We start from the raw sequence: 72089 nt of genomic DNA on the forward strand, positions 1-72089 counted from the left end.
GTTCGAGCCCCGCGTCGGGCTCTGTGCTGACAGCTCAGAGCCTGGAGCCTGTTTCAGATTCTGTGTCTCCCTCTCTCTCTGCCCCTCCCCTGTTCATGCTCTGTCTGTCTCTGTCTCAAAAATAAATAAACGTTAAAAAAAAAAATTAAAGAAAAAGAAAAAAAAAGAAAAGTACTGGCCTTCCCCAAGCAAGAAGTAATTCTACCAACAGACTGCCTTCAGACTCAACTGCAACTCTTCCCCGGGTTTCTAGTCAGTGGCCTACCCTGCAGACTTTGGACTTGTCAGCCTCTAAAATCCTATGAGCAATTCTTCAAAACCAATCAATGTCTCTCTGTCTCTGTGTCTCTCTCTGTTTTTCTCTCTGTATACATATACATATGCATATGTCTATAATATACATATACATATACATATACATATACATATACATACATATATACATAATCTCCTATTGGTTCTGTTTCTCTGGAAAACACTGACTAACACAGCCCTCAACCAAAGGTCCCCTCCCTGTCAAATGATGTCAGATGATAGGGTTTATTTCTCCTCCCCTTGAATCTGGGCTGGCCCTGTGATTTCCTTGACCAATGAAACGTGGCAGATGTAAAATTCTGAGATTTCTATGTCCAGGCAGTAAGAGCCTTGGAACTCTTCCTCTTAGAACATTTGCACTTGGAATGCTCCCACCTAAAACTTAGCTGCCATGCTTTGAAAGACCCTAATAACATAAAGAGACCTGGAGGAAAATCTAGGTGCTCTGGTCGACAGCTCCCATGGAGGATTCAGCACCATGTTGGATTTTCTAAAACCAGTTGAGCCCTCAGATGACCATGGCCTGAGCTCCTCTGGTCTCTATGACACATGGAGCAGAAGAATGACCCAACTGAGCTCAGTCAATCCATAGCATCATGAGAGATACAAAAATTGATGTTTTAAGTCACTACCTTTGGGCAGGTTTGTTACACAGCAATAAGTAGTCTATCTTAAAATTTGGCCTAAGGTAGACCTTTTGTATACTAACAGCTCAGTTTTGTTGCATGATTTTGTCTATGCTCTTTAAGAATCAATTAGCGGTCCCAGAAAAATGTTACCCTTATTTTCAAACCCCGGCTCTCCTTTTCCTAATCTTTAAGTAGTTTAAACCAACATGGCAGGGCTCCAGCTGGAGAAAAACCATGAACCTGAATCACACTTCTGCACTTGAACTTACCAGCTAAAAACTATTCCTTTCACTGTGTTTTCCAACAGCCAATAATTTGTTTATTAGCAAGCAAGAAAAGTGACCCCTGAACCGTTTTAACTTGTAGAACAGAGTGGTAGTGTTGTTGGGGCAGAGAAAGAAACTTTGCTAAGCAGTCATCTGAATTAACTTCACTGTTATTTTCTTTGTTTTCTTGGGAGAAACCTGGCCTTAATGGCTTCCTTTCAACATTGTACTACACTGTATTGCCCAAGGCCATTATCAATCCCAACCACAGTGGAACTAGGCCAAACTGCTCATAAACTTCACTTTATGACCTACCACAGGAATGCCCTCCGTCTCTGAAGAAGGAAGTTCATTCTAGTCATATTAGAAATTTGATGTTAAGACCTGGTAATGATGTTAAGACCTTTATAATACGATTTTAACCCAAAAAAATATAAGAAATTCATAAAATCTCACTGTAACAGGGTCTAAAATTTATGCTTTACACTCAGATATACAGAAAAGTGTAGTTTACCTATTTACTATAACTATACATTCCTCGTGGCTACATTAGTTTCAGGAAGTGGGGGTTCATACAAAGTCTGAATCTTCCACAAACGGTGGCATCAGTGTCTTGCAGTTCAAGCCATCTCTCTTACTCTCTCAGATGACTCAACTTTCCCTTCCTCCTCCTTTTCTTGGGGAGAGTAGAGAAATATACAGTTTTCATGGCCTGGGGGGGGGCCTGTACCCACATGGGGGGCTTCAGACTCTCGTTGTTCTGCTGGGGAATGATGCCTCTGGCCCAGTCTCTAGAATGGTGGCAACCAGGGTGTGTCTGGGTGTCAGACATCTGGGTGTCTCCAAGCTGCTCCCTGGGATATGCCCACCTCTGTGCTCCTGTTTACCAAAGTTTACAGGACCTTCTAACCCCCAACAGACCCCACTGAGGGAGCTGCCCAGCTCATCTGTATGGCAGCTTTGCTTGCATTGCTGTAACATTGTGTCATGTTGGCAGTGCCTGGGTACAATTCTTCTCCTTGAGGCTTGCCCCTCCTGCCCCACCCCACCCCCTAACCAGAGAAGCTGGCCACTAGCCCTTCACCTTTGGTGAACTTGGATTCCCTTACTCTGGATGTTTTTACTGTATACCTCCTGGAGGACCCTGTCCTGGGTGGGGGCACAATGAGACACATACAACTGAGCTCCTCCCCCCCACCCTTCTCTGCCTCACAATTGATCGAGGCTGGAAGGAGTGTGTTTTCTACTGTCTCCATCATAAGTGGGTTCTCTTTATGCTATAGAATAGGAGTTGGCAAACTTTTTCTGTAAAGGGCCAGATAGTAAATATTTTAGGCTTCATGGGCCATATGGTCTCTGTCGCAACTCCTAAACTCTGCTGTTATAGTGTGAAAACAGCCGTAGACAATATATGAATGAATTAGTGTGATTATATTCAAAAAAAGCTTTGTTTCTGAAAGCAAGAGGTGGGCCAGATTTGGTGGGTGGGCCATAGTTTGTCAACTCCTTCTGTGGAAGAAACCAGTTGAGCTGAGTCTTCCAGGTATACATCTTGATAAGGAAGTATGGTGGGTTAGAGATAGACACGGTATTCTTTTCTTTTCTTCTCTTTTTTCTTTTTCTTTTCTTTTCTGTTCTTTTCTTTTCTTCTTTTCTTTTCTTTCTTCTTTTCTCTTCCTTCTTTCCTTCCTTCCTTCCTTCCTTCCTTCCTTCCTTCCTTCCGACATTCTTGCCATCAAATAGTGGCACTTTGAATCTACATTTTAAAAGCTCATAACTGCTTTGACCAATTAACTATAGTGGAAGTGGCAATGCACCCATTGGCTCAGTTCTTAAGAGACTAGTAGATCTTTCTTTCGGTCTCGTGGAACACTCACTCTTGAAAGCCTGAACTGTCATGTAAACAGTCCAATTACCCTGTAAATACTATATGGAGAGTCTCTGAGATTACATGGAGATGAGAGGGGAGCATGAAATCCCAGCTTTCCAGCCATCACCTCCAAGGCATTAGGCATGTGAGTAAAACGGTCATGGATCATTTAGGGAAGTCCAGTGGCCAGCTGAATGCCACTGACTATCCCCAGCTCAAGCCATCAGAGGCAAGAGAATCATGCTGCGAAGTTCTGCCCATATTCATGACCCACAGGAATTCTCCGAAGTCACTTAATTTAGGTGGATTGCCTGAACAGATTATGGATGAAAAGTCAGTGAATTAATTCAAAACCATTATTCTTGTTCCACTTAGAATCTAACAGAGTTACTGAATCTCTTTGTTTCCTCCTCTTGGTAAATATAGGGTAAATCTTAAAGCACTCGATCTCTTGTCTTACATACCAGGGCATGAGAAGATCCATTTTTCCTAATACAAAATTCCAGCCAAAAAATCTTGAAAGAAACAGGAGGAAATCAAATAACATAATAAGTGGTGTGGGAAATGAGAGGACTTTGGCATGTGTTTGACAAGGTTTACATTTTTACTGCCATGTAGGGGCTTGTAACTTCCTTGGCATAGTTATACAACTCTGCAGGGCAGCACACAGGATAGGATATGTCTATTCAAGTGTCACAGGAATAAAAAAAATAATTAATATAAGGCCTTTCTCCTTTCTGTCTGCTGTTCAAGAGGGAAAGGTTTTTGCTTTGTAGATATGTCAGTACCTGGACTTTCCTTTTTGGTGCAGAATCTGGGTAATTGGCAGATTTTCCCAAGAAAAATAATTGGAGTAAGAGACTAGACTATACTTCCCAGAGTGTTTTTGTGGGGAGCATAAATGGAGGCCGTGGGGTGGGGGTGGGGTAGGGGTGAGGGGAGAATGGAGGAGTTATGTGGAAGTAAGGGCATAACGTGGATAGGAGAGGAAGAAACAGATTGTGAGCCACTGTGTCACCTCCGTGAGTGGGAGACACGGTGCCGGTTGTGTGTGGGGGAAGAATTTCATAGTAGAAAATTGGGATGGGGAGTGGATTTATGGAGTGGCAGCTGCTGCCTGTGTGGAAAACAGTGACAGAAAGCTGAAGAGAAGATCGTTAAGAGGTTGTGTTGGGCAGGGGCACCTGGGTGGCTCAGTCTGTTAAGCTGCCGACTTCGTCTCAGGTCATGATCTTACCGTTCCTGAGTTCAAGCCCCGTGTCAGCCTCTGTGCTGACACCTCAGAGCCTGGAGCCTGTTTCAGATTCTGTGTCTCCCTCTTGCTCTCTGCCCCTCCCCCCACTCATCCTCACGTGCGCTCTCTCTCTCTCAAAAATAATAAAAAGGAACATTAAAAAAATTTTAAAAGAGGTTTTGTTGGGCATTAAAAATGCCGTCTTCACCTCCATCTCTTTGATCTTTTCTAAAAGACTGAAGAGCATTGGAATAGTTTCATGGTCATACATGCCTATTGTAAACCAAGATGTTTGCTGTTTTTCAAAAGTGTCCCTTATTTTTTTTAAGGTTTATTTATTTTTGAGAGAGAGAGACAGAGTGTGAGTAGGGCAGGGGCAGAGAGAGAAGAGAAGGAGACACAGAATCTGAAGCAGGCTCCAGGCTCTGAGCTGTCAGCACAGAGCCTGATGAGGGGCTCAAACTCCCCAACCATGAGATCATGACCTGAGCTGAAGTAGGATGCTTAACCAATTGAGCCACCCAGGCACCCCTTCAAAAGCGTTCTTTAAAGGAGAGGAATCATAGCCAAGTTCCTACAAAGTTTCTCAACTTTAGGGCTCTCTTTCATTTACTTCATTTTGAACAGTTAAGAGCTGTTTGGGGAAAGGCACAATGACCCAAAAGATCTCCATCTATGCCAATTTTGGATTCTGGAAATCACTTGGTAGAGTCTAAGAAAAAAGCAAAAATATTTTATATACATTTAGTTGTTGATTTTTGGAGTATCATTTCATAATTGCAATTAGTAGTGTCTAAAGAACATATTTTATAGAGCTTTGTACATCTTTAAAGATCTTTATAGATCTTTACTGATGTTTAAAAAGCAAAACAGTACATGTTTATGTTATGGAGATCAAACATAAATACCAACAAGATGAATACAAATAAAAACAAGAGATCTAATACCACACAAATGGATACTTGCTCCTGGAGGTAACATTACCAGCGACAGCTTCGTACATGGAATCAAAAAGTACTGATTCCCCAGCAGCTTAGATGGAAATAAAGGTGCTGCCCCCTGGAATACTGTGGGGAATGATTCTAAAAGTGACTTTAGTTACATTTTTAGTGATTTTTCTTATAGGGGAAAATAGGGATTTTCTTTATAGCTGGGGTTGTTTTACTTGGGGGCATAGAGCCAAATGTTTATTTCTTTTGTGTCTTTCTGCTATCTTTCTATTGACAGTGAACACTCACTAAGCCACATTGTGTTCCAGTTATATTCAGATTTGATGACATATTCAATAAGTCCTACCTGAGTAATACAGATAAAAGTGACTCTTTTGTTTAAGCTTCATATATGTTTCCAGAAAAAATGGAATAGTGTAAACAACTTCAGAGAAAACTCAAGGTAAAATCTCAGAGTTGATAATCATGTATAAATGTGCTTCTTGAAACTGGTACCTAATTTTGTAATATGATTGTAACCTTCCAAGAAGAGAGTAGAAAAGGAGCTAGAACAAAAATTTCTTTAATCTTTGCATTGATTAGGTGTAAGAGAAGATATGATTCGAGCTCTTTATTGATGTAGCACTGATGTGGAGTCAAACTCATGAATTTGGCACAGTGCAAGTCAGGTCTGTCCCCAGACTTGCTTTGTTTGGCTTTTACAATGTTTTTTGTTTGTTTTGAGTTTTAATCAGTTCCTTTTAGATGGGGTTCACTGTAATTACCATTACTCCTTTTTACCCTGCTTGCTTTAGTCATTTCTATTATCTTACTTTTTCTTTCTTTCTTTTTTTTTTTTTTTTTTTTGCAATCCTGTGAGAGTGTAGAGTTTAGTTCCATAAGTTGACTGTAAAACCTACAAAGCAATTTGGTTATGCATCAGTTGCCTTATCATTTCTAGATTCACTACAAATTGGTTTTGGGTTGACTCTCCCTGTGACTTTCTTTCTTATTTATTTATTATTGCCTAATGTTTAGTTTTGAGAGAGAGAGAGACAAAGACAGAGAGACAGAGCATGAGCGGGGAAGGGGCAGAGAGAGAAGGAGACCCAGGATCCAAAGGAGGCTCCAGGCTCTGAGCTGTCAGCACAAAGTCCGATGTGGGGCTCGAACTCCCAAACCATGAGATCATGACCTGAGCCAAAGTTGGACGCTTAACTGACTGAGCCACCTAGGCACCCCTCCCTGTGGCTTTTTTAATGTTATGTGTTTAGCTTACTCATAATTCTGTACCTAAAAATAATATTGCAGCACCCTTATTATCACCGATGGTATTGAATATTCCCTCTGAACAAAGGCGTCTGGTGTTACTAGGAGTGTGAGATGCAGGTTCTCATGCTCGTGAACATCAAAACTGAATTCCCTGAAAGAAGAGTCTATTTAGAGTCTGATTCAGGCATTTCAAACATTTCTTGAGGACCTACTAAAAATCTATAGCATTTTTTACCTTTCAGTATCCATTGTGTATTTCTTTTTCCTATTCTGTAGACCAAACAAATAGATCACAAAGAGACTTTATTCTGAAAAGACCATCTCAATCACATTAGCATCTATTTGAAATGATATTCCTGTGTGTTAGAATCCCTTAGTAAGTCTCCTTCCATTTTTCTAAAAAAAATAAAATAAAAAAATAAAAAATAATCTGGGTAGCAATAATATGCATTTAAAAATAAAAGCCAGCTGTTCATCACACATTCACAGCTCCTCCTGCCCCTTTGCAGGGCATACAGGAAGTCAAATTTTCAGTTTCATTTTCCTCTTTTTTAATCTTCTACTGCAAAGCTATTTCCGTTTAGATGGATCTGATGCCTGGAAGTAGGCATTTTTGTGCCCTCCCTCCCTAAATAAAAAAAGGTATTTATCCATTTAGCACATTGTCTTTTTCGGCACTTTTTAGACTAGAGGGACTAGACAGCACACACATTTGGGAAGACCCTTGTGCTATTTCGTCAATTAATAAAACCACATTTTAAGCAAACATGCTTCTCTTACCTACTTTTGTTTTTAGGGGAAGAATACCTAAGATACTAGATGTGCCATGTTGATTGCAAAATGGGCCCCAGTTCTCTATCCCTCCTCATATCCAAGCCCTTTGCAAAGTGACTTTTCAGGTTCTCCCATCCAGAAGTAGATTCTGTTTCCTCACTCTTGAACCCAGACTGGTCTCATGACCTTCTCTGGCCAATATGGCAACCGTGGCAATGTGCCAGTTTCAAGCCTGCTCCTCAAGAGGCCTTGTGTTCCATTCTGTCTTAGAGCCTTGCTGTTGCCAGAAGAACGAGGCCAGGCTAGGCTGCTGGAGTGTGAGAGAGCACATGGAGCAGAACCAGGTCACAGCAGCCAAGGCCATTCCAGACCAGGCAGCCCCCCGCCAACCTGCCAGCTGGCCAGGGATGCCTGGGACACACCAGCCAAACCCAGCCCACACCAGCACAATGGCCTAGTCAACCCATATTCTTGTAAAAAAATAACGAGGAATTCTTGTTAAGCCACTGTATTTAGGGGTGACTTGTTACACAGCACTTGCTATTGGATACATTCCTCATAGTATGTTAGTATATATGTACATACATCAGAAAGGATCAATATAGATATAGGTGGTACTCCAATGTAGTTTGGAATTTAGTGTCAGATTCACATGTGCAGAATCCCAGCGTTATGACTCACAAAATGTGTGACAAGTTAGTCCCTCTAAATTTAGTTTCCTCATGGAAACTAGCGAAAATTTAGCATCTTGAAGGGCTATTGTAAAGATGAGAGATGATTACACATAAAGTGACTGGAAAATACATACTCAATAGATGAAAGTGACCAGTATGTTTATGTATATGTTTGATGTTATGTGACTTATAACTGATAAGTTGCATCTTTCTGTATCCCATTGACCTACAAGTAATAGATCGATAACTATGAGAGTGGTCTCAGTACCTGGCCTCAACGTAGGAGGCCCACCTAAACCCTGAGTAACTCTAAGTAAGTTATCTCTGTGTAACTTTCGTCTCCTAGCAAGATCTCAAGGTGGTTCTCCTTGGAGACCTGGAAGTTATCTGGCCCAGACTTTCACTCTGCAACCTATGGCATTGACTTCTGCTGGCCTTCTGCTGTAGTTCAGTGTGACAGTGCTTACCTGCCTCCCTGGTTTGTTGCTACTGTTTGATTGGTCCTCCTGCCATCTTTGTGACTGCTGACGTGTAGGCATGGTTACCGTGGCTTGGATTCTCCAGTTGTAGCTTGTTACTCTTTATGAGGACTTTTATCAGGTTCTTGTGGCCAAGACTGTCTGTATACTCACCCAACCCCTTTCTCTCTCTCTGGGTATATGGCTAATGTACATTTCCCAGTCCTTATAAGCTGATGAGGCTGATAAGCTGATGGGTTTACTAGTTTTCAACAACAGAAATTTGTTGCAGGCTTGACGTATAACTTCTGAGATGAAACATTCAAAAGTGGGTACACATTTCTGTACTCTCTTTTCACTCCATGGTTGGCTGGTTAGGAAAGATAGATCATAGGACAGTGGTAACGTAGAGGATGACAAAGTATGAGATGGATAGAACCTGGATCTCTGCATCATCACCTGGAAGAGAGCCACCTAAGGTGGTACCTGACCAAGATAATCTGCACTGGATTTTGCATGAGTTAGAAATCATTTTTTATTGTATTAAGTCCCTGAGATTTGAGAAGATGTTTGTTGACTAATGCATCTCCCAAATTTTATAGCCCCATTTTGCTTCTTAAAATGCTACCAGCATAACAGCTATAATTTGTATCAATGCTTCTCACAAATCTTTCACATCTTTAAACCTCAGCAGATTTCTTGGAATCTGGGTAGAAATAAAATATAAACTAACTCCACAAATATTTTGTGGATGCTTGCCATTTGCCAGGTATTGGGCTAAGCGCTGAGGTTGGACAGACAAAACACAAAAATGACATCATACGGCCTCACTCAATTCGACACCTCTCCAAGTCTGAGTTCTGATATCTTCACTCTGCTCCCAAGTACAAATTCCCTGCCCATACTGAACGTTGAAGAAGCGCAAGAGATAGACTTTCTTTCTTTGCTTCCCTTTACAAGTCTCCGTCCTTGAGGCTATAGGGCAGCTCCACCATATCATATTACTTTCCCTCCAGAAGATCCATTGGAGACTCCTGTACAGAAGACTCCTCACTGCCTCCCCTAACATTAGGTAAACCTCACAAACATCCTCAATACACATGTAAAATTTCAAAGTCACAGTATTTTGTTGTTGTTCATTCTCTTGTATGGATGCCAAGCAAGATGGATCACAAGACTGTGAATCTATGGGTTTCACCCTAACATTGTGTGCAAGGCAGAAGGACCTTTATTTATTTTCCACTAAAAAGACAAAACACTTGGATAAGGAGAGAGACTATTTGACAGAGGAAAGATGAGGTCGAGGTTGACTTAAAAGAGAAAAAAAGAAAAAGAAAAAAGTCATCCCAGCAGTGATACTTATTTCAGTCGTCACAAATTTGCGTTCCCAATTTAGCTTCAGAGCCCTGAAACATTTCTCCTTCCAATGCTTTTTGGGTTTTTCATCTGCTACTAAACAACATGTTGCTGGATAATTAGAGTCATATTTGGGGTGTTTTCAAGGATCTCTGTGCGTTGGTTTGGATGACGTTTGGAGACAGGCAGGAAGGTGGTTCAGCAGAACTTCAGATTATATTTGCCTGGTTCTAAACTGTTGAAAGGGGTGTTTTTTGTTTGTTTGTTTGTTTGTTTGCTTGTTTGTTTGTTTTTGTTTTTTTGAAATCAGAGGTGTCTACAGAGCCCATGAAGACTCAGAGGAGCCTCAACAGCTGGATGCTATAAATGCCTCAGTATTGGCACTCATCTTTCAATCATTTCACTAATCATACATAGAATATTCAGGCAAAGGATATTTGCCATGGATGCATCATCTGCTTCCCAGCTCTGCAGTATCTGACAGTGAGTGAGATGGGCTCACTTTAGTGTTAAATGTGTTGGATGGAGATAATTAATTCTCAATCTGTGTGAGTAAATCAGTTTCCCCTCTTTCCCCAGCTTTAATCAGGCTCCCACGCACAGGCAGGACCTCACACATGCTCCCTGCTCTCTGGTATGCTGTCAAATCCCGTAGGCCAAAAGAAATCTACTTTACAGATTTTAGATGGAATTTGAAAAACAAAAGTGTTCTTATTGAACAGTAATGAGATTCTACTAACCTCTTGATTTATAGACTAAATGTGACAGATGTGGCTAATTTGGCATGGATAATACTGAAAAATACAATAAAATTCTATTTTTAAAATACTGACAGTTGAGAACCTTTCTTCCATGTAAACAATCCAGAAGTCCCTCATTGAAAAAGAAACCCAGTTTCCTGATTATGCTGCAATTAGTACAAAATATTTCCATAATGAATTGGAAGCATTGCATTTTCTTTTCTCAGTGTTAAATTTAAGAAAGGCTTTAGAAGCCTTGTGAAGATAGCGAGACTAACTTTATTTTTGTAATTCTCTATTGAGTTCAAGAATCCAATAGTTAGCATAAAGCTGGCCACACAACAAAGATCTGTTGAACTAAAATCTTTAAAGGTTTGTTCAATTGAAACGTCTGTTTTATCTTTAGCCCGGTTTTTATCTGTTTGGAATGTTCCTCTGGCAATAGTATCATATTCTGACACATAGTTCTTTTTTTAAGTACTAAATTACATTGCCGTTGGAGTTTTAGACTTTGAATATGCCCCATGTGGGACATTTCAGTTGGTAGATGGAACTCCTATGCCACTGAAAATTTTAGACTATGTGAAAGGAAAATCTGTTTCTCTTACTAATTTCTGTCCAACCATAATATGTTTTATCAGTGCTGAGATGATAAATACAATTGAAGGAAATAAATTACTTGGTTGATTTGTGTGTGTATGTTACTGCCTTTATTTTTCTTATAATCACTCTGAAATTCTTCTGTTGGTAAAAGGAAAGAAAGCTCAGATATACCCTCTTGATTAAAATTTTGATACAGACATATGAAAAGGAAGGACAAAGAGAGAAAATAGGACATGAAGAGGAGAGGAAGTAAGAGATGCTTGTATGCAGACAAAGCAAAGATCTTGACTTGGAGCCTTCTATTTCTTATGGGGTCCAGACTTCTGGACACGTCTGTTAGGACAGGCAGACCTCACTGAGGCCTTTGACATGGTTGCTAAGCAGCTTCCTGGGAAACAATCCATTGGTAGGATTCCAAACCATTGGGCGCTTGTGAAGGCCAGGTGAGGGGGATAATGGGATTTGGGGGGAGGGAATCTTGAAGGGCTTGTTGAGAGAGATCCCATCCTGAAGAAAGATGAGTACTAAAGAGACCTTTAAGCAGCCTTTGGAGTGAGAAGTTGCCATGGTCTGAATGTTTGTGACTCCAGATTTCATATGTTGAGATCCTAACCCCAAGATGACGGTCTTACCAGGTGGAGCCTGTGGGAGGTGATTTGGCCCCTTATAAAAAAGACGCCGCTGCCCCAGCCCCACCCCCACCCCCATCACCCCACCCCCCAACCCCCCCTCCTCCAGAGCTCCCTAGTCTCTTCTCTACAAAAAGACGGCCATCCATGAACCAGAAAAAGAACCCTCTCCAGAACCCCAGAATCTCCAGAATTGTAAAAAAAAGTAAACTTCTGTTATTTACAAGCCACCCAGTTCATGGAAATTTGGTTATAGCAGTCTGACAGACTAAAACAGATGGGGACTTCTCATCCAAGATAATCCCTGTGGCTTGAATCTATACCAAGCCTCACCTTCAGATCTTTGTCTGAGTCTAGGAGAAAAAAATCTGGGCATGAAAACATGAGGATTTGCTTCTCCAAACTCTGACCAGTGGTTGTTCACAGGTGTGACTGCTTTAGGACACTCTAACGAGGAGGGTCCTGGTTTCCCCACATTCCTACAAATCATAGTGTGACCTTGGCACTGACCACGGAAATAATGGACACTGTGTCCAGCAAAGCAGTGGCACGTCAGCTGGTGGCACAGCGTGGAGTGACAAGCCAAGTACAGTGGCCACAGACAGAGAGAATGGACACTCCTGTGGGATGGAAGAAAGGGTGGTGAGGTCTAACAGAATCCCATGGGCACCAGGGACATAGAGTACATGACGCACATCTGCTGAGATACCCAGTTGTAGTGAGGAGTCGAAGGGTAGTTCCTCAAAGGACTAGAGGTTCCCCAAGAGAAGGTGGAGGCACTAGGTCAGTAAATGTAGGTATTGAAATAAACATGACCCCAGTGGTCCCCCAGAGGTGTCTGCTCCATTAATACATGGGATCGAGACAGAAAAAGGGATAGGAAGATGTCCTTATCAATTGAAGTAGGTCAAGGAAATTTTTCTTGAAAATGTTAGGAAAACCAGTGCAAAGAATTGAAAAACACACATGGATTAGTCACCCATGTGTGCCAGTCTCTCTGCTGGGCGCCTTCCAGGGCTGCCTTCTCCAGTCTCAACTCACTCTGAGAAAAGACACTGCAAAGTCCATTTTGCATGAGATTAAACAAAAGCTCAAGGTATTTGAAAATAATGTTTCTAAAATCACAGAGCAAGTATTGTGTGGTGAAAACCTTAATTTCAGTTCATGTCTTTCCCACTCAAAGCCTTTATATTCTCCATAATTTCTGACAGAAAACCCTGCCCAAAAATGAAAAGCAAAATAATAACATTTGATAAATCTAGGTGAAGGGTATATAAGAGTCCATTATACTATTCTTCTTAAAATTTTTTAATACATTTTTTTTCTTAAATATAAAGAAAAAAAGAAAAGTCATGCAAAACCAATCTTTGGAAAGCAGAGGGAATCGAATGTCTGACTGTAGTGCTTACGCAGAGATCCTCTGCCCCTGGCCTCCCTTTTCTAGGAATTGCTCCTCCCCTTGCCACAACTTCATCCTCGCAAGTACCTGCAATGGGCAGACTGCTAAGTGGTCCTGTATTACTTTCCTAGGGCGGCCATAACAAAGTATCACAAGTTTGGTGGCTTAAAGCAACAGAAACCCAAGGTGTCAGCAGGGTCATGCTCCCTCGTAAGGCTCTTTTTGGCTTCTACCTTCTGGTGGTTGCCAGCATTGCTGGTGTTCCTTGGCTTCTGGCAACATATCTCTATTCTCTGGCTCCCTCTTCATATCTTCTTCCCTGTGTCTCTTATGTCTCTGGGTCCAAATTTCCCCCTTCTTATAAAGATACCAGTCATTGGATTTAGGGCTCACTCATTTGACGTGAACTCATCTCAACTGGATGACATCTAGAAAGATCCTATTTCCAAGTAAGGCCATAATCACAGATTCTGGGTGGACATGAATTCAGGGTGATGTTATTCAACTCAATCTAGTCTATTCAGGATCTCCACCTCCTGGTGGACGCCCTGTGTAATTCCCTCTCCTTGAGTGTAGACAACACCTGCAAATATGATCGATAGTCATTCCTGTGATTACATTCCATTGTAATGACAAGAATTCAGACTGATTGACACCTTGATTTCAGTCTGGTAAGACTCTGAGAAGACCCAGTGAAACAATACCCAGAACTTTGACCCTGAGATAATCAATGAACCTTCTTTGTTTGTTTTTGTTTGTTTGTTTGTTTGTTTGTTTGTTTTGAGAGAGAGAGAGAGAGAGAGAGAGAATGAGCAAAAGCTGGGAAGGGGCAGAGAGAGAATCCCAAGCTTCCCAAGCAGGCTCCCACTGTCAGCACAGAGCTTGACACAGGGCTTGATCCCACAAACCGTGAGATCAGGACCCGAGCCAAAGTCAAGAGTTGGATGCTTAACCAGCTGAGCCACCTGGGAACCCCACAAAGAGTGTACTTTTAAGCTGCTATGTTTGTGTCAACTTTTTATGTGGCAATAGAAAACAGATGCATCACCTCAGCAACCTTGTTCCCTTAAATTGGTCTACAAATAAATCACAATCACATTACAGGGACCTCCCTCAGAGATGTGGAATATGGAAGAGAGACGCAAGTTCTGTTTGGACCTGCTTTGAATGATTCCAGGCTTTACTGTATGTAACTTGGTTGTTACTGTGTATCTGGTTTCGTCCCTAACAATTTGGGTTTTTTTTCCCCCTTAAGGAAGTCAGAGTTCCTTTCTGCTTTGCAAGGAAAGGTACCACAACTAATACAAAAGTATAGACTGTAACTATTGTTAAAAATATGTATTAAGTTGCCTAAATGTAGAGTGAGCTTAAAAAGCTGAAAGCTGCAATCTTTAAAGAAAGGTTTCAATTAAAAAAATTAGTACTAAGATGTGGAGGTGATAATGGAATATATTACTCTATGCTAATTACCAGGCTATGTACATATAGAAGCTCATTTAACTTTTACAAAGACCACATTAGATCAGTGTAACCTTTGTTTTTTTAATTTTTTTTAACGTTTGTTTCTTTCTGAGACAGAGAGAGAGAGAGAGAGAGAGAGAGAGCATGAGTGGGGGAGGGGCAGAGAGTGAGGGAGACACAGAATCTGAACCAGCTGCAGGCTCTGAACTGTCAGCACAGAGCCCGATGTGGGGCTCGAACTCACAAACTGTGAGATCATGACCTGAGCCGAAGTTGGTCACTCAACCGACTGAACCACCCAGGTTCCCCAGATCAGTGTTACTCTTAATCTTACCTCTCACTTGTGGATTTCAGAAGTGGTAAAGCTGGGATATTAACCTAGGTCTGTCTGATTCTAGAGACTGTTTTATTCATCCCTAAGCAATATTGCATCCAACAAAATAGTGTACCACACTGACCCTAAGCCACAACCCTGAGCTTAAGAGTCTATTTTTCTACCAAATGCAACAATGAGGAGTGAAAATTTATCTTGTAAATAATGAAATAAAATCTGGGTGAAATTTTAAAAATTATTTGCTAACAATGTCAAGGCACATGAAAACTATTTGTGCTGGAAATCGATAGGACCAAGCTGACTCTGCCTGGTTGCCGGGTGCCTCTCAGCCCCTGTCCCACTAGAACTGACACAATTGACCCTCCATCTGTGGTCAGTCAGCCACACAGCTGTGGCTGCACATTAGATCCACCTGGGAGCTTTGAAATACGGTAGAAGTTCTGCCTGTATCTCAGACCAATTACATCGGAGTCCCGGGGTGGGACTCGGGTTTTGGTGTTTTTTGCAGTCTTCCAGGCGATTCCATTCTGCAGTCACAGTTGAGAACGCTGCTCTAGGATCTATGTGGACCTTGGTAAGAAGGGTTGAAAGGAAGCCCTGCTCCTGCCCAGTATCATGCCCCGGGGTCAGCAATAGCCACAGGGAGGACCTTGTTTGGTCCCAGCCTGTCTGGAGACCCATCTCAGACTTCCCGACCACAGGCCATGCAGGGGTGCCTGGCCGGCTGCCCATGTTTGCGTGTGGATCCACAGGTGAATCATAGGAGCCACAGGAGAAATGATTTATTCCCCAATAGGATCTTTATATGTTGACATTGTGGGATGATTATACAGTCATATGTATCTAACGTGATATTCTCAGGTGCATTTAGTCCAGTGGCACTTCATGCAAAGCCTTCAGGAAGTGATTTTGCCTCCTCGTCCTTCAAGTGTAAACTTTACGGCAAAAGGGCCAGTTACATTTCTATTTCTCTTGACCACAGGCTTCTGCTGACTGATGACATGTTTTGTTCTATCAAATATTCTTGAATGTATTAAAATTACTGAAACACACACACACACATGCACATACACACAAAGTCACATGGCTGGCTGCCATCCAGTTCAGCAGGGGCCCTGGCAGAAAGCTGCCAGACTTCTGCTTTCCTCCCCAGACCCACACTCTGTCCTGTGCATCACTTCTAACTGCAGAGACCCTCCGGGTTCTTTGAGTCTGTTTTAATAACCTGCCTTGTTCTCTAATTCCTACTACTTTGGGGCTTCACCTGTCTTGACATTTCTCCCAGAACCAGAGTTCTACCTGCAACTTCTCAAATTGCCTTGAGCCTGTGATTCACAGACAGCTGTTACTGAAGCCAACACCTGTTCCTACAAGTCCCTCTGCTGTGCTTTGCACACTAACCACACGCTCATGTTGGTGGCCATTAGCTGCCAGGCTGGATTGCTTTTCTCCTTGGCTCAGCCACTGGGCTTGCGTCTGGTCCCAGCTCTGCCCCACGCTGTCAGTTCCTCTCTCTGTCTCCCCATTGCACTTAGTGGAATCCCCACGTGACCAAGCAGGAGCACTTACTAAACTGTCACGGGCTTTTAGATATTAATACAGTTCATCCCACAAAATAGTCTAGTGGTGTTTGAAATGCCTTTTAGAACGTATATGTAATTTACAGTGCTTACTCCCCAACAGATCGATAAGAGAATATCTATATTTTATATGATTAAATGTATGTTCAGTCATTCAGTAAATATTTTATCTGCCAGGCACAATACTAGGGGGTGTGGGATACAAGAAAGACCAGAGACAACAGGATCAAGCAAGGGACTTTAAATTGGAAAGTTGTGAAGGTAATTAATGAGGAGATGGCATTTGGACTAGGGGTGAACGATGGAGAGGTCTGGCAAAGTGTTCCAGACAGAAAGATGAGCCAGGGAAAAGGCCTGTGGTGGGAACAAGCTCCATATCATTGGGGACCCCGTAGGAAGACTGTGGAAGTGGGAGTGGTGGGGAGAGTGGTCTGTGGGGAAATCAGAGAGCACGGCAGGGTAAGATCAGGTGGAACCTAGATAACTATGGAAGGAGTGCAGGTGGGATTCTTTGAGTTGTGGAAAGCCACTGCTGGGCTTTAGGGCAAGGCTGGGAGTGATCTGATTTGCATTTGCAAAACATCACTTGGATTACCAGGAAGAGAACATAGTATAAAGGGCAGGAGTGCAAGCAGGGAGACCTTTTTGATACATTTGGCTTGGCTTGGACTAACAGGTTGCAATTCAGATAAAATTAAAAATATATTTTGAGACAGAGTTGATACCAGGAGGAATTAGAGGTGTAGGAAAGTGAAGACGCAAGAACAACCTGTAGAATGGAAATAAAATAAATGGTTAATGGTAGCATCTTTAATTGAGATGTTGAAAACTGGGAGAACAGACTTGGCAGAAAAAAAACCAAGTAGACAAGTGACATTTAAGATGCCTGTTAGGCACCAAGCACTAAGTCATCTCTTACACATTCAATGTACTGGGCAATTTACACAGTAAATAAATACATTAATACATAAATAAAAGCATAGCAGCCTCTTTATAAGATCTAAATAATATTCAGTATGGTAAACAGTGGGCTCTGACCTATTAAGGTTCTCATATTTTTGCTCATATAAATAATGTGAAAGACATCTGTGAACATAAATCTTTATGTTGTCAATACTATTATTACTACTTGCAACAAATTGTAAAAAAAGACAAACAAACACGACTTTTGACAGACAGTTGGCATTCACTGCGCACATCTAACCTGGTGCCCGTGTAATTGTAGAGTCTGTGAGCGGTAAAGGGAACAGAAGGAGCTGGGGAGGCACACGTGGGGGGAGCCAAATGCCAGTCCGCTCACATTTCCTCCTGGCTGCTGAGGACCAGCCGGGCCTGGGAGGGAATTTCTGCTGATGTCCTGCTTTCTGTCTCCACCCCTCACCTCCAGCATGACCCTGGGAACACAGCGCCCTGACACAGGAGTACTTCCGGCTCGGCTTCAGAATAGTCCAGGCTCCATCTGTAAGGTATTGATTAAACCACAAGCTTGATAGTGTTCACATCAAAGATGTTTTGAATGTAAACAATGGTGAGAAGTGAATTATTGCTATTTTTTTCTGAATTATAGAATTTTTGGAAGTTATAGGAAAGAAAATAATTATCGCTTAGGATATCCTTAGGCTCAAAGAGAAACACCCTTGAACTTTTGATTTGTTTTCTTCAAATACATCTATGTGAGTGTGTGTGTATACCTTTATTTTTTTCTTTTATAAAATTGGAGGTTTCTACTTTTTTCACTTAAAATATATGAATTTTTCCATATCATTACTTTTCTAAGCATGATTGTTAATGACTGCAATCATGAATTTTATAATTTTTAAGCATCCCCTATTGACAGATATTAAGATTCTTCTCACATTTTTGCTTATATAAGTAAAGCTGTGGTAAACATCTTTAAACACAAATCTTTGTTTACGTGTCCGACTTATTTAAAAATTTTTAGTTTTAGTGATTCCGAAAAAAATAACTAGGTCAAAAGGTAAGAATTTTAAGGCAAATTTCCTGTCACCCAAGTTATACTAGTAATGATGACAAAAGCTCTTTGAAAATGGCTGTGTCGCACAGCCATTATTTGAGTGGATATAAGATTTTCTCAATTTGGGAAAAAATTTTTAAAAATGACATTTAATTTAAAGTTTTTGTGGTTCTGTTCTTTCCTAATTCTTTCTGTAGTGGGTCTGCAGGTCTGCAACTGATGTTGGTTTTGGAATTATTTTTTGTTGAAGGATAGTTGACATACAATATTGTATTAGTTTTAGGTGCACAACATAGTAATCCAGTGTTTATGCACATTACAAAATGGTCACCACGATAAGCCTAGTTACCATCTGTTACCATCCAAAGTTGTTACAGTATTATTGGTGATATTCCCTGTGCTGTGCTTTACATCCGTGTCTTATTTATTTTCTTACTGGATGATTACACCTCTTAATCCCTTTAGCTCTTTCTTCCATCCACGACCCCTCCCCTCTGGCAACCACCAGAATGTTCTCTGTAGCCTTGAGTCCGTTTAAAGTTGTATGTGGGTTTGTTTGTTTTTTTTAATTACTGTCCAAATAGCAAATCCATAGAGTCTGAACACTTTTAGATGTCCTTTGGCCACTATCACGAATTTATGTGTTGATAATTTGCCCATTATTATATTGGGAAAGTTTATTATTGATTTGTGAAGGCCCTTTATTTAGTAATAAATGAGAACCTTTGAAAATGATGTGATTGTAAATATTTCCCTAGTTTGTCCCTTACCTTTTAATTTTTCCTGTTTTTAAAATGTTTATTTTTTTATGTTTATTTATTTTGAGAGAGAGAGAACACAAATGAGGGAGGAACAGAAAGAGAGAGAGAGACACAGAATCTGAAGCAAGCTCCAGGCTCTGAGCTGTCAGCACAGAGCCCAACGCAGGGCTCAAATCCACAAACCGTGAGATTATGACCTGAGCTGAAGTCAGACGCTCAACCGACTGAGCCATGAGCTGAAGTCAGAGGCTCAACCGACTGAGCCACCCAGGTGCCCCTAAATGTTTATGCATTTATTTTTGAGAGAGAGAGAAAGCACGAGCAGGGAGGGGCAGAGAGAAAGTACAAGCAGGAAGGGGCAGAGAGAGAGAGAGAGACAATCCCAAGCAGACTCCTCACTGTCACTGCAGAGCCTGATACAGAGCTCAAACTCACCAACCATGAGATCATGACCTAAGCCGAAATAAAGAGTTGGATGCTTCACTGACTGAGCCACCCAGGTGCCCCTCACTTTTCTTTTTTAAATCGTGCTTTATGAGAGAATATTGCATTGAAGTCAATAGATATTTGGGCTTCGGATCTGAGATCAAATCCTGGCTCTGCCTCTTTATTAGCTGTGTCCTTTCAAATTATTTAACTTATCTAAGGCTCAGTATCCCTACCTTTTAAGTTATTGTAATAATACTAATGTGATAACTTTAAGATACAGAGTGAATACAATAATAACAATGATACTCAACATTTGTGTCAGATATTATGTACCCTTTTACATGGATCATCTGGCTTAATCCCCACAACAGCCGTATTAGGAAGTCTTCTGATATTAGGGCTTATTACTTACGATAGGAAATGCAAAAGCAGCCTCTGAGGAGTCCTGTAGTAAAGAAACCTGGTACACATTATTTATCCAACCATCTGCTTACTTAATCACAGAAACTCTTTTCCAGGTAGTACTGCTAGCATTACATAGTCCTGGCATCTCAAGGATAAACTTCTAAGTTATATCTTATTTTGAAACCATTGCAGATTCCCATGCAGTTGTAAGAAATAATACAGAAAGATCTCATGTGCGCTTTACCCAGTTTCCCCCAATGACAACACCCTGCCAAACTGCAGGGCAAGGTCACAACCAGAACAAGGACACTGATGCAGCCAAGGCATAGAACATCTCCCTTACAAAAAGGATCCATCCTTGACCTTCCACAGCTAGACCTCTTCTCTTCACCCAACCCCTTGTTAAGCCAAACTTTTTTTTCCAGAGTGGCTGTACCATTTTCATTCCCACTAGCAATTATGAGTGATCAAGTCTCTCCATGGTGTCACCAACATTTGGTGCCATTACTCTTTTTTTCTCTTAGACATCCTTTTAGGTGAGCACGGGCATTTCATCGTGGTTTTAATTAACATGTCCTAATGGCTAATGACGTCAAATGTCTTTTCATATGCTTTTTTGACATCTGAATATCTTCTTCAGTGAAGTGTCTCCCTGTCTTTTGACCACATCCTGATTGGATTTTTTTCAACACAAACCTCGGGTTCTTTGTATTCAATAGTAGTTTTTTGTTGGATATGTGGCTTACAAATATGTTCTCCCCCTCTGCCGCTTGTCTTTTCATACTCTCAAGGGCCATTCATAGAAAAGAAGTTTTTAATTTTGACAAAGTCTAACTTAAGCAACAATACTTTTTCTAGATTCGGGATTCCAGATGATCTTTTCTTTTAGCATTTAAGAGACAGATTGCTACTTTCTTCTGGCCTCTATTATTTCTGATAAGAAATCTATGGTTATTTTAACTGCTTTTTCCCTATAGCTAAGGTGTCATTTTTCTCTGATTTCAAGAATTTTTCCTTTGTCTGTAGTTGGCAGTGGTGTAATTAGGGTGTGTCTTTGTGTGGATTTCCTTTCTGAGGCTTGTTCATCTTTTTGAATCTATAGGTTTGTGTCCTTTTGCCAAATTTGGAAGTTTTAAGCCATAATTTCTTGAGTACTATTTCAGCCCCACTGTGATATTGTGATTTATAAGAAATATATATTTGTTTTTCCTTCCCTTTTCCTGGCACTGAGCTGCTAAAACTCTTGGAATTTCCTAAATGATGATAGCAATAAATGTGTCTTTGTTATGTGAACAAAGTGAATTTTGGAAAGTTCCCAGGTCACCTAAGGATGGGGGCTAGTTGCCAGTGGAGCCCACCATGTAATTAGGGGGCTGGAACTTTCATGTCTCCCAACCTCCCACCTCCCTAGGAGGGGAGAGAGGCTGGAGACTAAGTTCAACAGCCAATGATTTTATCAATCTTGTCTATGTAATGAAACCTCTGTAAAAACACAAAAAGACACTGGGTTCACAGAGCTTCCTGATTGAACACGTGAAGATTGGGGAGAGTCGCCATTCCGGAAGCATGGAAGCTTTGTGCTTCCCACATACCTTGCCCGATGCATCTCTCCCATCTGGCAGTTCCTGGGTTATAGCCTATTATAATAAGCTGGTGATCCCCTAAGTAAAATGCTTCTCTGAGTTCTGTGAGCTGTTCTGGCAAGTTAATCCAACCCAAGGAGGAGGTCATGAGAATCTACAATCTCTAGCCATAGGTCCAGCAGAAGCACAGTGACAAGCTGGACTCCTAACTGGCATCAGAAGTGGAGTTGGGAGACAGTCTTGTGAGACTGAGCCCTCAACCTGACGTATCTGATGCCATCCCCCCTGGAGATGGTTGAGTTGTTGGACACCTAGCTGGTGCAGGAGAGTTTCTTGGTGGTGTGGAGAAAAAGCCGGTATTTTGGAATTGGTGTCAGAATTGTATCGCCCTCTTCCTTTTCTCCTTCAGAGACTCTGATGATACAAATGTCTTATCTTTTGTTAGAGTCTTCCAGGTCCCAGAGATTCTGTTCATTGTTTTTCAGTTTGTTTTCTCTTCACTGTTGAGGTTGAATAATTTCTACTGTTCTGTTTTTCAGTTCACTGATTCTTTGCTTTGTCCCCTGCAGTCTGCTGTTGAGCCCTTCCACTGAGCTTTCTATCTTAGTTATTGTTCAATAAAATTTCCATTTGGTTCTTCTTTAGATCTTCTTTTTTGGTTTTTGGGGGGAGTGGTTTGCAGGGGCTTGCATGCTTTCTTCTTTTTGTTTGTTTCAACCATGGTTGCAGTTGCTGTTTAATGCATTTTTATTGTGGCGGATTTGAAATCTTTGTCAGATATGGGGCACCTAGGTGGCTCAGTCAGTTAAGCGTCCGACTTCGGCTCAGGTCATGATCTCATGGTTTGTGAGTTTGAGCCCTGCATCGGGCTCTGTGCTGACAGCTTGGAGCCTGGAGCCTGCTTCAGATTCTGTGTCTCCCCCTCTCTCTGCCCCTCCCATGCTCATGCTCTGTCTCTCTCTGTCTCTCAATAATAAATAAAATGTTAAGAAAAAACTTTTAATCTTTGTCAGATAATTCTTCCACTTCTGTCATCCTGACGTTGTCTTTTTCATTCCACTGTGATCTTCCTAATTATTGGTAGGATGAGTGACTTTCTATCAAAACCTGGATATTTTCATGTTATGTTATAAGAATCTGGATCTTAATTAACCTTGTGTTTTCTGGACCTGCTCCAGTATGGAAATTCGGGGATGATGCCTCATTTGCCGGATGAAGGTAGCAGTCCATGTTTCCCACTCAGCTTCCATTGACACCCAGGAAGGGAGCTCCTCATTACTGCGGAGCAGAGATGGCAACTCCAGCCCTCCGTATGGTTCCATTGACAACTCTAATGGGGGTGGCCTCACTACTGCTGACAATAGTGAGGTCTTGGCTCTCCACTGGGATTCCTCTGGCACCATCCCCTGCAGGGGGAAGAGGGTGCCTCTGTACTGCCAGTTGAAGTGCTAGTCCAAACTCTCTTGCTTGGTCTCCACTGACAAGGAGTGTGTGTGTGTGTGTGTGTGTGTGTGTGTGTGTGCAGGGCAACTCGGGGCTTGACCTTCTCTGATACCACCCAGAAGGGCATGAAGATGCCTCATCACAGCCTCTCAAAAGTGAAAGTCCAGGCTTCCCACACAGTCTTTACTGGTGGGAGTGTGGCCACTGTTTTTCCTGTGCTATTGGCTGGAGGAGAGTGGTGACTGTCCAGCAGTTTTGTCCTACTGGGTTTCCTCGTTTCCTCTCTCCTGGCAGTGCTTTGACTAGAGAAAGCAAGTTTTTGTGGGGATGTTTTTGGTACGTGTCTGTTGACATTTCCAGATTGCTGACATCATCAGCTCCAAATCTGGTATATACACAAAGCAAGAAGAAACCCCAGGACACTTACCATTGAGTCCTTCCTCAGGCCCATAGCTCCCTATCTGGCATGACTTTTTGTTCCACTTTTCAGAGTTTTATTTGTTTTATAAGTAATGTCTAGCATTTTTAGTTGTACTTGTCAGAGGAGTAAAAAAAGCCTATCTGCTTCATCTTTCCCAAAGCAGAAGACTTTCAAAAAGGCACACTTTGAGAAATGCTCTTTATCACACTTCGTCATTGTGTTGTGACATGCCAGCCTGTTTGAAGTACTTTGTTACTTACAACTGATAAGGTGTCAATGCTTGCAAATGATTTACCCATTGATAGATTAGAGCAGATACTGGGTTATCCAACCTTCCAGTTAGTTTTTGCAGGATAACCAACCACCTCAAAACTTAGCAGCTTAAAACAACTGTTTATTTAAAAACAACAACAACAACAAAACAAACCAACCATTTATTTCGTTCATGGAAGGTCAGAAATTTGGGCTGGGTTCCACTAGGTGCTTTTGTTCTCGACTGGTTCTTTCATGTGTCTGTGATCTGCTCTGAGTCAGCTGAAGCCCACCCTTTACCTAGGCCCTCCCATATCTGGACGATAGGGCCAACTCAGGGCTGGTATGCATGGTCTTTCACCCTGCAGCAAGCCAGTGAGGTTTGTTCATATAGAAAAGTCAAGGGGCAGGGAAGGAGAAAACAAAATTACATGGCCTCTCGAGGTCCAGGCATGGCTCTGGCACACAGTTACTTTCAACTCACTCTAATGACCAAAGCAAGGCACAGAACCAGTTGAGATTCAAAGTGTAGAGGAAATAGATTCCAGGTGTGAATGGGAGAAACAGAAAAGTCGCTTTACAAAGAATGTGGATAACAGGGAGAGGTAGAGAACTGTGGCCAGTTTTTCAGTTGACCATATCCCTATAATAATGTCTTCTCACTTGCATTTTTTAACATGCTTTCTGGAGTAGGGGAAAAAAACCTGGACAGCGATTTCTCATAACCACTGGACAAATTCATGGGAACATGTCACACATAGGAGAGTCACTGGTGCTAGCAGGAAATGGATGATAGCCAGTCAAGGTGATTGACCTAAAATGCAAATCTGATCATGTCTCTCATGAACTTAAGACTCTTCAGTGACTTTCCAATGTCTACAAAGAATTCCAAACTCAGCATAATACTAAGGCCACCTGTGAGCTCACCAACGTACCTCCCACCTCACTCTCTACAGGTTAATATATGGATCTGAACAAGGTTCCTTTGCACCTCATGTGTTATCCCAGACTTTGTCCTTTATGCTATTCCTTCTGCCTGTAATACCTTTCCTCATCTGCTCTTCAATCATCTCTGTCTGGCTAGCTCCCCCTCCTCCTGCAGGCTTAGCATATGGGTCATTCCCTTGAGGTAGGTTGGTCTGGCCATCCCTTCCTCATAGGCTAGACTCATTAACTCATCTCTGCTCAAAAGGTGCCTTGTGAATCATGCTAACTGACTATTGATTATATTGAAATTATCCATTTATAAGCCTGGCTTCCCCACTAGACTATGAGTTCCTCAAAGAAAGAAAATCCATTCTATTTAACTTTGTAACTGCAGTTTTTAGCACAGTGCATATAATATTGAATAAATAATATAGCAGATGCTGATGGCACTCCCATCCATATCTCTGGGTCCTTACCACTTTACCATGCTCTAGCAGTGACTTCCATCTGTTATTGGCTCATGGCAATTCTAGCTGTTCTTGAAATAATTCACCGTACTTGTTTCTTCAGATAAATACAAGGTGGGGCAAAATGCCTTCTGTTTGAAGATGACCTAAAAAAATATATAGTGATTTTTATATGCCTCACCCAAATAAAAATGAATTTATAATAATTGTTTGTGGAATGAGGCATGCTATGGTCCTAGTGGTTAGCGATTCAGCTTTGGAATCAGAGAGACCTGGGTTCCAATCTCCTTCTCATTAGACGTTCAACCTAGACAAAGAACCCAGCCTGTCAGTTACTTCATCTGAGAAATGGAGCTTACATAACTAGGTTGTTGTGAGAACTACATGATGTAATCCTGGCAGACTACATAAGCACACAGAAAACTGCTATGATTGCTTTTGTTCCAGAAAGGTTATGGCTAGAAATAGGCATATCTATACATAATCTGAAAAGAGAATTTTGCAGAGGTCACATAGTGAAAAATCAAGGGTGTTTGTGGCAAACCTAGAAAAGTACCCTTATACAGAGGCATAAAAAGGTTAACTTCTTACATTTCAGAGTGTCCAAGATCCAATGATCTTTGGCCCTTCTGCAGGTTAAAAAGATTGAGTCAAAGGGACGAATTGATTTCTAGAGGTAGGGTTTGATGGAGTGTCTAAAGGAGTGAGTGTGTGTTGAGGGGAGGGAGGTTCTGGTTTAAAGGACTGGAAACCTGTCTGCTAAATGCTTTGTAAACAAGCTCTGTTGGATTAGTAGAATTTGCAAAAACTGTAGTGACTGAAACCAGAACCACCAGTACACTCTAGTATGTCATGGTTTTCAGCCCTTTCTAAAAGTTTTTCATGTGACACCTCTCCATGTAGGTAAGAGGAACCTGTAGACCTGAATTCGAGACCCAACTATCCCTGTCCCTGGCAATATGTGATCCTGAGCAAGTTCCAAACTCTCTGTTCTCAATTCCCTCACTCATAAGATGAAGAGGCAATGTGGTCCCTTGCATTCTAATAGCCATGATTTTTGAAATCTTCCTCTCTGCTTTTTTCGGAGTCCCCTCCAGCCTTTCTGAGAAATGGGAGCTCCACATTTGGCCCCCACCTTTGGCAAAGATTGTGCTTTCCCTTATCCAAGGAGGAGTCAGTATTTTCAAAATAGCTAAATGACTAGTATTGTAGATGAGATTATAGGCTGTGCCTATCCAAATTTACATTGTGGTTTGGGAGAAACTCTCGGGGAAATAAACATTGGGAGCTGCAGATAAGAGACGAGTGCTAAGAATGCAAGGAGCAGGATTTCCATGAATAATATTAATGTTGGTATATAGGTAGCAATAAGGATTAATTATAGTTAAATCCACTTCTCAGACACTTTTTGCTATAGTGTGAGAATAGTGATCCTTGATTCTGATTCGGGATTCAAAATTCCAGAAGATCCCCCTCCCCACGTACACACAAAAATTTCAAATTCAGTTGATGTAAGGCCTAGATTTTTGTATTTGGTGAATTCTGAAGTCAGCCAAGGTTGAGAATCAATGTATTTAGAGGACTGATGTGCCTGTCTGCTTCTTCCTCCAGACAGACATTTCCATTTGCCCATCAAAAGCAACTAACAAAATGGAAATCCTTTTATCATTTACCTGACTTAAATCTAGCTTTCAGTGACTGTCATTACTATTTCAGTATTACCTAACCCTGGCTTGGCACATAACAAAGTTAATATTTATGCTGTTTACAGAACAGTTCGATAAGTACCAGAACTGTGGCACACAGAAGAGAATTTGCTGCATCATGAGCCCGTTCGAATTCTCTGATGGCAGCTCAGTGGTCTGTATGACAGAGTTCATGGACTTTGGGCTAGCAGAGCTTCAGACTTTTCAAGTCCCAGATCACAGCTCCTAATCTTCAAGAATGTGACTGTTTACAAAAAAAAAAAAAAAAATTTAGGGGAGCAGGATGATATTGCTCCTGCTGAAGCTTGTTCCTGGCACGGGTAAGCTTGTTTACTTGCTCTCTGAAAAGATTGGCATCCCCAGTTCCAGCACTGTGCTTCCAGCAGCTGTCCCCAAATGATTAATGCAAGCAGGCAGACAAACCTTGGCTCATTCCTAAATTGGAGAACTACCTGCAAATTAATACACTATCCTAACCTCATTTTACTGGGATTAAAAATTTTCTCAAACTGATGTCCAACTGACGTCACTGAGGGGTTAAGGCTATACTTAACTCTGAATTGTACCTATGACTGGGCTGGTTCAACAACCTGTTTGCTTAACTTAGTCAACAAACCCCTGTTTCCAAATAATACTGCTCAAAACCCTCTTCAGGGTGGACTTGGAAAGCACATCCTGCTTCTTCCCTGCTATGAAGGAAAACCGAGTGTCAGAAATGAAGAATTTCAATGAAGGGCTCTACTGATTGGATTCTGCCTGTGCAGGGTTTTCAATCAGACTCCAAAGTTTGCTTTTTCTAAAACCCGTATCTCCCAATTTTGAAAGAGAGAGCTTGATAAATTATTTTAAAAGAAATAAAAATATTCATTCTCTTTGCCTCAATAATTCCATTCCTGGTGCTTTATAATCTGTCTCTTTTTTCTCTTCCATGCTAAAAAGGAAAGCAGGAAGGAAGGAAGGGAGGGAGGAAGGAAGGGAAGAAGGAAAGAAGGAAGGAGGAAAGGAGGGAAGCAAAAAACATGTTACACGCATAGATGTGCTTCAAACAATATAGGGATTACTTTAGTAAATTGTGGCATATCAGTTTGATGGACTATTATAAAATTATAATTATAAACAATTATAATTACAAATTGTTATAGTTTTTACATTGTAAAATGTAAAAATGCTCATGTATATGTGAAAAAAAGCCAAATATGACAATACATGTACACTATGCATTATAAATACATAGTGTGTGTGTATGTGAACTAGAACTAGCATGAAATATGGAAAATAAAAAGTTGATATTTGGTAGCTGTGAAATTCTGATGGCTTTTATTTATTTTCAAATTTCTCTTGATGCTGTTACAATATAGTTGTGCAATCAAAAAGCTATAATACTCTCTCTTTTTTGCAACAGTTTGAATGCTCTCTTATAACACTAAAGTGTAGTCTAAAGAGTATAAACTCATTCTATTCTGTGAAGGCTTGAAGCTTCTTAAAAATATATATATATATATATATATATATATATATATATATATAAGCTTATATATATATATAAGCTCTTATATATATAAGCTTTTATATATATATATATATATGTAATTTTTAATATTTATAACATGGGTAGAATGTATGTATCATTTTCTCTTGTTTGATAGATAAAGGCTCAGAGGTGCTGGGACATGAATGGCTTAACCAAGGTTGTATCATTTATCAATGACAAGCAGGAGTAGGAAAAAGAACATCATAAATCCCTAAGTGTTGAAATGAAATCCAACTCACAACCTATACCGTAGTTTTCAAAAAGCCCAGTTGACTACCACAGTTGGTGAACACTGATCTTTTAAGTGCTAGAATTTGTATAGTAGAAGGGACTATTAGCCAGTCTTCCTGGCTCCTGCCTCACCTTTGTCTAAATCATCATACACATACAACTGTGAGAGGAATCTTAAAATAGAGTCTTCATGATATCACTCCCTTACTCAAGAACCCATTGTGACTACCAGTTAACAGCTCGGTCTCTAGATGCTGGCTTTCAGGGCCATCCGTAACTCAACTCCATCCTCTGTCAGCTAAACTTTTTGCCGACAACTGCCTACAGTGTGTGTCTCTCCCTTCCAGTCCAACAAATGAATACCTTCTGTGTGGTGGATAATTCCCTGCAAGAGTTTTTAATTTTTGTATTTTCATTTTCACGTTAATCTAAAGAAAATATATTTTTAAAAATCCGATTTCATTGAATGACCCCTTATCATTGAGTGCTGACATTCACCATCAGTGCCTGGATTCTTGTGTGTACTTAGGATCACATTGCCATCAGGGAGAACATCTTCCACTGTAATGGGCTGCTGTGAAAAGAACAGAGGCAAGACCAGAAAGTAATGATGATGTGCTGGCACTATGGAAAGGCTAGATGTTTCTGTGTGCAGTATAAGCAGAGGTTTCCTGGTGGTTGAGATGGACCAATGGGGGACAATGTGGGACAGCTGAGTCATCACATGGCATGCATGTGTCAGTCAGGCAAAAGCTTGCACCGAGACATCCACCTTTCAGTGATATAAGCATCAGTGTGGATACTGCAAAACATCATCCGTCAAAAAAAAAAAAAAAATTAACCTACTGAAACCAAATAAAACTGGTTTAGGAGTTTTGTTATTCAATTCGTAAATTTGCTTTGGTTTATAAGTGCTCTAATGTCTTGGGTTATTGTTCCAGTTACTATGGGTGAGTAACATAGTGAATTTAATTGCTTAAAATAACATTTAGTTACTCTCTTTCAGGGCTCTAGCCATTGACTAGGCTCAGCTAGGCAGTTCTCACTCAGGTCTCTCATGGTTACTATTGGCTGGTGGCTGGGGCTGGGCTCACTCACATACCTGGGGCCAAAGCAGTGAAGACTTGGACAGCTGGAGCTCTGTGGGCATGTATCTCTAACTCTGTATGGTCTCCCCACGTGGTCCCATGGTAATAGCTTCAGGTCCCTGAAGGGGTTAGACAAACAGATAATACAGGGAATGACACACTGTATCTATCACATTTTCTAATTTAGTAGCAGATGTCACCCAATCTCTCTTCCACCACATTCTACTCCTTAGAAGCGAAGCACCAAGGTCAGCCCATGTGTGAGGGGAGGGGAATTAGACTCTCCTTTTATGGAGGAAGTGTCCAGAATCACCCCAGATACATAGTTCCCTTCCCTTCCTGTTGACTTACCCAGATCCTGTCCTTCTTTGCAGCCAGATTAAGTATTCTTCTGAAGCCTAAATTACTCCAAGCCTAAGTCATTTCTCCTTTAATAAAAATTCCACAGCCTGTGGTCTGTGCCATGGAGGTAAACCTTTAATGGTTCTGTTTCTGTTTCGTATTGTTTTATTTCTGATGATGGAACAAAAATTGTAACAGGCAATATACAGATATGATCTAACTGAATAAAATCCTCACACCAGTTTGGTAAAGGATATCTTATTAACCCCATTTAACAGTTGAGTTCATTGTCCAAGGTCACATCAACTGGGCTGGATCTATTTGACTCCTGAGCTCTTTCTCTCACGCACTATGCTATGTGCTGCTTCCTGTAATTTAAGTCATATTTGTGGGATATCACAGGGAAGCATAAAGGAAAAAAAAAAAAAACAGAAAAGGGAAAATGGAAGGGAACACATAAAAGAGATATATGAAGGCAGTAATGTCAGAGGAATGACCACAATGACAGCTTCAGAGGTGCCCCAGCACCTTGGTCAGTCAGTCCCCCGCCCCTCACAGCCATGCCAGTGTCTTCACCTTTGAACTAGCAATCATAAAATGTGCCTGCATATACAGTGACATTTGGAGGACAAAAGCGCTTTGCAAATGTAAATGCAAAATATGCAGAGTAACCATTCAGAGATGAAAGGTGAGTGGAGAAGCTGAACTCTTCCGCTAAAGTGACTACCACTGATTTATTGCTAAGTTCAGGCAGACCATAAACCCAACACCCATTCCAATGCACACACAATATGGCCTATCACTCATCACATTTGGTACAATCAATTTAATGTTCTCATTTAAATATCTCTCTCAAAGAGGATCTCTGGAAATGGGACAGATTTTCAGTGTTATCTTCAGCAAATGAATTCCCATAACATGCAGGACCATTTCTAGAGGTTTGCAACTATTTAAATAAGAACTGATAAATAAATTCCATATGAATTTATTGCTGCTAGAATGCTTTACATCACCAGGGCGACTGCAAATTTGCTTTTCATTAACCTAATGAGCAGAATTCAATAGTCGAACAGGACTTGGAAAGTGCCTGCCAGTTAGGTGAGGCACCACAACTTTTCCACTTGGATTCTGAGGCCGATCCATTAGTAAGATTGCACAATGATGAAAATGTATTTAAGTGTCTGGTTATGTCTCCAGTTATATTTATGACATGCAAACTGGGTTGTCCTGCCAGAAATCTGAGAGCTGGCCTGTTTGTGACTGCCAGGGAGCTAAATTTAAAAGCTATTTTTTAACCAAAATTATTAAGAGAAACCAAGAGGGGTAAAGTAAAATTAAGTTAAGGACTGAAGAAATACAGTATAATGGCTGAGAGGGCAGCTTTTTGGGCATCTCTCTCTGCCATTGACTAAGCACATGACCTGGGATAACTAACAGTACTTCTCTAAGCCTGAGTCTCCTCAGTGGAATATTAAAGATAATAATAATGGAGCAAAATTAAACGAGAATGCCTATAAAAGTGCTTAGAACAGTTACAGCTCACAAAGTAAATGTTCAACAAATTATTGTTAATACTATTACCTGGGAATAAATAAAAATGACATTTCTTTTATCTTCTCTTGGGAACAGTGAATTTATTTAACCTTTTGTGATTTATTATTTTTTTTTTTATTATATGAAATTTATTGTCAAATTGGTTTCCATACAACACCCAGTGCTCATCCCAAAAGGTGCCCTCCTCAATACCCATCACCCACCCTCTCCTCCCTCCCACCCCCCATCAACCCTCAGTTTGTTCTCAGTTTTTAACAGTCTCTTAAGCTTTGGCTCTCTCCCACTCTAACCTCTTTTTTTTCTTTTTTCCTCCCCCTCCCCCATGGGTTCCTGCCAAGTTTCTCAGGATCCACATAAGAGTGAAACCGTATGGTATCTGTCTTTCTCTGTACGGCTTATTTCACTTAGCATCACACTCTCCAGTTCCATCCACGTTGCTACAAAAGGCCATATTTCATTTTTTCTCATTGCCACGTAGTATTCCATTGTGTATATAAACCACAATTTCTTTATCCATTCATCAGTTGATGGACATTTAGGCTCTTTCCATAATTTGGCTATTGTTGAGAGTGCTGCTATGAACATTGGGGTACAAGTGCCCCTATGCATCAGTACTCCTGTATCCCTTGGATAAATTCCTAGCAGTGCTATAGCTGGGTCATAGGGTAGGTCTATTTTTAATTTTCTGAGGAACCTCCACACTGCTTTCCAGAGCGGCTGCACCAATTTGCATTCCCACCAACAGTGCAAGAGGGTTCCCGTTTCTCCACATCCTCTCCAGCATCTAGAGTCTCCTGATTTGTTCATTTTGGCCACTCTGACTGGCGTGAGGTGATACCTGAGTGTGGTTTTGATTTGTATTTCCCTGATAAGGAGCGACGCTGAACATCTTTTCATGTGCCTGTTGGCCATCCGGATGTCTTCTTTAGAGAAGTGTCTATTCATGTTTTCTGCCCATTTCTTCACTGGGTTATTTGTTTTTCGGGTGTGGAGTTTGGTGAGCTCTTTATAGATTCTGGATACTAGCCCTTTGTCCGATATGTCATTTGCAAATATCTTTTCCCATTCCGTTGGTTGCCTTTTAGTTTTGTTGGTTGTTTCCTTTGCTGTGCAGAAGCTTTTTATCTTCATAAGGTCCCAGTAATTCACTTTTGCTTTTAATTCCCTTGCCTTTGGGGATGTGTCGAGTAAGAGATTGCTACGGCTGAGGTCAGAGAGGTCTTTTCCTGCTTTCTCCTCTAAGGTTTTGATGGTTTCCTGTCTCACATTCAGGTCCTTTATCCATTTTGAGTTTATTTTTGTGAATGGTGTGAGGAAGTGGTCTAGTTTCAACCTTCTGCATGTTGCTGTCCAGTTCTCCCAGCACCATTTGTTAAAGAGGCTGTCTTTTTTCCATTGGATGTTCTTTCCTGCTTTGTCAAAGATGAGTTGGCCATACGTTTGTGGGTCTAGTTCTGGGGTTTCTATTCTATTCCATTGGTCTATGTGTCTGTTTTTGTGCCAATACCATGCTGTCTTGATGATGACAGCTTTGTAGTAGAGGCTAAAGTCTGGGATTGTGATGCCTCCTGCTTTGGTCTTCTTTTTCAAAATTCCTTTGGCTATTCGGGGCCTTTTGTGGTTCCATATGAATTTTAGGATTGCTTGTTCTAGTTTCGAGAAGAATGCTGGTGCAATTTTGATTGGGATTGCGTTGAATGTGTAGATCGCTTTGGGTAGTATTGACATTTTGACAATATTTATTTTTCCAATCCATGAGCAGGGAATGTCTTTCCATTTCTTTAAATCTTCTTCCATTTCCTTCATAAGCTTTCTATAGTTTTCAGCATACAGATCCTTTACATCTTTGGTTAGATTTATTCCTAGGTATTTTATGCTTCTTGGTGCAATTGTGAATGGGATCAGTTTCTTTAGTTGTCTTTCTGTTGCTTCATTGTTAGTGTATAAGAATGCAACTGATTTCTGTACATTGATTTTGTATCCTGCGACTTTGTTGAATTCATGTATCAATTCTAGCAGACTTTTGGTGGAGTCTATCAGATTTTCCATGTATAATATCATGTCATCTGCAAAAAGCGAAAGCTTGACTTCATCTTTGCCAATTTTGATGCCTTTGATTTCCTTTTGTTGTCTGATTGCTGATGCTAGAACTTCCAGCACTATGTTAAACAACAGCGGTGAGAGTGGGCATCCCTGTCGTGTTCCTGATCTCAGGGAAAAAGCTCTCAGTTTTTCCCCATTGAGGATGATGCTAGCTGTGGGCTTCTCATAAATGGCTTTTATGATCTTTAAGTATGTTCCTTCTATCCCGACTTTCTCAAGGGTTTTTATTAAGAAAGGGTGCTGGATTTTGTCGAAGGCCTTTTCTGCATCGATTGACAGGATCATATGGTTCTTCTCTTTTTTTTTTGTTAATGTGGTGTATCACGTTGATTGATTTGCGAATGTTGAACCAGCCCTGCATCCCAGGGATGAATCCCACTTGATCATGGTGAATAATTCTTTTTATATGCTGTTGAATTCGATTTGCTAGTATCTTATTGAGAATTTTTGCATCCATATTCATCAGGGATATTGGCCGGTAGTTCTCTTTTTTTACTGGGTCTCTGTCTGGTTTAGGAATCAAAGTAATACTGGCTTCATAGAATGAGTCTGGAAGTTTTCCTTCCCTTTCTATTTCTTGGAATAGCTTGAGAAGGATAGGTATTATCTCTGCTTTAAACGTCTGGTAGAACTCCCCTGGGAAGCCATCTGGTCCTGGACTCTTATTTTTGGGAGATTTTTGATAACCGATTCAATTTCTTCGCTGGTTATGGGTCTGTTCAAGCTTTCTATTTCCTCCTGATTGAGTTTTGGAAGAGTGTGGGTGTTCAGGAATTTGTCCATTTCTTCCAGGTTGTCCAATTTGTTGGCATATAATTTTTCATAGTATTCCCTGATAATTGTTTGTATCTCTGAGGGATTGGTTGTAATAATTCCATTTTCATTCATGATTTTATCTATTTGGGTCATCTCCCTTTTCTTTTTGAGAAGCCTGGCTAGAGGTTTGTCAATTTTGTTTATTTTTTCAAAAAAACAACTCTTGGTTTCGTTGATCTGCTCTACAGTTTTTTTAGACTCTATATTGTTTATTTCTGCTCTGATCTTTATTATTTCTCTTCTTCTGCTGGATTTAGGCTGCCTTTGCTGTTCTGCTTCTATTTCCTTTAGGTGTGCTGTTAGATTTTGTATTTGGGATTTTTCTTGTTTCTTGAGATAGGCCTGGATTGCAATGTATTTTCCTCTCAGGACTGCCTTCGCCGCGTCCCAAAGCGTTTGGATTGTTGTATTTTCATTTTCGTTTGTTTCCATATATTTTTTAATTTCTTCTCTAATTGCCTGGTTGACCCACTCATTCGTTAGTAGGGTGTTCTTTAACCTCCATGCTCTTGGAGGTTTTCCAGACTTTTTTCTGTGGTTGATTTCAAGCTTCATAGCATTGTGGTCTGAAAGTATGCATGGTATAATTTCAATTCTGGTAAACTTATGAAGGGCTGTTTTGTGACCCAGTATATGATCTATCTTGGAGAATGTTCCATGTGCACTCGAGAAGAAAGTATATTCTGTTGCTTTGGGATGCAGAGTTCTAAATATATCTGTCAAGTCCATCTGATCCAATGTCTCATTCAGGGCCCTTGTTTCTTTATTGAGCGTGTGTCTAGATGATCTATCCATTTCTGTAAGTGGGGTGTTAAAGTCCCCTGCAATTACCACGTTCTTATCAATAAGGTTGCTTATGTTTATGAGTAGTTGTTTTATATATTTGGGGGCTCCGGTATTCGGCGCATAGACATTTATAATTGTTAGCTCTTCCTGATGGATAGACCCTGTAACTATTATATAATGTCCTTCTTCATCTCTTGTTACAGCCTTTAATTTAAAGTCTAGTTTGTCTGATATAAGTATGGCTACTCCAGCTTTCTTTTGGCTTCCAGTAGCATGATAAATAGTTCTCCATCCCCTCACTCTCAATCTAAAGGTGTCCTGAGGTCTAAAATGAGTCTCTTGTAGACAGCAAATAGATGGGTCTTGTTTTTTTATCCATTCTGATACCCTATGTCTTTTGGTTGGCGCATTTAATCCATTTACATTCAGTGTTATTATAGAAAGATACTGGTTTAGAGTCATTGTGATGTCTGTATGTTTTATGCTTGTAGTGATATCTCTGGTATTTTGTCTCACAGGGTCCCCCTTAGGATCTCTTGTAGGGCTGGTTTAGTGGTGACAAATTCCTTCAGTTTTTGTTTGTTTGGGAAGACCTTTATCTCTCCTTCTATTCTAAATGACAGACTTGCTGGATAAAGGATTCTCGGCTGCATATTTTTTCTGTCTAGCACACTAAAAATCTCGTGCCAATTCTTTCTGGCCTGCCAAGTTTCAAAAGAGAGATCAGTCACGAGTCTTATAGGTCTCCCTTTATATGTGAGGGCACGTTTACCCCTTGCTGCTTTCAGAATTTTCTCTTTATCCTTGTATTTTGCCAGTTTCACTATGATATGTCGTGCAGAAGATCGATTCAAGTTCCGTCTGGAGGGAGTTCTCTGTGCCTCTTGGATTTCAATGCCTTTTTCTTTCCCCAGTTCAGGGAAGTTCTCAGCTATTATTTCTTCAAGTACCCCTTCAGCACCTTTCCCTCTCTCTTCCTCCTCTGGGATACCAATTATGCGTATATTATTTCTTTTTAGTGTATCACTTAGTTCTCTAATTTTCCCCTCATACTCCTGGATTTTTTTATCTCTCTTTCTCTCAGCTTCCTCTTTTTCCATAACTTTATCTTCTAGTTCACCTATTCTCTCCTCTGCCTCTTCAATCCAAGCTGTGGTGGTTTCGATTTTGTTTTGCATTTCATTTAAAGCGTTTTTCAGCTCCTCGTGACTGTTCCTTAGTCCCTTGATCTCTGTAGCAAGGGATTCTCTGCTGTCCTGTATACTGTTTTCAAGCCCGGCAATTAATTTTATGACTATTATTTTAAATTCACTTTCTGTTATATTATTTAAATCCTTTTTGATCAGCTCATTAGCTGTTGTTATTTCCTGGAGATTCTTCTGAGGGGAATTCTTCCGCTTGGTCATTTTGGATAGTCCCTGGCGTGGTGAGGACCTGCAGGGCACTTCCCCTGTGCTGTGGTGTATAACTGGAGTTGGTGGGAGGGGCCGCAGTCCGACCTGATGTCTGCCCCCAGCCCACTGCTGGGGCCACAGTCAAACTGGTGTGTGCCTTCTCTTCCCCTCTCCTAGGGGCGGGATTCACTGTGGGGTGGCGTGGCCCGTCTGGGCTACTTGCACACTGCCAGACTTGTGATGCTGGGGATCTGGCGTATTAGCTGGGGTGGGTAGGCAAGGTGCACAGGGGCAGGAGGGGCAGGCTTAGCTCGCTTCTCCTTAGGTGATCCACTTCAGGAGGGGCCCTGTGGCAGCGGGAGGGAGTCAGATCCGCTGCCGGAGGTTTGGCTCCTCCGCAGAAGCACAGAGTTGGGTGTTTGCGCGGAGCGAGGAAGTTCCCTGGCAGGAACTGGTTCTCTTTGGGATTTTGGCTGGGGGATGGGCGGGGGAGATGGCGCTGGCGAGCACCTTTGTTCCCCACCAAACTGAGCTCTGTTGTCCGGGGGCTCAGCAGCTCTCCCTCCCTTTGTCCTCCAGCCTTCCTGCTTTCCGAGCAGAGCTGTTAACTTATGACCTCCCAGACGCTAAGTCGCGCTTGCTGTGGGAACACAGTCCGTCAGGCCCCTCCGCTTTTTCAAGCCAGACTCTGGAGCTCTGCTTGGCCGCCCCTCCGCCCCGGCTCCCTCCCGCCAGTCCGTGGAGCATGCACCGCCTCGCCGCCCTTCCTACCCTCTTCCGTGGGCCTCTCGTCTGCGCTTGGCTCCGGCGACTCCGTTCTGCTAATCCTCTGGCGGTTTTCTGGGTTATTTAGGCAGGTGTAGGTGGAATCTAATTGATCAGCAGGACGCGCGGTGAGCCCAGCGTCCTCCTACGCCGCCATCTTCCCTCCCTCTTCCTAACCTTTTGTGATTTAAAAATCCCTTTAAGACTCTGATGCAAAACCATGGTTTATTTCTCTCGACAAGTGTACATGCAATTTCAGAGGTTCAAGGACTCCCTGGAGTCTATAAAGCTCTGGTCTCCTGTCTCTTTCCCTTCTCCCTTACTGCCATTTTCAAGTTCTGAGGCTATCCATATTTTACAACTATTTAATTAGTCTTTTATAATGGCAGCTTCTGGCAGTAAGAAAGTCAACTCTCAAACTGCCAGTGTTTATATTCAAGATTTGAGAAAATTTAAAATCAAGGTAATCAGTCAATTAAAAAATTATGGGCAACTCAACAATAAGAAAATAGGCAACCTGACTAAAAAATGAGCCAAAGACTTTAAATAGACACCTCACCAAAGAAGATATAAAGATGGCAAATAAACAGATGAAGAGATGTGCCACATCATATGTCATCAGGGAAATGCAAATTACAAAAGCAATGAGATACCACTACACCCCTATTGGAATGGCCAAAATCCAGAGTATTGATGATACCAAATACTGACAAGGATGTGGAACCACAGGAAGGCTCACTGATTGCTGGTGGGAATAAAAATGGGACAGCCACTTTGGAAGATAGTTTGGCAATTTCTTACAAAATTCTTATAATACTGTTACTGCATAATGCAGCAATCACATTCATTGGTATTTATCCAAAGAAGCTGTAAACTTATGTCCACAGAGGAACCTGCACATGGATGTTTATAGCAGCTTAGTGATAATTGCCCAAACCTGGAAGCAACCAAAACGCCCTCTGGTAGATGAATGGATAGATAAATATACTGTGATACGTTCAGACAACGAAATGTTGAAAGTGTTGAAAGGAAATGAACTATCAAGTCATGAAAAGACATGGAGGAAACTTAAATGCATATTACTAAGTGAAAGAAGCCAATCTGAAAAGGCTGTATACTGTATGGTTCCAACTGATGTCTTCTGGAAAATGCAAAACTATGGAAACAGTAAAAAAGATTAATGGTTTCCAGGGGTTGGGGAGGAGAGAGGTGGGAATAGGCTGTGAGACTATTCTATATGACACATAGAGTAATGGTGGATGCACATCATTATACATTTACCCAAACCCATAGAGTGTACAATGCCAAGTACACTATGGGAAACTATGGACTTTTAGTTATAATGATGTGTCAGTGTTGGTTCATCAATTATAGCCAAACTAGCACTCGGGTGGGGATGTTGATAATGGAGGAGACCAAGCATGAATGGGTGAAGGGAGAACATGGGAAATCTCTGTACCTTTCAGTCAATTTTGCTGTGAGCCTAAAACCTCTTTAAAAAGTAAAGTCTATTTTTAAAAAATTATCAGCTGTTTAAAGCTCATTAGCCCTTTTCCAAAAGAGTGATTCTAAGTTGATAGTATAGAACTCAGAACACATTAGCTCTTAGTAACTGTATTAAAAATGACAGTTCCATTACCAGGACAGTGCTCAGAACACATTTAGCTTATGAGGTTGGTGCTGAACTCATTATCTTCAACAAACCTAATTTTTGTCCTGCATTTCCCGTCTTGAATTGTTGGGTCAATCATTAATTTATTTACCTAGTCAGCAACTGTAGTAAGTCCTGGCAAGGTCTAAAAGAACAAATCAGACCCTCAGAAGCTTAAAGTCTAGAGAAGAAAGATAGCTAAATAAATAAAGGATTCTGGGGGGGGGGGTGCAATAATGAAAATATATACCAAGTCTTGGGCAGTGGAGTAAATTGCATGATTTTTCCCTGGTATTCAACCTACCTGTCTTTCTCTAGAAGGGGTAAATTCCCTACATCACTGATGTTGGGCTTGGCCATGCAACTTGCTTTAGCTGAGCTTTTTTTTTTTTTAATCTTCAACATATTTTATTACAAATTATAGTACAGGGTTCATACAATTTTTCCCAATGTTCTCTAATACATACATTGCTGAATGAAGCACCACAAAATACCTGGCAGTCTTCCATATGAATCTAACTTCTATAGTAATTTCAATACCCATGGAGTTACAAAAGAAATCTGTAAAAAGCAGTGAAATGGAGGCAACCAGTCACTGTGGCCAACTGGGCTCTTGACTGCTGAACAATGCCATTGTCTTCTCCAGGGGTTGATCCACATTTGTGGCTGACAACCCAGCAAAAGCTGGGACCCAAATTTATATGGAGATAAGGCAGAGTGGAGAGAAAACAACTACAGACCACCTGTAAGTCTCCAGCCACTACTTCTTATTCCTAGGTTTTAGCTCTTCAGCTGCATATACAGGAAAATGTAATTTTTCTTTGGGGAATTACAGAATGCATGTCCTTTTGGTCACTCATAGCTGGAAGCATATGCAAATGTTTTCCTATAATGATTGAAACAGCAAGCTGGCATCGATTGATTTAACTGTTTTTGAAGTTAATAATTTTGTTCTGCCATTTTTGTCCCCAAAGTTGAATCTATCATCAGGTTCCATAGTCGCAGGGGTGCCAGGAACACGATGGAATGTGGTTCCATTTACTGCATAGCCGTCCTAAGATGTCAGCTAGAAAGATGTATGTCACAAGTGAACGGAAGCTTTAAATGCAACCACGTGTTTCAGTTGGACTCCAACGTGCACTTCTGATATTTGCCACAAGGAAAGCATGCCTTAGGCAATAGCTGCTCCTTCAGTCGGGGTCCAGAATGAAGAAAAGTCCTGTGTTGCAAACCCAAAGTTAACCTACAGCTTGGTGCAGACCTGTAGCTCATCCCTCTGCATGCATGTAAATAAGCAAGAGATGAATGTTTGTCATTCTAATTTGGAATTGTTACTACAGCAAAACCTGACTAATACTGGTGGGCTTAAAGGAGCATATACCTACTTCTACCTGGGTATCTGAGAAGAGAGTATGACCAGAAAAAGATTTGAAGAGCTCAGGATGATAGTAGGGTTGGTATGGAGGTTGTACAGATTTGGGAACAAGGTACAGAGATCAAGATATCTGGATTGGTAATGAAGGGCCTACTATAGCATGCTAAGGGATTTGTATCATATTCTGTAACATGGGACCTCTGAAGTAATTTTAAGCGATGGAGGAAAGGGGGCCAAATTTTGCATTTCAAAAATTATTTAGTTGTACTGTGGTTGTGTGGAGGATGTATAGAGATATAATGTTAGTAACAAAGGTATTTGTTAGATGATTAAAACAGTCCAGGCAAGATACTTGAAGCTTTGTGGTAGGGCTGTCACATGTGACACCCTGACAAGACCCGAGGACATGTGAGGCATGATAAGGGGTTATGATTTCAAGGACTAAGACACTGATAAGATATGGGAAGTGAGATATAGAAAGGAATGAAAATGGCTCCCAGATTTCTACCTTGGGTGACAAGGTAGATGGTTAGGCCACTAAGCAGTGTAAGGCTTACAAGAGAATGACAAGAGGGGAAGGAAAGATAAATCATTTAGTCCTGGACATCCTGTGCTGAGGTGCCTTTGGGGCGCCCAAGAATTCTGGATTGGAAGGCCTGCTGTGGAGTGAAAAGGATTATCCAAGGAATGTGCCTGCAAGGGGTCTGACAGGCCCCTGAGACACACTGAGTGAGGCAGTGAGAAGCCGAGGATGAGAAGCCCTCAGGAAAGACAGAGATGGAACGATCAGAGACATGAGGGGAAAAGTTGAGAGGCTTGTACCATAGGAAGGGTATGGGCATGAATGCCCTGAATCTCCTCTTCACTCAAACTCAAGGTAGCAAGTCTCACTCCAAAGGGAGATGCGAGGTAGTTTTCTAGAGAGAAGGGGACACTGCATCAGCCATAGCCACTAAAAGCCATGGACAGAGGGTGCCGAGTTACCATTCCATAAAGCAGCCCACTGGCAGTCAGATAGATAGATGGATAGATGATGGATAGATAGATAGATAGATAGGGTGGCCAACACAGTATAATGGAAAGGAGATGTGTCCATGTCCCTCGCACAAAGAATCCGTGGCTTGCTGTGGCCATATTTGCACTTCATGGGCGCCTGGGTGGCTCAGTCCGTTAAGTGGCCAACTTAGGCTCAGGTCATGGCCTCAAAATTGGTGAGTTTGAGCCCCGCGAGGGCTCTGTGCTGACAGCTCAGAGCCTGGAGCCTGCTTGGATTCTGTCTCCCTATCTCTCTGCCCCTCCCCCGCACGTTTTCTCTCTCTCTCTCTCTCTCTCTGTCTCTCTATCTCTCCCTCAAAAAATAAATACACATTAAAAATGTTTTTAATAAATAAAATACAGTTTGGAAATCAGGCTTTTCACATGCCACGGACTTCCATCTTGCACAGCACCATATGAGAAACTTGAGACGGCTAACCAAAAACAAGGAATTAGGCTGTCCCTGATTCCCAGCATGTTAGAGGGAGCAAGCCCAGCCTGGAGTCACATCAATCAGTTCGGTTATTTAAATACATGACCTTGATCAGGTTCTTTCATTCATTTATTTGTTAATATTTTCTCAGTGCCTGCATTGTGCCAGATGTGCTAGCAGTTGGGGATACAGTAGTGAACAATTTGACAAGTTTGCCCTCGTGGAATGCTTGTTCTGATGGGAGAGATGGGCATTAATCACGTAAATAAACAGATACTGGCTACCTCTGGTGATGATCTTAAGGAAGCAGATGGGATCTGAGATAAGCCAGTGGCTTGCTTGAGCATGTGGCAGAATCACCTGGAGGGCTTGTTAAAACACACATTGCTGGGCCCCACCCCCAGAGTTTCAATGATCTGGGGTAGGGCCTGAAAATTCGCATTTCTCACAAGCAAATGGGGATGCTGCTGGTCCACTGATTGCACTTTGAGAACCAGTGAGACAGAGTAACTAGAGGAGGATTTTTAGATAATAACAAATAACAGTTATGTGGGCTTTATTGCATCCCAGGTACTAATTTAAATGATTTGCCTGTGGGGGCTCCTGGGTGGCTCAGTTAAGCGTCCGACTTCAACTCAGGTCACCATCTCGCGGTTTGTGGGTTTGAGCCCCGCATCGGGCTCTGTGCTGACAGCTCAGAGCCTGGAGCCTGCTTCAGATTCTGTGTCTCCCTCTCTCTCTGCCCGCCCCCTCCCCCACTCACACTCTGTCTCTCTCTCCTTCAAAAATAAACGTTAAAAAAAATTTAAATGACTTGCCTGTGATAACCCACTTAATCCTTACTACAACTTTGTGAAGGAAGAACTAATGGGGTGTGCCCATTTTAAAGATGGGGAAATACAGATGTTAAGCATGATGTCCAGGGTCTTACAGCTATTGGGTGGAGGTGCTGTGATTCAGCCCCAGTCAGCCTAGCTAAGGGGCTTAACTGTGGTCCCTTCCTGTGTGCAGGTCTGTGTGTAGGTGCTTTGCAGGGGAGAGACAGCTTTCCTGAGCAGGTGGTATTTGAGCTGAGACCTGTAGAATCACAATGAGGAACCATGCAAAGAGCTGGGAGGACAGCATTCCCGGGCAGAGGAAATAGCACATGCTAAGGGCCAGGGGTAGAAAAGAGTGCGACGTAATTAAAGAAGAGTAAAGCAGTCATGTGGCTGAAGTTGGGGGTGGGGAGGGGGGGAAGGCAGTGTGACAAAAGGTTGGAGGGTTAGGCAGAGGACAGGATCAAAAGAACCCCTGTAGGTCACACTAAGAAATTTGCATTTTAGGGGCACCTGGGTGGCTCAGTGGGTTAAGTATCTGACTCTTGCTCTTGGCTCAAGTCATGATCTCATGGTTTGTGGGATGGAACCCTCCACTGGGTTCTGTGCTGGCAGTGTGGAGCCTGCTTGGGATTCTCTCTCTTCCTCTCTCTGGTCTTCCCCCTCTCATGCTCTCATTCCTTCTCTCAAAATAAGTAAATAAAAACTTAAAGAGAAATGAGCATTTTATTTTGAAAGCAACAGGAAATAAATAATTTTTAGAATTAAGCATTTTGAGAAATAAATGTTGATTCACATATAGTGACAAGAAATAATACAGAGGTCCTGCATATGTTTTACCCAGTTTCATCCAAATGGTGACATCTTGTAAATCTATTGAACATTATCACAACCAGGATATTGTTTTAGATAAAGTCAGAGTAAACATTTCAATTACCACAAAGATTCCTCATGTTGCTTTTAATAGCTACACTCACTTCCCACTCACCTTCTCTTGCTCCCCCTCCAACTTCAACTCCTGGCAACCACTATTCTATAATTGACTTTTATAGCTTTATCATTTCAAGAATGTTACATAAATGAAATCATACAGTGTGTAGCTTTGGGGGATTGGCTTTCACTCAGCATAATTCTCTGAAGAGCCATTCAGTTTGCTGTGTGCTTCAGTAGTTTATTTCTTTTTATTGCTCAGTAAACTCCATGGTAGGATGTACCACAGTTTAAACTATCACCAATTGAAGGACATCTGGTGCTTCCAATTTAGAGCTATTACAAATACAGCTTCTGTAAACACTCATGTGTAAGTTTCTATGTGTCTTCATTTTGCTGGGATAAATACACAGGAGTACAATTAATAGGTCACAAAGTAGTTACATGTTTAGTTTTTCAAGCAACTGCCATGCTATTATCCAAGGTGGCTGCACCATGGTACGTCCCCACTAGCAAATATATTAGTAATTTAACTTCTCTGCATCCTTGCCAGAATTTGGTGATGTCACTATTTTTTTTTTTTTTACTTTAGCCATTCTGATAGGTACATACAGACATTTCATTGTGGTTTTAACAATATTTCCTAATAGTTAACGATGGTGAACATCTTTTTGTATGCCTATTGGCCACCTGTATATCTTCTTCAGAGAAATGTCTCTTCATGTCTTTTGCCCATGTTCTGATTGGTTTGTTGATTTTTTAACTATTGAGTTTTGAGAGTACTTTATATATTCTAGATTCTAATCCTTTGTCAGATAATGTGGTTCATAAATCTGTTCTCCACTCTGCAGTTTGTCTTTTCATCTTTTAATAGGGATTTTATGAAGCAAAACTTTTAAATTTTGATAAAATCCAATCTATCAGTTTTTCCTTTCATGGCTTATGCTTTTGGGGTCAAGTTTATGACTCTTTGTCTAACCCAAGATCTTAAAGATTTTCTCCTATTTTTATAACCATAATTTTACATTTCACATTTAAGTCTGTTGTCCATTTTGAATTAATTTTTGTGTAAGGACTGAAGTTTATGGCGAGGCTTATTTTTTTGCTTATAGATGTCCAGTTATGCCATTTGTTGAAATGTCCATCTTTCTTTTGTACTTTTGTCAAAAGCCATTTGAATATATTCGTGTGAGTATATTCCTGGATTCTCTATTCCTTTCCATCAATCTGTATGTTTATCACTTTACCAGCACCACATAGTCTTGATTAATGTAGCTTATCTAGCCAGTGTTGAAATTGGGTAGGTTGGTTCTTCCTACTTTACTCTTCTTTTTCAAAATTATTTTAACTATTTTTTTCATAGAAAAAAAATTTTTGAACGATCTCATCTATAAAAAAAATCTTGCTGGAATTTTGGTAGAAATTGGGTAAAACCTGTATGTTAATTTGGGAAGAACTGATATATTTAATATGCTGAGTCTTCCAATCTATAAACACCATGCAACTGTCCATCTATTTTTTATTTCTGTCATCAGCATTTTGTAGTCTTTACCATTCAAGTTCTATACATGTTTTCTTCATTTATAGCTAAGATTCATTTTTGTTTTTGAGCAATTATACATAGTATTGGAATTTTAATTTCAGTGTCCACAGCTTCATTGGTAGTATATTGATATACAACTAATTGTTGAATGCTTATCTTGTATCTTGCAACATTGCTGAACTCACTTATTAGTTCTAGGCATGTGTTTTTGTAGATTCCTTGGAATATTCTAAGTAGACTACCATGTCATCTGCAAATATTAAGTTTTTTTCTTTCTAATTTGTATGACTTTGATTTCCTTCTCTTGTCTTACTGCACTAACTAGAACTTCTAGCACTATGTTGGATAAGAGTGGTGAGTGCAGACATCTTTGCTTAGCTCCTGAACACAGGGAGAAAGCATTCAGCACTTTACCATTAAGTATAATGTTAGCTACCGTAGACTTTTTGGTAAGTACTCTTTATCATGTTGATGTAGTTCTCTTCTATTCCGATTTTTCTTAATTTTTTTTTATCATGAATGGCATTGAGTAAATTTCTACCTTGAAAGATGCAATCATGTGATTTTTTCTTCATTTGCCTGTTAATATCGTGGATTACATTGATTAAGTCTCAAATATTGAATCAGCCTTGTGCCCTACAATAAATCTCACTTGTTATGGTATATAATTATCTTATATGTTGTTAAATTTTATTTGCTAATGTTTAGTTAAGGATTTTTGTGTCTATATTTATGAGGAATATTGGTCTGTAATTTTCCTTTTTTATGCTAGCTTTGGTTTTGATATTAAAGTTATACTGGCTTAAAGTTTTTCATTCTATTTTCTGGAAGAGATTATGTAGAATTTATTGTTAATTATTCTCTATACCTATAGTAAAATTCTCCAGTGAAATCATCTGCACCTAGAGATTTTGTCTTAGGGAACTTTGGAATTACAATTCATTCTCCTTAATAAGTATAGAACTATTTAAATTATCTACTTCACGTTCGATAAGTTGCTGTAGTTTATGGTTTTTGAGGAATTGGCTTATTTTGTCTAAGTTGTCAAATTTATGGATGTACAGCTGTTCATAGTATTCCCTTATCCTTTTGGTTTGTGCAGGATCTGTAGGAATATCCCGTTTCCTTCCTAATATTAGTAATTGGTTTTTCCTCTCTTTTGGTCAAGTTTTGCAAAAAGTTTGTCAATTTTATTGATCTTTTCAAAGAACCAGTTCTCTGGTTCATTGATTTTTCACTATTTTTTATTTTTTTTTTCATCAGTTTCTATTCTAATCTTTATTATTTTACTCTTTCTGCTTGCTTTGGGTTTCTTTTGCTCTTCTTTTTCTACATTCTTGAGGTGGGAGTTTAGATCATGCATTTGAGACTCCCCCCCCCTTTTTTTTAATGCATGCATTTAGTATTATAAATTTTCTTCTCTGTACTGTTTTAGCTGTGTCTCACGAATATTTTTCCATGTTGTATTTTCATTTTCATTCAGTTCAATGTATTTTTAAAAATTTTTCTTGAGACAACATCATGGATTATTTAGAAACATGTTATTTAGTCTCCAAGTTTTTAGAGTATTTTCCTATTATCTTTCTTATTGATTTCTTTTTTTAATTATTTTTTTAATGTTTATTTTTGAGAGAGAGAGAGTGGCAGAGTGTGAGTAAGGGAGGGGCAGAGAGAGAAGGAGACACAGAATCTGAAGCTCTGTCAGCACAGAGACCAATGTGGGGCTCGAAACCCACAAACTGAGATCATGACCTGAGCCGAAGTCAGATGCTCAACCAACTGAACCACCCAGACGCCCCTCTTGTTGATTTCTATTTTGATTCCAATGTGATAAAAAAAAATCACTCTGTATGATTTAAACTATTTTAAATTTGTTAAATTTGTTTTATGATCCAAGTTATGATCTATCATTGCATATGTCTCTTGGACACTGCTGTTGTTGGGTGGAGTGTTTTGTAAATGTTACTTCAATCCTATTGCTTGATGGTATTGTTGGGGTTATTCTATATCCACCAATTCTCTGTCTGGTTATTCTATCAATGTTGAAAGGCATGGTGAAGTCTCCAACTATAATTGTGGATTTGTCTGTTTCTCCTCTCAGTCCTGTCAATTTTTATTTCAGATATTTTGTAGATCTGTTATTTGGTGCATACGTATTTAGGATTGCTATGTCTTCTTTCATCATTATATAATATCCTTGTCTGTCTCTGGTAATTTTCTATACTTTGAAATCTATCTTATATTAATATAGCCACTCCTATTTTGATTAATGTTTTCCTGGTATATCTTTTTCCATACTTTTATTTGCCTTTATTTTTATATTTGAAGTGAGTTTCTTATAGACAGCATATATTGGGTTGTGGTTTTTAATATATTCTATCTCTGCCTTTTAATTTGTGGTTTTAGACTGCTTTCATTTATGTGATTATTGACATATTAGGGCTTAAGTTGTCCACCCTGAGAGAAGCAGTTGTTACTGCTTCATGGGAATGGGAATGGGAATTCTGGCTCCACCAGAGCAGATGGTCTCCACCAACACTGCAGAAAGAATGGGCCTCAGTACTGGCCAGTGAGGGTAAAGATCCTGACTCTCTACTCGGCCTCCTCCAGTGCTGCCCCAGTGGGGAAAGTGAGCTGCCTGCCTTCTTATAGCTTTGTGGTGCTGGAAGTCTAGGCTCCCACGTGACTTTTTTTTGATGTGGCTGGAGTAAAGCAGGTATTGTCTAAAAATTTTTGTCTTGTTAGACTGCCCTTTTCCTGATTCTTTTACCATAAAGAGCCAAGTTTTGTTGGGACTTTTTTTCTGTCTGCTCTTGTTATTGGCGTTTCCAGATACCAGCTCCAAGTCCAGAATATATGGGGCAAGAGGAAAACCCAGAAAAGTCACCACAGGGTTGGTCCTTGGGTCCTGAGGTCCTGTGCCAATCTGCTTTCTTCTCTCCACCTTTCAGAGTCTTTTTATGTTTAAGTTTATTTATTTATTTTAGAGAGAGAGAAAATTGGGGAGGAGCAGAGAGAGAGGGAGACAGAGGATCTGAAGAGGGCTCTGCTCTGAAAGCTTGATGCAGGGCTCGAGCCCACTTGACCCATTAAGCCACTCAAGTGCCCCAAGATGTTTTGACATCTTAAAATATCTTTCCAGGGGTACCTGAGTGGCTCAGTTGGTTGAGCATCCAACTCGGCTGGGGTCATGATCTCGCAGTTTGTGAGTTCAAGCCCTATATGGGGCTCTGTGCTATCAGTACAGAGCTTGCTTTGGATCCTCTGCCCCCCTCTGTCTGTCCTCCCCTGCTTTTGCTCTGTCTTAAAAAAAAAAAAAAAAAAAAAAAAAAAAAAAAAAAAAAACTTTCTAACTAGGAAGTGACTGTCCCTCCATGACTAGTCAATTCTTAAAGATAGCAAAAAACTCAAAGATGAGCATGTCCTTGAAATGTAAACTAACCAATCCAGAGCCCTATCTCCCCATCTGGCCTGTGCACCCCGGGAGCCAATATTTCTCTGCCTTACTCATCCCAGGGCCAGGTGCCAGACAATTAGAGACTATCCCTATAGCCCAAAGTCCACTGAAATTACTCACACTAGCCAGTCCTATGCTATTTATCCTGCCCTGCCTTGCCTCTGCCAGGAAATCCCCATAGAGCCTTCTGTCCTAGGCTCTCCCTTTGCTCCCGCTTCTGTTTCCTGACCAAAAACTAGTGTTCCTCCTGTGGCCCTGCCTGGCAAGCCATGACTCTCGTCTCTAGGGGAACTGTGAGTAACATTAAAATTGTCTTTCAGTAGCATTAACTACTGAGTAATCACTTTCATAAATTAAGACCCAGGCACAAAACAACTTGGCAGGAGAAAAGTGGCAAAGTATGTCCATTCCATCTTCAAGGAAGCAGAAGGATGAAATGATTTTGAGGAAGGCAACTAGCCTGATTTTTGTAATCATCCCCTTACAAATACCTTGTCCTGTTTTGTATCATAGTACTCACTTGGCAAAACCAAATCACCAGCTCAATCCAATTCTCCACCTACTCTGTACTTCTGCATGAATGCCATTGAATCTGTCTGGAGCTGGACCACAACCGCACTGACTGGTCTCGTGTGTGACTGGATATGGCACTCTCTCTGTATTTTTAATACCACCCTGAAATCCTACTACATTTCCCTAGTCCATTCTTTCTGTTCCTATCCTTGCCCTGTACAAATACTTCACAACTTTACTTTTCCCCTCAAGCCTCCTCTCCCATCCTTCCTCTCAGCTGTCGAGCTGGCTCACTCACATCATTCTTGAGCCTGCTTCCTATGTTACTGAGAAAATCAAAGCAATCTGAGGAGAAACTCCACAAATTCCTTACTCCATATTTACTCACCTACCACAGACTCGGCATTCATGTGCTCTGTATATCTGCTGTTGCTATAGACGAGTTGTCTTGAGTTCTCCTCTGAATTAGTCATATCTTGCTGCATAACAAACTGCCCCCAAAACTTCGTGGCTATAAGATAATATAGTTTCTGTGGGTCAGGCATTGAGGAGACAGTTACCTGGGTAGTTATAGCTCAGAGACTTTCATGAAGTTGTAGCCAAGGTATCAGCTTGGGCTGCCATCATCTGAGGTTCAGCTGATTCTGGAAGATCTGCTTCCAAAACAGCTCCCTCACATGGCTATCGGTTGGGAGTCTCAGTTCCTCACCACACGGATCTCTCCATAGGATATCTTGAGAGCACTCACAACATGGCAGCTAGTTTCCCCCAGAGTGAATGATCCAAGAGCAAGCTACTTCATTTGACAGTTAGGGACCTAGTCTCAGAAGTCACATAACATCATTGTCTTTGCTGAAAGGAAATCACTCAGTCAAGCCCATATTCAGGGGGAAGAAAAACTAGCTCCCCTCTTTGAAGGGAGGTGTGTCAAAATATCTGTGGACATGTTTTAAAATCACACTATATAAAGTGAATCCCTCCATTTATACCCAGAGACATCACACCAGCAATTGTCCCCCTTTCTCCTATGTCATCCACTTTTAAATCTCTACTTGATCATCTCCTCATTATACAAATATGTTGTTACGTTCCCACCTTAAAAAATTTTTTGCCCCAAGTACACTTAACTTCTTTCTCACCTTTGCACAAAATTTCTCAAAGGAGCTACCATTAGGCTCCTCCTATTCTCAAACCTACTCCAATCAGGCTTTCTTCCCCAACAATTCGTGAAAACTATTCTTGTCCAGTCACCAATGACCCTATTGTGGCTAAAGCTGATGATCAGTTCTAAGATCCTACCTCATTTGACAGTCAGTAGCAGTGATCACTCTCTCATCCGTAATACACTTTCTTCATTTGGCTTCCAGTTCACCTCAGTCTTTTGGTTGTCTTCCTACTTCATTGGCTTCATCTTCTCAATCCCCTCTGCTGGTTCCTCTTCTCCCCAACTTACTAAAGCTGCAACACATCAGTTCTAAGACTTGGTCTTTTTTACTCTAACTTTTTACTGATCTCATGCAATCTCATGGCTTTAAATATCATCTTAGGCCATGACTCACAATTTGTTCTCCGCTGTGCACACTTGTCAACTGAATTTTTGACTCATGCATTCCACTGCTTATTCAACATCATCTCTGTTCTCAAATATCTGGTGGATATTTAAAATTCAACATATCTAAAACTGAGACCTCTGTCTTCTTCTACAAATCTGATTTACATTCAGCCTTCCTCATCTTAGCTGATGGCAACTTCAGTCTTATCTCCACTATCATCCAGGCCCTTCATGTCTTTTCTGAGATGTCATCTTCTCATTGAAATTCATCTTGACCAAACTGTTTAAAATTGTATCCCTTACTTCTGATCAACCTTACCCTGCTTTATTTTTATCCACCCCCCCATACAGCATACATCATCCTCTAACATACAAGTAAATTCACTTATTTACATGAGTATTAAATTTCTGGCCTCCACAAAGGCAAGAGTCTTTGCTCTGTTCTCCAATGTGTCCGACTTTGTTTGCTTTGTTCGGTGGTGTATCTTGTATCTATGTGCACCTAGAAACATTCATAGCATATGACATGTGTTCAGTAAGTATTTGGCAACTGAACAAATCTTGCTTATGTTTAAAAAAAAAAAACACCTCTCTGGATGTTATGTGGATATGGATTGATGGGGGTGGGGGAGCTTGTTTATTAGGAATGTTTTCACCTAAAATAACATGAAAATAATATGGCTATTTTGGTTTAAAGATATAAGAGTTATTTTTCACCCGACACATGATATTTGAAGGTGTTGTTTTGTATCTAGTGTATCAGAGCTAATGTCTCTGATATGTTGGTGCCTTTTCCCTTATGTTCAAGTGGATGGAGCATCTTTGGCCATAAAAAACTAAAATAACTATATATTCTAGGCAAGGAGGAGGAGAAAGGCAGATATGGTGTTATTGGCAATCAGAGCAAAATTTGGGCAAAGGTGGAAATGGAGTAAGGCAGACAATTTTACAATGTATTTTTGTTGTGGATTGGGGAGGTGGTAAAGGAGGTGTGTTTCTTTGTTTTTAATGAGGAATTGTGTGAATGGCAGAACCATTTACGAAAGTGGTTCAAATCAGGGAGACCGAGATCTGGAGGGAAAAAAAAAATCAAAGTCTTAAGTTTCCACATACAGATTTGGAGTTTGCTTGCCCCTCCTCTAAGTGTAGATGTCAAGTAGGCATTTGGATATTCAAGTCTAGTAGTGATGGAAGAATTTGGGCTGGAGATATGTACTGGAAAAATTTGAGTACATGAATAGTATTTAAAGCCATTGTACTGGATGAGATGACCAGGGAATATAGATGGAGAATGTCCACAACTGAGCCACAGATGAGGAGGAGAAATGAAAGATTAGTAAAAAGGCTGAGAAGGAAAAGAAAGGGAAATCTTGGGAAAATGTTGTGTTACTGAAACATGAGAGCAGGGAGGGGAGGGTGGATGATGGGTATTGAGGAGGGAACATTTGGGATGAGCACTGGGTGTTGTATGGAAACCAATTTGACAATAAATTCATATTAAAAAAAAAAAGAAACACTAGAGCAGAACATTTTAAGAAAATTACTTAATCTTTCAGAGCTCCAGTCTCCTCATCTATAAAATGAAGGGAATCAGAGCGTAGCTATCTTATAGGGTGTTTATAAGGATGAAATGCTAGAACATATGTAAATTCCTGGCATATTGACTCACTATGATAGGCACATAATCAATGTCCATACCTCTCCCTTTTGGGTTGTTTTCTGGGCCATGTTACCAGACCCATGAGAAGAAAGAATATTCCGGAGAACCTTCTTATATTCCAGCAGTGTATGTTGACTCAGTATGGTAAATAACCACTTGTCTGGGAAAATATTTATGCACGATGAATAGAACAAATATTGATTTTGTTTTATCCTGGTATCCATGTAACTCAAGGGCAAGGGAGACTCAGTACATGAATTTAGGAAACAATAAGTGTGCTGCTGCATTTTTTTCAGTCTGTATTAGTAATGACTGAATTAACACTTGCTTGATGAATAAATAAATGAACAGATCACATAAAAGGAAATGATGTAATGTCTATTCCAGGACATCATTAACATCTTTGTGAGGGTATATGTGTGTTAATTATCTTACAGTGGTTGACATAGTTGGTTCCATAATGGTGTTATGAAGTCAGTATAGCAAGACTACTTTTTTCTCTAATACCACACATGGATCAGTGGTGAGCCCATCACCACTGCAGGAAATAAAAATTCAATTCAAAAAAATACTCTCTGGAGAGTGAATATAGAGTATGCATTCTCTTTATATATTAAGGTCAAGATTAGCTGCTGTGACCTCTTCATCTAGTTGTACCTGTGAGTGTATTTGTGGATGTATCTACCTGCCTGGGCAAGCAAGGTGAATTCATGCCTTTGGTCGGAGGAGTACAAGCTCACTTGATATCAGGAAAGACTTACCCACTTGGAGTCAAGTGAATGGAAATGAGAGTGGAAAAAATCAAGGGACTGTAACTTGAAGTAAGAACAGTATTGGGTTTGTTTTATTTATAGTGGTTCTGAGTTCTTGCAGTCAAACATTTTTTTTCTCATCTCTTGGTGGCATTTTGGTTTTGTGTTTTTGTTTTTTGGGTTTTTTCCCCCTTTTTGCTCTTTTGTTGCAGCTTGCTTTAGAAACACTCTGGAAAAACCAATGGTAAAAATTTAAATATGACCCATGTAAAACTAACCTGACATTTGGGGTGCCAGTTTCCTGAGAACTGTTCAGCAACACTGAACATACCAACCTCCTTTCCCTCACTAGGGAATGACTTATGTACAGACGTCAGGGGATATATTTTAATTGTTATAGGACCTAATTTAAACTTGTTTTTAAACAGCAAGAAATGTACACTGGGCTAAAGAATCCATCTTACAGCTGCCTACAGCCATTTTTTTTTTTAATCACTCTTTTATGCAGCATCCCTGGAAAGTCATCCATTTACCCAACAGAGGGAGCAAGGGCTCCTGCAAGGAAACTCACTGAACACATATTTGAAGTACTGTTCTGCAATTTGAATATTTTCAATCTGTTGCACCCTTCAAATCTTGGCTGGTGGAGACATGGCCTAACAGATCACATTCCCAACGTTTTGCTGGCAGTCCTGACAAAATGAAATGAAGAAGCCAGTAAAATAAAAGCCATATTGCTAGTATGTGGAGTTCAGGAGACCCTGGTCAAAAATTTAATGTTTGTTAAATGGAAAGGGAAATAAGATATCCTCCAGTGCCCACTAAAAACTTAATGATTTTCCTGGCAGGCTTTAAAGAAAGAACAAACCACAGTTCCAAGTTCAATTTCATAGGGCCCCTTGAGAAAGAAAACTGAAAGCAGAAAAGAAAAACTGATCAGGAGCAAGATTTTTGCCTGCGGTCCTCTCTTCCAACCCATGTGAGCAAGTGGCATGAGAGCTAATATTAAGGGGATTTTTTTGTTTGTTTTTTGTTTGTTTGTTTGTTTGTTTGTTTGTTTTTTCCTCAGTGCCTGTGGGAGGCATTATGAGCTCAGGTGAGGTGTTGAATGGCAAGGAGCTGGACTTGAAAGTCTAAGCTAAGCAGAAGATGGGTGCTCAGAGATGGGGCTGGCAGAATCTAGGACCTAGTGTTGCTGGGCGGCCTGGTTAGATGAGAAGAGGGTAGGTAACTGGCCTGTGGACAAAACTGGAGGTGTGGGAAATCAGACAATAAGAGCTAATTCTTACTAGGGACTAGCTACACCCCAGGCCTTGTACCAAGTACATTACATGGAGTAGCTACATATTTCATAGAGGTTACAGTTACTAATTCTGGGTTTACAGATGAAGAAATTGAGGCTCAAATAGGTTGAGTTCCCTTCCCCCAAAGTTTACTGCCAGAGTAAGTGGGGAACCAGGACTCAAATCTACAAGATACAACTCCAGAATTGAGCCTCTTATCATATGGTGCTAGATCAGGCCTCTACAACATAGCAGCTGAGTTCCTAAATTGGGGTGTGACAATGACATCCTCCTCTTCTCTCCCCTTCTTCTTCCTTCTGCCACACTTCTGCGGGCCTGGCCGTCTCCCAGGCTCACATGCTGACAATGGGAGAGCAAAAGCAAGTGGGGCCCCAGAGAGAGTAATAGACAAGAAGGAGACAGGTGGTGCAGGGCCCCGGAGAGAAAGAAGCCGGCTGCTGGGAACATGACAGCTGATGGGAAGGAGGGAAACACACCTCACATCCCATATTGGCTCTTCAAAAATCTGTTCACTTAAACTTGGAGAGAAATCTAACCTCTTTTTCTATGGTTGTCGAATTGTTTCATCAAGAAGTCAAAATAATGAAGCTGGGACAGGATAATATTCAAATAGTGGATCAAAAGCCACATTATAAAATAGTATATCTAAGAGGGTAGTTTAAATTGGTACTTTGGGGGGCACCTGGATGGCTCAGTCGGTTAAGCACCTGACTTCAGCTCAGGTCACGATCTCACAGTGAGTGAGTTCAAGCCCCACATGGGGCTGTCAGTGCAGAGTCTGCTTCAGATCCTCTGTCCCCTTCTCTCTCTGCCCCTTTCTCACTTGCGCTTGCTCACTCTCTCTCAAAAATAAATAAACATTTAAAAATGTAAAAAAAAAATAAATTGGTACTTTGGGCCAAAGAAAGAAAAAAATTATAGCTAATATAGGTTATATTTCACAAATTGTTTACTGTCTTCACATGTTTGGAGGGCTGGCCAGTGAAGGAGGGAACTGACTGGTTCTGTGTGGCTTCCAGAGAGGCACTAATTCCTATTAATTCTAATGGGAAAGGACTGTTTAGCAGTGAACGGTCACCCCACAAAGCAGAGATTCTTCATCGTGGGACACAGCTAAGCAAAAGCTTGATCTTTGGTCAAACATTGGTTATACATTACAGTCTCCAGGAAAGGTTTTTTTTTTTTCATTCCCAGAAATTCTAATTTAATTAGTTTGGGGTGGAGCCCCAGCATTGGGGTGTTTAAGACTCCCCCAGTGATTCTAACATGCAGCACACTTTGAGAACCACTGAGCTAGATCTCTCACCAGGGATGTTGGAGAACACATTCCCACGGTGATTCCCACACTGGTGGTTGGACCAGATGATCTCTACTACCCCTCTCTGTCCTAAAATCCTGAAATTTCTGACTAAGGCCCTTCACTGTGTATTCATGGTTTATAATGGCTATCGATAATTTTGTGATCAGTTATTAGTGAAAGGGGGCTACAAGTTTTAACGTGGAGGAAAGTAACAAGCTGTAAGCAACAAAAGACCACATCTACTATATTGGATTCCTGTCTCCTCAAAATTACATTCAAGGAAAAGAAGCTAAGAAAATGCATGATAAATTTAGAATGTTATTACTCTGAAAACACCCTTCTTCTCTGGCTCCATATCCTGGCACACTGAAGCATGAACTGTTTCTGGAGACTCATAACAGCCATGCACAAGGATATACTTGCATCGTGAACATTCAATCTAATTATTTCAAGGGAGGAATGATTTTGGATTTAAAAGCATTTTCCAGAGGCAAAAAAGAGTGTCAGATATGACTGCCAGTTGAAAAGCAGAGGAAGAGAGCCCTCCTGTTTCAGCCTGCACTCGATATCCCTGCCATCTTGCAGTATTTTTCTCACTCCTCGATCTAAGCGTTATTATATTTGGCAGAAACTGCCAAATCCTTTCAAACTGCAGTATGGGCTTCAGACAGGACTGAACTAATCCCACAAAGGGACTTACAAACATGATTGCCACTGGACTATTTAAAGACTGAAGTGCAGGATTGGTATCAACATAACCACGTCCAGCAGACACGGGAAGGCTCAAGGAGTACTACCTAGTGGAAAGGAGTTCTCAGTCTGAGTTTAGCCTGCCATGATCCTGCAGCAGGACTTTGGATGAACAGTGAACCCCTGGGTGCTTCAGTAACCTTAGAAGCTAAACAAGCACAGAAATGCTGACTCACTTCACAGGGGGCTGAGAAAGACTCCCAAAGAGGCCCTGTATTATCACAGGAAAGGAAGCTAAACTGGGTTTTCATGAGCCTGGACTAGAAACCCCAGAACTTTTAACTTGATACAGCTTTGTGTTTCCTGTGGCAGGAAGGCCTATGACAGAGGAATTCCACCAGAGCCACTCAGCATTTGTCCACAGGATGATCCCAAAGCTTGATGTTTGGGACAATACCCACTCAAAAAAAAAAAAAAAAAAAAAAAGTATGATAAACTACACTGTTCTCTGTGGGTTAAAGTTTAATATGTTATATTGATGAAAACTCTATTTCAAACTGTTGATGTTGAACTTGTCAGGAGCCTTTGGCAGGAGCAAAATGGGTTGGCAGACAGACAACTCCCTCATGTGTGGGTAGAAGCATTTAGAAACCTCTGAGCCCCAGGAAGAGAAGGATGCTGGGAAAAGAGAAACCAGATCTGGACTCTGAAATGGCCACTGCTACATAGAAGCAAATTTCTACAGCCCCTACAAATGTTGACCTCCTGGGGCGCCTGGGTGACTCAATTGGTTAAGGGTCAAACTTGGATTCATGCCATTATTTTATGACTCATGGGTTCAAGCCCTGCGTCAGGCCCTGTGCTGACAGTTCGGAGCCTGGAGGCTGCTTCGGATTTTGTGTCTCCCTCTTTCTCTGTCCCTCCCCTGCTCACTCTCTGTCTCTCTCTCACTCTCAAAAATAAACAAACTTTAAAAAACATTTTTTTAATGTTGACATCCTCAGGCAAGTAAATGATGATTAGCAAGAACAGAGGTAGTTGTTGGTGAACCACCCACCAGCCTCAGATGGCAGGAAATGATGGGGAAGCTAGAAGGAGGCTGGAAAAGAGAAGACAGCAAGCCATGGCCCACTTGAGAGGTCATCTTCTAATCCTATTACAAAGAAAGAAAAGGAAGTAAATATTATAGTAGGAGATTGTGGCACACCAAACCACTTGGCTAAAGAGTATTCTCAGAGAAGAACCAAACTTTATTGAGTGTGTTTTCCTAAACAACAATTTGGAAACCAATCTATAATCTCTACCTTCTCTATCCCTATCCCACTATCCTGAGCAAGGAAATATCTTTGGGAAATATATCTCTCACTCTTGCCTGAACGTTTTTTACTCTACTTGGCTCCCTCCACCTTCACCTGTGCCATACTCGAGCACTCCACTCTTGCAGCCCTACAGGGTTCTTGTCATGACTCTGAACTATTCCACCACTGACACCTTGAACTCTGACCAGTCACTCCCCAGCCATATCCCTTTATGCAATCAACTCCCTCTCTTTGTTCTCACTGTCCCTGCCTGCTGAGATCTCCTAAGACCTCCATGAGCCTGGATTCAGGAGACACATTGAATCCATCATTTTCCTTGAATCCTGAATCCATCATTTTCCTGAATCCATCATTGTCCCAAGTCCAGCAGGTTCTACTTCCTGTCCTGTGTACTCTGAATCATCATGAAGATTCAGCAAGTCAGCCACTCCTTTTCAGTGACCCTCTGTCCTCACCACCCTTACACCCCCTCTCGTGAGCCCTGCTTATCCTCCTAATCTCCTGAATCTGTGCTGCCAGCACTGCTTGGAAAAAAATAACAAACATGTGAATCACAACCACCACAGTTTGTGGTTTCCAGCCTCTTCTGGGCACTCAGCACTCTTGGCAAGTTTGTCTTGCCCCAGTCACTCACCACAGCCATCTCACACCCTCAATGATGCAGTCAAGTGCCCTATTCCAACCCATCTATTCTCCACTGATAACATTTGCTTCCACCGCACAGAGAACAAGAAGTCAAAGATGTTGCTTCCTAACCCTCCCCCTGCCCCCCAGTCTCACTATCTAATTTATCCATATCTGCATCCATGCTCGCCAACTCCCCTTGGTCTGGAGGGCAGAAGGAACCTTCCTGGCTGTTTGAAACTATTGCCTCCTTCCTTCTCTATGATCTCACGCTTGTCCCTCCTTTTCCCCTTGTTTCTTACCCTAAACTTCATACCTGCTCAAGACTCCCTGCTCTTTCCAAAATAACAAAAGAACAATCATAACCTTTCCTTCAGTTCTGTAACCCCTTCTAGTTCTCATAAGGCTCTTCTTTCCTTTCCAGTCCATCTTTTTTTTTTTTTAATTTTTTTAATGTTTATTTACTTTTGAGAAGGAGAGAGACAGAATGCAAGTGGGAGAGAGGCAGAGAGAGAGAGAGGGAGACACAGAGCCTGAAGCAAGCTCCAGGCTCCAAGCTTTCAGCACAGAGCCCAATGCGGGGCTTGAACCCATGAACTATGAGATCGTGACCTAAGCTGAAGTTAGACACTTAACTGACTAGGCCACCCAGGCACCCCTCCAGTAAATCTTCTTTAAAAGTAGATTTGCATCCAAAGAATCCTTACCTCCCATTTGAGGTTTAATCCACAGGGATGTGGCTTCTGTCCACTCCACTGAACTGCTTTTGCTAAGATAAACAATGACCACTTTCTAGACCTGAGGGCTAGTGTTCAGTTTTTATCTCATTAAACTTGTTTCACTTTTTTAAATTCCTTGACTTTGGTAACTCACCTTCTTCAGTTCTCCTTCTGCTTCCCAAACTGCCCTCATCCCTTAAATGTTGTGGCTTTCTAAGATCCTTTCCTCTATATGGCTCCCCAACTACTGTCCTGGCTTCTGCTAGCCCCTGCTTTTCATCTCTTCCCCATGAAACCACCACAGTGGTCTTTCTTTTCCCAAAGCTGATCATGTCAGTACCCTACCTGAAATTCTCTAGTGCCTCTTCAACACCCACAGCATGAAGCCTCTTCTCGTTGCAGTCAACGGGGCTCCAGCTAACCGGTCCAGCTTCATCTTGTTTTCTGTTGAAAGGCATCCTGTGTTTGTAGCCATCTGATAAATATGCAAAATGCCCATTAAACAAGATCAAAATAGGATAAATACTAATTAATATTCAATAAGAGGACATTGCAATAGGAATGAGTTACAGAGGATTTGATTAATGTCTCCTTATCTTATTATTTAATATTTAAATAATTTTTTTTCTCCAGAAAGTCTTTTTCACACCTCTTTGTTTTTATACAGCTATTTCCCCAGCCTAGAATGGTCCTCCCCACTTGATGAATTCCTTAACCTTCAAGGTCCAGCCTAAATTAATGTCACATCCTCTACAAAGCCACCCATTGCTCGGCTCTTGCTGGGCTTCCCCTCCTGGTCCAGCAGAATTGCCGATTCCCTCTCTTTTAGCCACAGCATCTTGTAAGACCTCCACTGTAGCAATTGTTTACCTGCATTGCAGTTTTTCCATTGACTGGTCTGAGAACTCCCTGAGGGCAGGGACAATGTCTCAGTCATCTTTATGTCCCTAGAACCAGCCCCTGCCTGCCACATAAGAGGCTTGTTGTATGATGAATTGTGTTTAGTTAAGCCATATGAAATTGCCATTTTTATAGACTATATATGGTCAAATACCAGCAATTTCTTTTGATTCAGCTAATTACTGTAAATATTTTCAGCGTGTTTCTCCCTGCAAGTGAAAGTGCCTTACAAGCATTATGAAATTAATCTTGAGGAAATTCCTGTCGGATAGTAGGAGACATCATGATCATCATCTTATAAATGGCTCAGTAGGTTGGTGGCAGAGGAGGAGCTGGGGCCAGATCTTCTTACAGTAATACCCCTCATTCTAGGGTCCACAGTGCTAGATTCATGGAATTCTAGAGTGCAAAAGATATTCAGAGGGTCATTTCCCTGGCAGCTCCAGGCAGCAAGATCTATAAATCACCCTTAAATGGTTTTTGGCCTTTCCTATCATGTGCCCAAAGTTGAAGATGATAGGTTCTCTTGCAATAATAATTTAATATTCTCTCACACCTCACTAACCAGTCCATTGCTAACCCAACTCTCTCTAGCTGCACCATGTCAATTTCTGACTTTATGGAGATAAAGCAGCTGTGATGTACCCAACTTACAATAACCCTCCTTTTACTTACAGCCACTTATTCTCTCCTCAGTTTTATTTTACTCCTTAAAAAAATCTCTTCTCTTTTAAACTCTATTCACAAGTCCTTCACATCATTTTAATCAAAAGATTTCGGGTCTTCTGTAACAACATTTCCCAGTTTCATTAGACCGTGTTAAAAATGGAACACCCATTAATAACATGCTGCTGACCTAATGTGCAGTGGAATAAAATTTGGGAGATAGGGCTCCGTGATGTTTGCATATTCCTTTTTAAATATTAAGAGAAAACTTAGATGTGATATCCTCATAAAGGCAGTATAAAGATGCCTTCCCAGCTTTGGCAAGGTCATATTTCGGTTTACATATTCATTATTGCAATTGTCTCTTTAACCACAGATTCATAATGCACCTCATACTTAGACCATACTTGTGCTTTTATAGTCTTGAATAATAATTGAACCTTTATTCTCTGCCATGCATAATAATTGAGTTTGGATTTATTTATTGTGTATGCCATCTCAATTGGGTTCTGACTGCACCCATTTTTTTTCTCTAGTTTTTTCATTACTATAAAGTCCATTCTTCTGAAGCCCTAGTAACCACCCCATCCTGTTACCCTCTCTTCTTCTATCCCTCAGAACTGGTGTTACCTACAGATTGTATTAGGATGCCTTCAAATAAACCACCTTCAAAATTAATTTTATTTTCTTTCTAAATGTTAAGGATCTTGGGTGAGAAGCCTCCTGGTAATTTTCATATTTTGCACTTGCTGCGTGTGCTAGATATTGTGACAGCTTTCAAAGCTCACGGTCACTGTGAAGAAGTTGTTCATCCACACACAGAGTTAACTAAGAATAGGAGATTCTGTAAGGCCAAAAGATAAAGGGATCATAACAAAGTGCCATGCAAGTCATAAGAAGAAAGATGTCAAGGCTAGACTTGATCTATGATATGAAATGTTAGGAGGATGTAGGCATTTACAAAGATTAAGGAGTGATGAGGTGGACCACAGAAGCAACAGCAGGTGCTGATACGGGCATCAGTAGCCCCTTGCTCTGTGGGCTGCATAGCTGCACATAAATCAGTTACAGCCCTATTACTCTGGGCTATCATTAGCTGTATAGAAGTCTGACCTCCTCATTGGTTTATAACTACAATGATGGCAGGGACCATAATGACTTTGCCCTGGTGTATTCAATGATGCACAATTTTAAAGAGTAATTTTAAGAGTACCTGACCTATAGAGTATATGTTCAATAAGCATACATTTCAGACTTAAAAAAAAATTGGTGTGAGTGAAAAAGCTGGTTAATATGGGGATGGTGATTGAATTCAGGTTATAGAGGCCTCGGAAAGGCAACCAGGCCATTTCAGCTTCATGGGGCGGGAGTCACTGAAGTCTGGTATGGGAGTGGTTTCTGGGGAATTTACCTGGCAACAGTGTTCAGAATGAATTAAAGGAGGGGAGTGGGGAAGATGGAGGAAGAAGGGAGTTATTGTCTGTCTATCGCTCTATCTCTTGCCCTCCCATCTCATTCAAGCTTCTAGAAAGATCTTTGGCATTTCATTATCTTCGAGCCCCATTCACTCCTCAGATTATTCTAACGTACTTTCTGTTCCTCCTTCACAATATTAAACTCCTCAGTCTCTCTGGAGTGGTTAACATCATTAACTTTTTACCTTTTAGTAACAACTTTATTGTTTAAAAATTTTTATTAGACTTTATTTTTTAAAGCAGATTTAGGGTGCTAGCAAAACTGAGCAGAAAGTACAAAGATTCCCTATGTACTCTCTGTCCCTACATTTGCAGTTTTTTTTTATTACATAATTATTGTAACAAATTTAAGCAATACTTTAAATGCAAAGAAGAAAATAAAACTTACCCCAGTCTCCTCTTCCAGAGATAATCACCGTTAACATTTTGGTGAACATTCTCCCGAACATCTCTCTAGTCTATGCCTACATGCGCAAGCAGATGGCTATGTGTATAGAGATTTACATAAATTGGAACATATAATACTCGTTTTTCAGTGACTTGCATTGCTTTTCCTGAACAGTAAGTATAAATGTCAGTAAGCATAAATCTGTGTAATTCTTGATAGGGGCATAATTCTCCAGTGAGTGCATGTACCATTATTTATATAACATGTTCCCCAGAGATGAATGGTAAAGTTCGTTTCCAGTTGTTGCTACTATAAATAATGTTGCAGTACACATTTTTATTTTTATCTTTTTGCCATTTTACCATTATCTTAATAGACCCACTCCTCCTTCAAATTCTCTGTTATACATTGTACGTTCCTATAATCTGTTGTCTACTGCCCATTGGCTTTAATTCCTCCTGGTTTTCCTGCTGCCTTGTGGTTTCTCCTCAGCCTTCATCGTGGGCTCATTGCCTGGCTTACCCTTTAAACATTCATGTGTAACTGGTCTTTATGCTTGGCTTGCTCTTACCCTCACTCTCCATCCTTTTCCCAACCAGTCTCATTTACTCGCCTAGTTTAACAACCATATCCAGATGGACAAGTACAAATTCATGATCTCTATCTCTAACATCTTTCCTGAAATTCACATGGATATTTGCTAGCTGCTGCGCCAGACGTCTATGGTAACTCGTGTCTTCATTCCACCTTCAAACCCAGCCCCATTCTTCTGCAATTAGCCATTTAGACACTTCATACATGAGCTTGGGGATCGTTTCTTATTCCTTCCTCTCTCTCATCACTCTACATCCAGCCGACCACTAAGTTTATGAATTCTGCCTCCTAAATATTTCATGAAATTCCTTAAGAGTTTCTTAGGAATCTATTGGAGGATGCACTGCACCAAAACAAGGGAAGAAACCAAATAAAGGGAAATATGGTAACTAGGACCCAGGGACCCCAAAGCAGGAGGGGCAAAGGGAATTCCCAGGATGGTGGAGATGAGCAGTTCCAGGCAACGGCTGCTCAACAGCCCAGGGAAGAACCCATCCGAGGGGAAGCAGGATGACGGAGGACCCTTGGAGGGATGCCTCCAAAAAAGAAAGAAAAACTTCTAGAACATGTGATGTGTTGGAATACACTGAGGGGTGTTATAGCAGTTTGGCAAAGGTTTTGGGATGAATTATCAACTGCTTCACAGAAACAAGAATGTGTGTATATATATATATATATATATATATATATATATATGCATATATATGCATATATATGCATATATATATATATATATCCATATAGATATAGATCTAGATCTATATATAGAAGGAAATGTAATCACTCAAACCTAACTGGCTCAACTCTGAGAAATAATTTCATAATCATAATATTGTCAACACTGAATATTGATTTAATTGAAAATATGTTTGTAACTACACTGGCAATATGAGATAAAGGAAAGTGTTTTGTACATGTGTTGGTGTGGGGAGTCTAAGAGAGCCTATTTCTTATCTTCCATTTTAGAATATGAATAAATAACATCTAAAATTGAAAAATCAAGAAACAGCACTTAAAGAAAACAATGAGAAGAGTTGATAGGCGTTGCCCAAGAGGAGAGAGGACAGGAATGGGGAGAGATGAGACAGAACACTCCTGTTTTTCATCAGAAGCCCATGGTGTTGTTTTCTTAAACTAGTTACATGCATTGCTTTGATTTAGGAAAAAGATTTTTATTTTTTTAATTTTTATTTTTTAAATTTTTATTTATTTTTGAGAGAGAGAGATAGAGCATGAGCAGGGGGAGAGGCAGAGAGAGAGGGAGACACAGAATCTGAAGCAGGCTCCAGGCTCTAAAGCTGTCAGCACAGAGCCCAACGTGGAGCTCAAACTCACGAACTGTGAGACATGACCTGAGCCGAAGTTGGAGCCCAACTGACTGAGCCAGCCTGGCACCCCTAGGAAAAGATTTTTAAAAGGAAGAAAAGTTGGGAAGAATCCAAATATTCATCAAAAAATAGTTTTTAAAAAATGTTTCATTCATGCTGTAGAATATGTACTGCTTCTTTAAGGTAGATCTAAAAAAAAATAAGGCAGATCTATGGGAAAATGCAAATGTGCCCAAAATACATTGAAAATGAAAAAAAGCTAGTTGCAAAAATGTATCATGTTGTTATCTGATTTTCACCCCCCTCCTGCCATCAATAACAAGTCATCTTCAGAATTTAACAAATTGGAGGAATGAGAGCCAAACCATCAATGATGTGGGGAGTTGAAATTTCACTTTTCCACATTATGTATTTTGGTAATGTTTGAATTTTATATAAAGAAATGTTTTGTTTTGTTTCTGGTCACAAAATTACACCAAATAGCTCCTTCTTAGATCCACCGTGTGCCCTTCATTCCTAATACCCCTGCCCTAAAAGCCTTTAAGTAAGTGGCTTATTGGGAGCCCCAGAATAAGTCCAAGCTCATTAGGATGGCATTTAAGGCTTTCAAGGGAGGACCTCTGTGAATGTGTCTGGCCTCCACCTCGCCCACTTCCTGCCGGGCACTATGAGGACTGTCTGCACATCATTCTTGTGCTCGTCCTCTTCTTCCCTAGGAGACCTGTCTCTGTACTGCTGTCCCTCCACTGAGCTGCTTCCTACCCCTGCCAGCCTCCAGCACAGTCTAGGCATCACCTACTTTAGGAAGCTTCTCCTTAACCCTGAGCTGGGTTGAGGTCCCACCTCCACATCCCCAAAAGCAGCTTATACATGACTCACCATAGATGTACCGCATTGTACAGAAATAGTGATTTTCTGTGCCAGACTCCTGTTGCTGAACTATTAACTCCAAAAGGACACAGGCATGTTTTATTTATTTCTGTATTCTCAGAGCCTAGCCCAGTGTCTGGCATCTAATAAACATTCGATACACATTTAACTGAATAATTCAAGCATAGGCTGATGAGAACTTGTTAGATGTCCACTTGGGTTAAGCGTTGCTATTAGTCTCTACTTTAAGGACCAGAACACTTGGCAAAACCTCTGTACGCTGGCATTCCAGAGCATGGGAGAATAGAAAGGGCGTAGGTGTCACTGTCTTCGCACCAACCTTCATATGAACATAGCAGCACCCACGTGCACACCGGTGGAGATGGTGCGGTAGGCCACCCGTGTTTGCAAGTGGCAATGCTCACTGTCCATCGCTTGTTACTTTCCTGGTTCTCTTGTCGTGGCATCTCTACCACACAGACATGACATGCTCCAGAAGACTGACCATGTCTACCCATTGAGCCATTTTTTTAAGTAATTATGAATCCACTCAATGGCAATCTGATTCAGCACTGACAGACCTAACTTCTTACAGTGACTGGGGGAGCAGAGCCAATGTCCTTCCTGAAGCCCGGGTAGGTTCAGTCTACAACCATAATTCTTAAACCACCTGCACACTCAAGTGGAGTCCCATTCATGGCACTGGTCTGAACTTCACTGACTCTCATGCCTACCTTGACAAAACACAAAGTGTGTCCCCCTACAGGCCCAATGCCATTGGGAGTCTCTGGCATGGCCTAAAGTGCTCACACATGTTTTTTCTGTCACTCTGTTCTGGCCTGCCTTTCTATCACCACATCTCTCACCAGATTCTGCCATCGCCAGGCAGACAGGCACTAGATACCATGTCACATGGACCCTTCTCAGTGTCCCAGTCAGAGGGGTCTCAAATCAAGTTTGCTTCAGTTACAATGTCTTAGAGAGGTTTTCATGAAATCACTCATTTTGTTTCCCATTCTTCTTCCTTCCCACCTACAAATGGTCCTGGGTCCTTCTTACTGTGACTTGAATTCACTCCCCAGGGGACCTATATTCAAAATATATCCAGCATCTCACCACATCTCATCCTTCACTTATCAACACCCTAGTAGAAGCCACCATCTTTTCTGACTAGCTCACTGACATCCTAACTGGTCTCCTTGCATTCACCGTCTCCCCTCCAGCCTATTCTCAACACATCAGCTCCATGTTCCTATAAAATCCAAGTCTGATCTAAGCCAGCTTCCTCTCATTTTATTCCACCAACTTCATGTCCTTCTGTTTTCTCTCTCTCATTCTTTCACAGCTGTATTGAGTGTCTCTCCTTTGTTACATGTCTACCATTAGAATCATCTCCTACAACTCAGTAATCTGATTACTAAATATATAAATATCAAATATTTTATACTTGAGTTTTAAATATTGTATCTTTTTATTGGTAAAAATGGAATATATTCAATACATGAAATAAATAAGTACTAGATTTAAAATAAAGAATGGGCTAAAATAAATACCTATAAGGACTTCCTGAGGAACAAATAGTGAGAAAAGCTAAACTTTTGAAAATGTATCTTGCTTTGATTTCATTTTTGGACCACATAAGTATTTACACGATTATGAAATAAAGTTTTAAAAATACCCATAAATAAAAGTAAAATAAAACAATGGAATTTCACTGTGATTCTAATTGGTGGCATAAGCACATGAAGAAAAGATTTTCTTGGGGTGCCTGGGTGGCTCAGTTGGTGAAGCATCTGACTTCGGCTTAGGTCATGATCTCACGGTTTGTGAGTTCAAGCCCTGCATAGGGCTCTGTGCCAACAGCTTGGAGCCTGAAGCCTACTTCAGATTCTGTGTCTCCCTCTCTCTCTGCCCCTCACCTGCTCACATTCTGTATGTATCTCTTGCTCTCTCAAGTTTACTCTCTCTCTCAAATAAATAAACATTTAAAGAAGAAATTTTCCAAGCAGTTTTAAACCTAGTAATTCTATTGTACACATCCCTAGTGGAATATACCCTAATGAGAAAAATAACTGCAGAAAAATAATCTTAAATTGTTCTCAGAATTTTTATTATTGGTGATAGTGTTGGTGTTCCTATACTGAGACTGTTGTATATATATTATGGAGTAACAAGAAAAAAAGGTGAAGAAATTATACTGATAGAATTGAAGACCAATTATTTTTGGCATTAAGTAAGAGGAAACACAGATATAAGATTCATGAAATTAAGTAAAAACACTATAGTCCTGAAATTGAATTGAAGTATCAGTATGGACCTAGAATATATTTTATCTTTAAAATGGAAAGCATATTTGCCAGCTCTTTCCACTAAAAACCAATCCAGTGACAATAGCCAGATTGTGGTCTCTAAATACAATTTCCTAATAAAGGAGTCAAGGGTCTTTGGAGGAGTGGCTGACTCCAGGCCTGGAATTGCAAAGCACAAAATGTGCCTGGAATATCTTGTCATAACAGACAATTCAGAATCTGTCAGTGACTCTTGGGGTCACACCAAAAGGTGTCAGGAACCAATCGCGATAAATTCAAACACATCAAGTACTTTAAATCACTGAGTTCAAAATTATACTAAAAGAAGAAAACTCTTATTGGTTACTTTTGGAGGATCCTAGGGAGCCAGCTCATTGCTTAGAAAACTGTAAGCAAAGGAAAATAATCAAGCATTTAGCCTTCCTTTTCTGTAAAAATTGTATCTCAGGAAAACAAAATAATGAATGAAAGGACATTACTTTGTATGGAGTTACTTTGTATATTAGTTTGAAGGGGCATTCCTTTGTATACTAATTAATAATGAAGAAAGAAAAATAGAACTAGATCATCTCCATTTTGCAACATTGAATGAATTGATGGGCGTACTCGGTAATAATCGTAAAAAAGAGACAATCACACATCAAGTACTGCCAAATGGAAAATACAACCCCATCCACAAATTAGTTTAGACCAAAAATAAAAAAATAATAATAATAAAATAACAAATAAAAAGTTGATTCTAAATCTGATCCAGCATCTGAATCCAACTACCAATTTATAAGAAATTCAGGAGACCAAAGACAATGTCAAATGAGCCACAAGGACACAATTAGCCAAATCTAAAGCTTGCAAAACTCTTCATAATACTACTAATAACTTAAAAACAATTTCTTAAAGAAAATAAAAGGAGACTTAAGAGACACACGAACCAATCACAAAGTGTGGACTTTAGTTGGATTCCAATTCAAACAAATTAATGTGTGAACTTAAAAAAAAAAAAATTGGCATAATGTGGAAATAACTGGCTTATTGATAATGAGGATTTATTGTTAATTTTTTTGGTGTGAAAACGATATTATCTTTACCTTTAAAAATAGTTCTTTTTCGTGGCAGCTGGGTGTCTCAGCCAGTTGGGCATCCGACTTTGGCTCAGGTCGTGATCTCACGGTTCATGGGTTCGAGCCCCACCTCGGGCTCTGTGCTGACAGCTCAGAGCCTGGACCCTGCTTCAGATTCTGTCTCCCTCTCTCTGCCCCTCCTGTGCTCATGCTCTGTCTCTCTCTCTGTCTCTCAATAATAAATAAACATTAAAAAATAAATAAAATAAAATAAAAATAGTTCTTATTCTTTTTAGAGATATATTCTGAAATATTAACAGATGAAATTATATGATGTGTGGGTTTTACCTGAAAATAATCCAGAGCAGATATTGGAAGTAGAGATAAAGGTGAAATATGACAACAAGTTACGAGTTGATAACTGTAGAAGCTGAGTGACAGATGTTCTGAAATTATACTATTCTCTCAACTTTTTCACATATTTGAAGCTTTCCATAGCAAAAGGGGTATTTTTAATAGACAGGTATGTTATCCAAAAAAAGGAGTCTGCTCTTGAGATATTCGTATATTCATGTTCATAGCAGCATTATTCACAATAGCCAAAAAGTAGAAGCAACCCAAATGTTCACCTATGGATGAATGGATAAAAAAAAAATGTGGTGTATGCATGCAATGGAATATTATTCAGCCTTAAAAAGGAAGGAAATTCTGGGGCACCTGGGTGGTTCAGTCGGTTAAGTGTCAAATTTGGCTCGGGTCACGATCTCATGGTTCGGGAGTTCGAGCTGAAAGCTCAGAGCCTGGAGTCTGCTTCAGATTCTGTGTCTCCCTCATCCTCTGTCCCTCCCCCACTCGTGCTCGCTCGCTCTCTCTCTCTCAAAAATAAAATAAACATTAAACAAAATTTTTAAAAAAAGGAATGAAATCCTGGGGTGCCTGGGTGACTCAGTCAGTTAAGCATCTGACTCTTGATTTTGGCTCAGGTCAGGATCTCATGGTTGTAGGATCAGGCTCAGCATGGTCCTGCTTGGGATTCTCTCTCCCTCTCTCTTTCTGCCCCTCCCCTTCTTGCATGTGCATGCTCTCTTGCTCTCTCAAAATAAATAAACTTAAAAAAAAAGTGGGGGTGCCTGGGTGGCTCAGTCGGTTGAGCATCCGACTTTGGTTCAGGTCATAATCTTGTGGTTCATGAGTTCAAGCCCCATGTCAGGCTCTGTGCTGACAGCTCAGAGCCTGGAGTCTGCTTTGGATTCTGTGTCTCCTCCTCTCTCTGCCCCTCCCCCACTTGTGCTCTGTCTCTCTCTGTCTCTCAAAAATAAATAAAATATTAAAGAAAAAAAAGGAAGGAAATTCTGACACATGCTACAATGTGGATGAAACTCGAGGACATTATACTAAGTGAAATAAGCCAGTCGCAAAAAGACATATACTGTATGAATTCACTTATATGAGGTACCTCAGGTGGTCAAACTTATTGAGACAGAAAGTTCAACGGTAGTTGCCAGGGGCTTGGGGCAGTGGGGAGGGAGAATTGTTTAATGGATATGGAATTATAGTTTTTCAAGATAAAAAAAAGTTCTGGAGATTGGTTACAGAACAGTGTGAAATGTATTTAACACTACTAAACTATATGTTTAAAAATGGTCAGGTTGGTAAATTTTACATTATGTGTATTTTTCCACAAGTAAAAATTAATTTCTTTAAAAAAAGAATCAATCTGGATCAGAAAGGTTCTGGGAGAGCAGGCATGATAAAAAGGAAGAAATTATTTAAGTAAGACAGGTTAGGATCGTAAAATAGAGACAGACACTTAGATGCAGTTTGGGTGTTTAAGAAGGGGACAAACATTGCAAGCCCATGACAAAGCAGTTGGGTTATGGGGGAGAAAGGGCTACAAGGAACCTGTGGGCCCCAGAACACCTTAGATTCTATAGACCCCTATACTGCTGTGTATGGAGACCAGAGTAATAAGCCCTGTGTTCCAAAAACCATATTGCCTCACCAGTCATGGCATAACAATGCCTGGAGGGTCAGTTAACATAGCTCATTCTCCTGGGGACCTTTGTAGGTTGATAGGGACTAGTGGCTACTGAGCCATCATAATACCTTGATTCTTCTCCCAAACTTTACTTGTATGTGTCAAGACTCCCTGGAAATGGTGAACTATGTAAGAGAACAAAGATAGGGAGTTAGAAACTGCATTTAAAGTTGCTGGCTTAATTTTAACATCTTGACGTGGTGAAAATGGTACATGGGTTTTACAACTGAAATTTCTCCCAAAAGTTGATAAATAAGCTTTTATACATAAATATTTAAATACTATTTTTAAACATCAAGCATTCTATTAAAAGATAATAAAGTATTAAGGCCAAGAAAAGGGTAGTTTATATAATTGGAAAAAGCAGACTATTATACAACACTCATTAACATCTTTTAAGACTGATGTGTAGTAAATTTTTATACAATGTAATTAAAAGGAAAAATAATGCAGATTAAGCATTAGCACTAAAAAGGGTGTCAGCACTCCTTGCAGAAACATCATGGTGTACTCTATGTTCAGAACAAGTGTTTAAAACTAATGAACAAATATGCATTCAAAGAGATTTGGTAGCTGAGAACATTGAAAACGAATTCTGAATTACTTTTATTCTAGGTCATCTCTTCCAGGGCCCTAGCAGAGTTAAATAGTGCAACTAAAATAGTAATTTTGGTTGCATGACTAGAGGGCTTTTTTTTTTAAGTATACCTTTTCTACTGTTGTTGTTAATTGGGCTGAAAAAGAAGGGGTTGGCTAAAAAATATTACCAAATGAACAAAAGTATTAAAAAAAAACAGATACTGACTAAAAATGTTTTTGGGGTAATAGCATATCTTTAATATTTTTTAATAGGATGTCTTTATTATCATCAGTTGTTCATGTTTACTCAAAATCTCTAGCCCTCTGGTATTTTATTGTCAATGCTAGGACTACAGTAGCCTCCAGAATGGTACAGGCCAGTCCAGGTGCTGCATGGGGGTAGGTCTAACAAAGCAGGGGCACAGAATGGTCTTGAGCAAAAATAAATTCTAATGATCAAAGCAGTCAAGAGTAGGAAGATACCCTATTAAAGCAAGTGACAGTTAGGCAAAGGATCTGGAACCACTTTAAATGCCCTTTCTTTGTATTTCCCTAGCACCCTGGGTAAACCTCAAACATTGCCCTCTTGGATATGATATCACAATTATTGATTGACTTGTCCATTGTTTTCCTGCAGTCTATAAGCTTCTTAAGAATTACTCTCAAATTATTCATTTTTTTTTTTTGTGATTCTAGCCCTCAAAACA

The 72089-nt window shown here is 40.5% G+C and overlaps 1 long non-coding RNA gene across 1 annotated transcript; it reads right to left on the minus strand.

The window, feature by feature from the left end:
- Positions 1-29752: 29752 nt before the first annotated feature.
- LOC123606564 lies at positions 29753-51254 on the minus strand. The gene is made up of 3 exons (XR_006716339.1): positions 50557-51254; positions 49646-49768; positions 29753-29861 (listed from the first exon to the last, which is right to left on the minus strand). It is a non-coding gene; the product is annotated as an uncharacterized LOC123606564 (long non-coding RNA).
- Between the last annotated feature and the right edge of the window lie 20835 nt (positions 51255-72089).

Source organism: Leopardus geoffroyi, chromosome A2, assembly GCF_018350155.1.
Source record: "Leopardus geoffroyi isolate Oge1 chromosome A2, O.geoffroyi_Oge1_pat1.0, whole genome shotgun sequence".
Lineage (NCBI taxonomy): Eukaryota > Metazoa > Chordata > Mammalia > Carnivora > Felidae > Leopardus > Leopardus geoffroyi.